Source organism: Chiloscyllium punctatum, unplaced genomic scaffold, assembly GCF_047496795.1.
Source record: "Chiloscyllium punctatum isolate Juve2018m unplaced genomic scaffold, sChiPun1.3 scaffold_155, whole genome shotgun sequence".
NCBI classification, from domain to species: Eukaryota; Metazoa; Chordata; class Chondrichthyes; order Orectolobiformes; family Hemiscylliidae; genus Chiloscyllium; species Chiloscyllium punctatum.
In genome coordinates, this window is record NW_027309889.1 from 353,080 (window position 1) to 425,168 (window position 72,089).

The following is a 72,089-nucleotide window of genomic DNA, read 5'->3' on the forward strand; positions in this document are numbered from 1 at the left end:
GTCTCTGCTCAAAAAAAACACCTTTAGATTAGGATTTTTAGATATTTATTATTACACAGTATTTGATCTACAATAGACAATTTTGTTGATGGCTCCTTGATATGATGTTAGAGAAAACCATCTCGTAATCAATCCAGGATTCCATCCATTATAGCCCTGAAATTCATTAGTTATCCAGTCGGGATGGAGACCACCGTCAGCCACAGTAACTATACTGCCCTTGCTCCAAGTATATTCAGTGTCCTGATCATAACCATCTTGACATTACCATCATTTTCTGGTGCCCATAAAATAATTCCTGCTAACGGTTGTTGCTGCTTGCTCCACCCAAACAGACTCCAACATTTGATCTTCAGATCCATATGACTGTCTCATTAATGCATTAACCTCATCCTTTCTTCACAACTTGTTGCCTTTTTGTATAGATCCCAACAACCCTTCAATATTCCCTTCCCAGCGATGGTGATTCTGCAGCTACATCTCCGGAATGACAGTTCCATCATATCTGTTCACTGTCTTTCCTTCTCCCTTATGGCGAATACAGGGAGTCATTCCTCAGTAGTGGGGGTTTGAACAGATGGATAAAGGTTACAGAGATAGGGAGGCTTACAGGGACACAAGGATGTTAGAATTAAACAGAGTACATCTGATCAAGAATGTCAGCGGGACAAAGGTGTTTGGGGATTTGAGGAATTTACAGAGATAGAGGGAGGTGGATTTAATTCTGGAGATAGGGATTGGGATTGGTGTAGGGTGAGGCAGGCAGACTGAGAGGGACAGACAGGGGGTGTTTCCAAGAGAAGAGTCCTGAGAGAGGTATGGAAGGTTGTAGTGACGGAAGATGTTTACAGATATTCGAAGGCTTCTAGGTTCTGAAGGCTCATAGATAGGAAGGCAATGGAGAATGCCAGGTTACTGGGTTAGAGACAATGACACAGATGGGGACGGTTGCTCAAACTGAAAGAGGTTCCTGTGGTTGGGAGGGTTGGGGGAGAACTAGGGTGAAATGTAAAGAGATTAATTTCTAAGAATTGGAGAAGAATAAGCAGATTATAGGTAGGTTTTGATACTAGATAAACTGGCATTGAAAGTGAGTCTGATCGGAATTGGAGAGTCATAAAGATTGGGGAAACTGCTAAAATTGGGAAATCACCTGGAACTTCAAGAGATTACCCAACAAGGGAAGATCAAATGGGCTCCATAGATTGGGGGTTTTGACAGGACTAGAAGAGGGAATACAAATAGAGATGGATTTAGGGGTAGCAGGTGTTTATGGAGATAGTGAGGGGTTGGAACAGTTTACATAGACATGCACGTTTTTAGGCAGTACTAAGATACACAGGCTTTAGTTAATGCAAGAATTGGAAGCTTAATGGGACTGGAAGACCGAAGAAAGTTACGGACAGTAGTGGTGGCTGCAGATATTAACAGATTACAGAGAGACTTGCAGATTAGAGAGAGTGTGGGCATCAGATTCTGACAGACATTGTAGGAACTGGAGTAGCCTTGGCAAACGGGCAGTTTGCAGTTATAGAAGGTGCTGAAGGGACTGGAAGCAGGAAAAGATGTGGGGAAGGTTGTGGAGGCAGCTTGTGGTTTGAGATACGGATGGCTACAGAGACTGCAGGGGATCATACAGAGAGAGAGTGTTCTAAGAGCAGGAGAAAATAGCAGAAATAGAGAAAGTGCAGAGCCTGAAGAAGGTTCGGCAATCAGGAGGTTTCAAGGTGCAGGATAATGTTACAAAAACAGGGGCAATTGTAGGGATTGGAGGACCATACAAATATAGGGAGAGCTTTTGACACTGCAGGATATATTACAGACATGGGGAGAGTTTCACAACTAAAGGGAGTTAGAAACACCAGGAGGTTTTGAGGTTATTGGAGCAGCTTTGACTGCTCCAGGGAGAGATGTGGAGGCTGGAACAGGAGACAAATTTAGGGAGGGTTTTATGAATCAGGAGGACTTTTCAGAAAAACGGAGGGATATAGGGATGGGACATGGGGAGAGTCGGTGAGAATTACGGAAGCTCATGAAGGTAACGGAAATAAATAGTGTAGTCACATGGGGAGGACGTTAAAGATATAAAGATATGTAGTGACTGAAGCAGATTACATGCACAAGGAGGGGAGCAGGGACCAGCAGAGTTTACAGAGATTGAGTGCGCTTTAGAGAGGAAGAGTTTATCATCATCATTAGGATAATAGAGACAAAGTTCCATGATAGGGACGGTTGAACTGGAAGATTTCTACAGACATGGAGGATGTTATCAGGTGGAGGGGTTCCTGAAGTCAGGGGTTCCTTGGGAGATTACACGGATAGTGAGATTCTCAGGTAGGAGCCTGACATAGTTTCAAAGACAGGGAGGTATTTAGATCTGGAAGGGATTACACAGATCGGGACAGCTCAATGGAGTGAATAATTTTTCACAGACAAGGAAGACTTGGAGGAGCTGGAGACGTTTACCCAGACAGGAAAGGATGGAGAGGTTAAAGGCAAATACATTTACATGGAGGGCAGTATTGGTAGGAGGGGCTTACAGGGATAAACAGGACTCTCGGGGTTAACCAGGATGAAGGAATTTAGTTTCTACTGGAGATGTATAGGGATTATGTTGTTAGGGATTGGAGAACCTGACAGAGATAGAGAGCATTGTGGGGACTAGAAGAGATTCCAAACAGAGGAAAGATGATCGGGAATGGAGGATATTACAGGGATCACTAATACAGCATGGGTCAAGATTGATACCTGGGACCACCTGGGTTGTCTCAGTGAGGACCATACATCAGAGGGGAAAGAAATGTCCTCACAAGATAGTGGGATTGAAGCCTCGAATATAGCTGTTCCTTGCCCAGCAGTGTCCCCACTCCCAGACCATACAGAACCTCATCACCTCAGGACATATCACACCCACAGCTTCCAACTTCATAGTCCGGGAACTCTGCACTGCCCGGTACTACCTCCTTCCCAAGATCCACAAGCCTGACCACCCTGGCCGACTCATTGTCTCAGCATGCTCCTGCCCCACTGAACTCATCTCTACCTACCTCGACACTATCCTATCCCTCCAGTCCAGGAACTCCTCACATACGTTCGAGACACCACCCACGCCCTACACCATCTCAAAGACTTCCGTTTTCCTGGCCCCCAACGCCTTATCTTAACCATGGATATCCAATCCCTGTGCACCTCCATCCGCCATGACTTGGGCCTCCAAGCCCTCTGTTTGTTCCTCTCCAGACGTCCCCAACAGTAACCTTCAACCGATACTCTCATTCGTTTGGCTGAATTGGTCCTCATCCTTAACAATTTCTCCTTTGAATCCTCCCACTTCCTCCAGACCAAAGAGGTAGCCATGGGCACACGTATGGGTTCCAACTATGCCTGTCTCTTTGTTGGCTACGTAGAGCAGTTGATCTTCCGTAATTACACCGGCACCACTCCCCACCTCTTCCTCCGCTACATTGATGACTGCATTGGCGCCACCTTGTGCTCCCGCGAGGAGGTTGAGCAATTCATCAACTTCACCAACACATTCCACCCTGAAATTAAAGTTACCTGGACCATCTCTGACACCTCTCTCCCCTTCCTGGACCTCTCCATCTCCATTAATGACGACCGACTTGACACTGACATTTTTTACAAACCCACCGACTCCCACAGCTACCTGGATTACACCTCTTCCCACCCTACCTCTTGCAAAAATGCCATCCCGTATTCCCAATTCCTCCGCCTCCGCCGAATCTGTTCCCAGGAGGACCAGTTCCACCACAGAACACACCAGATGGCCTCCTTCTTTAGAGACCGCAATTTCCCTTCCCACGTGGTTAAAGATGCCCTCCAATGCATCGCATCCACATCCCGCACCTCTGCCCTCAGACCCCACCCCTCCAACCGTAACAAGGACAGAACGCCCCTGGTGCTCACCTTCCACCCTAACAACCTTCGCATAAACCAAATCATCCACCGACATTTCTGCCACCTCCAAACAGACCCCACTACCAGGGATATATTTCCCTCCCCACCCCTTTCCGCAAAAACCGTTCCCTCTGCAACTACCTCGTCAGGTCCACGCCCCCAATCAACCCAACCTCCAATCCTGGCACTTACCCCTGCTACCGCAGGAACTGTAAAACCTGCGCCCACACCTCCTCCCTCACCTCCATCCAAGGCCTTAAAGGAGCCTTCCACATCCATGAAAGTTTTACTTGCACATCCACTAATATCATTTATTGTATCCGTTGCTCCCGATGCGGTCTCCTCTACATTGGGGAGACTGGGCGCCTCCTAGCAGAGCAGTTTAGGGAACATCTCCAGGACACCCGCACCAATCAACCAAACCGCCCCGTGGCCCAACATTTCAACTCCCCCTCCCACTCTGCTGAGGACATTGAGGTCCTGGGCCTCCTTCACCGCCGCTCCCTCACCACCAGACGCCTGGAGGAAGAACGCCTCATCTTCCGCCTTGGAACACTTCAACCCCAGGGCATCAATGTGAACTTCAACAGTTTCCTCATTTCTCCTTCCCCCACCTCACCTTAGTTCTAAACTTCTAGCTCAGTAACTGTCCCCTTGACTTGCCCGGACTTGTCCTACCTGCCTATCTTCTTTTCCACCTAACCACTCCATCCCCTCCTCCTTGACCTATCACCTTCATCTCCTCTCCCACTCACTCATTGTACTCTGTGCTACTCTCTCCCCACCCCCACCCTCCTCTAGTTTATCTCTCCACGCTTCAGGTTCACTGCCTTTATTCCCGATGAAGAGCATTTGTCCGAAATGTCGATTTCGCTGCTCGTTGGATGCTGCCTGAACTGCTGTGCTCTTCCAGCACCACTAATCTAGTATTTGGTTTTCAGCATCTGCAGTCAATGTTTTTACCTCGCAGTAATACCACTCGGCCATCAGCTCCCTCCTGTGATATTCATTATTTGTTGTTTTCAGTTCTCAAGAAATATGTTCTGCATTAATTTTGAACTCTGTAAAAGCATCCACAGTGAACACAAAAAGCCCACCTCCAGTCATGATGTTTGAGTCTGTATGACTCAGTCAGACTGGCTAATGAGGTGGAGTTACGCATTTTAATATCTGGCAGTTTCGGCTGGCGTTGGGCTGCTCTCATTCCTTCTGCGATGAAATGAAGAAATGACAGTCGATACTCCCCACTAAATCTCTAAATTCAATTGCACCGCAACCAAAGTAATTTATTTTAATTCAAAAATGTTTCAGTGAAAGACATTCCAGGAAGCTCACCACCACCTGTCTCAGTTTAATGGGAAATGGGATCAATTTTGTAGCGCCTACTGTCCCAGTGGAAAAGGCCACTGGTTTAAGCCCTTGAACAGGTTATCAGCTGATCTGAGTTTTCAATATTATTCTTTGACAGATTGCAACATGTTTTGCACAAGGGGGCATGCAGACAGGGCAAACTTCAATTATATTCAACACAAGAAAAGGCAATTCCATTTAAATGAGGCAGATTAATTGAGATCAGGCCTCAGGTGAGGATACAAATCAGTCAAGTTTGGATTTTTCAGAGACCATCAAGATTGTCCATTCAATTACTGAAGTTTGTCTCAGTATTGCTTTCCCAATCAAACTATTTCAATGCATTATGACACCTCTGGAGGTGGGACAGTTCCAGGCCTTCTGGCTCAAAGTTGGAGACACTACCACAGAATCACAAGAGCACTGTGTTTTAGGCTGAGTGACTGGTGGGTTAATTTGCCCAATTATTTTACGAATCCGGAAGATGCTGTTACCATCCTAATGCTGCGAAATAAGCAAGGTATTAAGGGGAGCAAAGATGTTACAACAGTCTCTCTGACAAGGGACAAAATATCTTCCATCTGTTGTTTTGTTCATCCTTCGATAGTTTGAAATTTTTAAACTTTCTTGTCTACCATCATCTTTGCAGTTTTGTACATCTTTTCTTTCAATTTGATGTCACTCATAATTCCCTCAGCTATGCACCGCTATTCATCGTGCATTTCTTTTACAAGTTAATATATATTGTTGAGAATAATAAAATAACTGAATATATTCTTCTGCTTTGACATTCTAACTAGAGTCCCATTCCAGTTTAGCGAACTACTACCTTATCCCCTTGTCACTGCCTTTAAGTTTAGATACTAGTTGAAGAGTCAAATTCCTCACCCTAAAGCTAAATTCTATCATGCTGCATTGCATCTTACCAAAAGGGTCTTTTACTTTGAGCTCATTATTCAATCATATTATCAGGTCTAAAATAGCTGTTCCATGATTGGTTCCAGAGCATCTGTTCTGTAAAATTGCACAGAGCAGTCTACCTCAAACTGCTTCAGAAGGTAGCATAAGCTGAGTGCACAATACTATTTTAACTAACAGTGAACCCTCTGAATTCCAGGATTCTGTTAGATCCCCAAAATTACTCATAGCAAGGAATCCCTACGTTGTGGAAACACGCCCTTCAGCCCAACAAATCCACACCAACCCTGCAAAGAGTATCCCAACCAAAACTATTCCTCAATGTTTACCCCTGATTAATGCGCTGAAACTGTGCATCGCTGGACACTATGGCAATTTCGCATAACCAATTCACCTAACCTGCAATTCTTTGAATTGTGGGTTTGCAGCCCTGGTTCGCAGTTGCTTCGTGAAGTCTGAATGTTGTTGCCTCTATTAGTCCAACAGCACTGTCACTGACACAGGAGCTGTTCCCCCAGATCGGTTTGTGGCAGTCAGAGATCCTGCTACAACCTGCGCACATGCCAACCCAGTCATCTCAATCAGAAAGAATTAGTACAGCACAGATTAGAAGACAACTTGGATCACATTGTGCTTTTGAAATCGGAGGCCCCTCTTCAAACCATCACAACTGTGCTACCTTTTTAAAATAGGTATTTGGCTAGATCCCTGCTCTCACAGTAATACAAACAATTTCTTTTTGCAAGTATTCAAATTAATTTTGGAAATTAACAGCGAATCAGCTGTCACTTCCTTTGCAGCTGATCTCAGATCTTCTTTGAAACAGCAAAACCCAATGAGAACATTAAGGCATCCAATGTTTTAAAAAAAATCACATGCTCAGTCACTGTAATATGATGAGTTTTGTTTTACATAATTCTTAGCAAAAGTTAATTTGAAGCAAAAAGGAGAACGCGAAGAGAAAGGTGAACCGCCCGTGGGTAACAAAGGCAGTCAAGAGCAGTACCCACAAGGAAAAGAATGACATAGCCGCGGATGACTAAAAAGGGAGAAAACTGATCATGTAATTAAATTGACAAGAAACAAAAATGAATGACAAGAGTTGTACAGGTATATAAAAATTGAGTATCTAACGTCAGCATCGAACCCTTGGAGGTTCTGACTGTGGAATTGATCATGGGGACAAGGAAACAGCAGATAATTTAAACCGATATTTTACATTGATCTTCATGAAGGAGGATACCGTTATCATCCTAAAGGTAGCAAATAAGCAAGTTAATCATGAGTAGAAAAATGTTATAACAGTCTTTGTCACAAGGGACAAAGTATTGACCAACTAATAGGACTAATGGCAGACAGGACCTAATGGCCTGGATCAAACACTTTTAGGGCAACTGACTGCAGAGATATTCAAGGCATCGATTGGAATATTCCAGAATCAGGGGATACAGGAAAAATCCAGTGGATTGATGCACCTGTTCAAGAAGGGAAGGGAGACAGAAATCAGGAAACTATAGATTAGTTAGTTTAATATCTGCTTTTGTAATACAGCAGAGTCGAATATTAAAGTAATAAGTAGCAGGACATTTAGAAAAGCTCATCAGTTAACATGGTAGTCTGGGTTTTGTGAAAGAGACACTATGACAAATTTACGATAGTTCATTGAGGAGATAACAAGCAGGGCTGATAAAGGGCAATCCAATGATGTTCTGTGTTTGGGTTTTAAAAAATGCAAATGATAAGGTGCTACATAAAAGTTAATTGCATAATACAGGAGCTCACTGTGTCAGGGGTAAGGTATTTGCATGGAGTGAGGATTGGTTAACCACACTGGCTGTTGCCGAGACCTCACTTGGAGTACTGTATACAATGTTAGCTCCCATATTTAATAAGGGATAAACCAGTATTGGAGACCATTCAAAAAAAGATTCAACTAGCTGCTTTGAGAACGAAAAGGTTCTATCAAGAATAGCTAAACAGGTTAGGTCATTATTCAATAGAATCTCGACAGCCAGATTACTTACAGTGTGTAAACAGGCCCTTTGGCCCAACAGGTCCACACCGATCCGCCGAAGCACAACCCACCCAGACCCATTCCCCTGCATTTACCCCTTCACCTAACACTACAGGCAATTTAGCATTGCCAATTCACCTAACTTGTATTTTTTTTGGATTGTGGGAGGATACCAGAGCACCCGGAGGAAACCCACGCAGACAACGTGCAAACTCCACACAGAGAGTCACCTGAGGCAGGAATTAAACCCAGGTCTCTGGCGCTGTGAGACATCAGTGCTAACCACTGTGACACCCACTTAATATAAGGGTCATCTTATGGAAACAAGATTCTGAGGACCTTGACAGGGTAGATGTTGACTAGATCTTCTAGCACCAATGAAGTCTCAAACCAAACATTACATAAGGGAACATTCATTTTGTAAAAAATGTAAAGAATTTTTTTATCTCAGTGAATGGCTAGAATTTTCTAGCCCAAACAATTGTGAAAGTTAAATGTGGTAGGGGAATGGATCTGGTTGGGTTACTCTTCAGAGGGTCAGTGTGGCTTGTTGGGCCGAAGGGCATGTTTCCACTCAGTAGGGAATTTATGATTCTATCTCAAATTATTCTAAAAGAGGGCAAATAGATTTTTGAAATATTGAGCAGTTGAGGGCTATGCGGATCAAGCATAAAAGGGATCAAGCATAAAAGAGGTGTTGAGGTCTGGGTTGGCCCAGCCATGATCTGATAGAATGGGGGAACAAGCCGAAGGGAATGAATGCCCTATTCCTGTTCTGATTCCTTGAGGCTCCATTTCATGCTTTTTTTATCTCCAAAGAAGAGTGTGATACAATGTGCTGAAGATCTCAGATGTTGTGAAAATGGTGTGTTTATGTACTGGTTCAGATGGCATTGGTTCATCAATCACAGCTATGCAGTCATGAGTAGGAAGGCAATTCCCTCCATGAATAAAGGAAATCTACTGCAGAGCTCACACAAAAGGATCCTTCCCCTCAGTGAACTCTCCCATCACATTACCCAATATATCAGCAAAAGCAGCACGCACTACGCATGCTCTAGCCAACAAAGGGACCCCCGGGTGATTGATGTCAGCTCCGGACCAATGAAAGGACGGTGGGCGGAACTGGAGGTCCTCCAACCAATCAAAGTGAACTAGGGGCAGAACTAGACTAAACCACGTGATCACCCTCGCACGCGGAGGTGAGTCGCTGTAATGGATGCTCAGGAAGTTATGGAGCGAAAGGATACGGTAAGGAAATAAATAAACAGGGAAACGGGAGAAAAACTGTGTTGTTATGAGCGGAGAGTTTTTACAAATAAGTTGTGCACGTCGGAAAACACAAATTTGAACGTCCCAGTCCCGTGTTTGGAGTAAACGAGGAATTGCCTCAGCGCGGCTTCAGGCCTGAGTGAGCGCCGCCATCTTTATTCGGGGCAACGATTCACTGGACACGTGCGCGGCCGCCATCTTTGTAGGGGGCAAGGTGCAGCCAGGCGCATGTGCAGCCTTTCTCTGGTACAGAGTCATTGGGCAGGATTTACACAGAGCACATTCAAACTCAGAGAAATGGATGTTTATTTCTGGATTTGTTTCGTCATTCATTTAAATGACTTGCTGTTGTAACTGAGTTTGCAGGTCATTCAAAATTGGAGGTATTGTGCATAGTGAAGAAGTTTACCTCCGGTTACATTGAGATATCGATCAGATATGGATTAATTTAGATTAATGTGAGGTGCTGCATTTTGGAAAAGCAAGTCAGGGCAGGACTTATACACTAGGGGAAAGTGAAGACTGCAGATGCTGGAGATCAGAGCTGAAAAATGTGTTGCTGGAAAATCACAGCAGGTCAAGCTGCATCAAGGGCTCATGTCCGAAACGTCGATTCTCCTGACCTTTGATACTGCCTGACCTGCTGTGCTTTTTCAGCCCAGGACTTATACACTGAATGGCAAGGCCCTGGAGACGCTTGCGGAACAAAGAGACCTTGGACTGCAGATTCATAGACCTTGCGAGTCAAGTTGCAGGTGGATAGGATGATGAAGAAGGTGTTCAGTGTATTTTCCTTTATTGGTTAGAGCATTGAGTATAGGATGTGGGAGGTCATTTTGCTGTACAGGACATTCGTTAGGCCACTTTTGGAATATTGTGTGCAATTCTGGCCTGCCTCCTATCAGAAGGGTGCTGTGAAACTTGAAAGGTTTCAAAAAAGACTTATAAGGATGTTGTGAGGTTTGGAGGATTTGAGCGACAGGATGAGGCATAAAAGGCTGGGGCTGTTTTCCCTGGAGTGCCATAGGCTGAGCAGTGATGTTATGGAGGTTTATACAATCATGAAGAGCATGAACAGAGTAAATGAACAAGATGTTTTCCCTCGAGCAGTGGTGTCCAAAAGTAGAGGACATTGCTTTAGGTTGAACGGGGCAAAAATTCAAAGGGGCCTAAAGGACAACTCTTTCATGCAGTGGGTGGAATGAGCTGCCAGAGGAAGTGGTGGAGGCTAGTCCAATTAAAACTTGTTGAAGGCATCTAACTAGACACATGATACGATTAGGAAGTGTTTACAGGGATATGGGCCAAGTGCTGGCAAATGGGAATAGATTAGGTTCGGATACCTGGTTGGCAAGGATGAGTTCAACCGAAGGGTCTGTGTCGGTGCTATACGTCTCTATGACTGTGGGATCATAATAGCTTATACAGCTGTGCTTCATCTCTGGGATCCCTTATGAGCACTTTGTCAATATCTAGCTTGCTCAGTATCGAACAATGGTGTATTTTTGGTCGGTTTAGTATTTTATGATTACTTTTACAGACATTTTTGTAAATTAATTTTTCACTGCTGCCCAGCCCCTGACCATGTGCCGCTTATTAATTTTTTTTCTGGAAAATATTTGACAGTCAAGAATTCTTTTTTCCAATAAGCAAGTGTATTTTCCTTCCATTTCTGACTATCAAATTCTGCACCATTTTCATTCCCTGTAATCTGTTTTGCACTCCCTGAAACATCAACTGTGTTTCTCCTTCCACAGAAACCAGTGATTAATGCCAAAGCCCTGTTGCCTGTGAAGAGGGTGATGTTTGACTTTCTTGTACAGATGCAGTTTGTGTGGTGGAGGTGCTCCCACAATGTGGTTGGTTAAGAGACATTACAGAGTATTCATTCAGCAACAGTGATGATTTGAAGGTAATGTCCAAATCAAGAACAGTTTGTAGTTTTATCATCGTGCTTATAATTTCACAAAAATATTATTGGGAACTTTAGACATAAGGCCAGAGAAGGATGATATTAGGTCAGGTGACCAAAAGCATTGCCAAATTAGCAAGTTTTGAGGAATGTCTTAAAGGAGGAAAGCAGAGCTGTGAGGTTTTGGCTGCGAATTTCAGAAAATATTGCTTTGCCAACTGTAAAAGCAGCCATACAGGTGAAGTAATGAATTAACAGATCATTGGGAGTCTCGAACAGAATGGGTTGTCGAGGTCTTCAATGATGTGTGATGCGGCGAGCTAGGGATGATCACAACCAGGAATTAAATCAAGGGTGAGAATTTTAAATTGATGGATGTGGGCCGGATGCTGGCAGGTGATACGAGATTGGGTTGGAATATCTGGTCAGCATGGATGGGTTGGATTGAAGGGTCTGTTTCCATGCTGTACATCTCTGTGGCTTTATGTTGTTGATTATGAATAGGAGCCTTTTGATGGATCAACAAGTTTTGGTAGGAGGGAGCACTTGGGCAGCAGAGATTTAGTTTTTCTGAAGATTACAGGGAGATTTACTGTGGGAAGCTGGCCAGGAGTGTGTTTGGATACTGAAGTCTGGAGATAACACAAGGTGGATGAGAGTATATGAGCTGAGACAAGGGTAGAATCGGCTAGAAATAGTGATCTTGGAGTGGGACTGGGCTGTCACCCTCACCTCACCTCTGGGATTCAGCTGGTTGTCAGGTTGTGAATCAGGGCGGTAACACAATCGGGAGCTGAGTGGCCCTGGTGGAGCCTAAAATGAGTGTCACTCAGCTTACTGTTGCTGAGCAGCTGCTGCTTGGTAGCCCTGTTGATGACATCTTCCATCACTTTACTGCTGATCGAGTGTGGACTGATAGAGGGAAATTGGCTGGGTTGGATTGCCCTGTGTTTTTGTGTTGAACATTCCTGGGCAATGTTCCACATTGTCGGTAGATGCCAGTGCTGGAGCGGTACTTGGCTTGGTGGGTGGCAAGTTGTGGAGCTCAAACCATCAGTATTATTGCCAGAATTTTGCAGGGCCCATAGCGTTTGCACTACTTAACCATTTCTTGATGTTATTCAAACTGAATCAAACTGGCTTAAAACTCACATCTGTGATGTTAGAAACCACTGGAGAAGGCTGAGATGGATCATCCCACTTTGCACTTCTGGCTGCAGATTGCTGCAAATGCTGTCATCTTATCTGTTGCATGGGTGTGTGAGGCCCCTCCATCAGTAAGGGTGGGGATATCTGTGATGCTTCCTGCAGTGAGTTGTTTAATTGTCCATCACCGTTCACAACTGGGTGTGGCTGAACTGCAGAGCTCCGATCTATTCCATTGGTTGTGGGATTGTTTAGCTCTGTTGCTGCTGATGCTGTTTGACATGAAATAGCTTCAGGAAATGGTTTAAGTAGAACCCAAAGAGATTAAACAAATATATCACAGACAAAAGATGAACTGGACCAGGGAATAGGACCCCTTAAAGATTAACGAGGCTGTCTATGGAACCACCGGGGGTGGGAAAGATATGCAAATATTTCACGTCCTTTTTACTGGAGAAAGATATGGAAGCTCGAGAGTTTGGAGAAATAAACAGAGAGAACATGAAAGTATCCATGTTATAGTGGAGGTGTTACTGGATGTCTTGAATCGCATCAAGGTGGATAAAGCCCTGGGACCTGATCAGATGTATCCCAGAACTTTCTGGAAATCTAGGGAAGTGATTGTTGGGCCTCTTCTGAGGTATTTGTATCATTGATAGCGACAGGTGAGGTGCCATTATTTTAAAAAGGTGGTAAGGAGAGGCCATGGAACAAGAGAATAGTGAGCCTGAAGTCAGTGGCAGGCAAGTTGTTGGAAGGGATTCTGAGGGACAGGATATCCATCTATTTGGAAAAGTAAGGAATAATCATTGACTATTGTCAATGTGGCTTGGTACGTGCACAATCGTGTCTCACTAACTTGACTGAATGTTTTGAAGTGACAAAGAAAATTGATTAAACCAGGCTGTGAACTTTGTTTATATGGACATTCAACAAGGTTCCACAAAGCAGACTGGTTAGCAGGGTTACATAACATGGAATGAAGGGAGAACAAGCCATCTGGGTACAAAACTGGCTTGATGGTAAGCGACAGAGGGTGATGATGGAGGTTTGTTTTGTGGACTGGAGGATTGTGAGCAGCAGTGTGCTACAAGGATCGATTATTGGGTCCTTAAATAAATGACTTGAATGTGAATATATGAGGTATTATTAGTAGCTTTACACAAGACATCAAAACTTGGAGTTGTTATGGACAGCGAAGAGGGTTAGTTCAGAATACAACAGGATATTGATCAGAATGGCAGTGGAGCAAGGAATGACAGATAGAGTTCAATTTAGATAAATGTTAGCTGTTGGATTTTGGAAAGGCAAATCGGGGCAGGACTTATACACTTACTGGTAAGGTCCTGGGGAGTGTTGCTGAACAAAGAGACCTTGGAGTGCAGGTTCATAGTTCCTTGAAAGTAGAGTCACAGGTAGGTAAGGGAGTGAATGCAGCGTTTGTTATGCTCTCCGTCATGTTGTTGCTGTACAGGACATTGATTAAGGCTCTTCTGGAATTCTGTTTTCAGTTCCAATCTCCCTGTTCCAGGAATGATATTGTGAAACTTGAAACATTTCAGAAAATGTTTGCAAGGACTTTGCCAGAGTTGGACAGTTTGAGGGCAGTGCATGTTTGGAGTGAGCTGCCAAGGGAAGGGGTGGACGCTAGTACAATTACAACATTTAAAAGACATTGATGAAGCCATTTCTCGTATTCTGTTTTCAGTTTGATTTTCCCTGTTCTGGGAAGGATGTTGTGAAATGTGAAAAGGTTCGGGCAAGAGTTACAAAAATGTTGCCAGGATTGAAGGATTTGGGCTACAGGGAGAGGCTGAATAGGCTGGGGTTAATTTCCCTGGAGATTCAAAGATTGAGAGGTGACTTCATGGAGATTTATAAATTCACCAGGGGCATGGATAAGGTGTGCAGCCGGGGTTCTTTTTCTTGAGCTTAGGTGGGTCCAAAACTAGAGCACATGGTTGAGAGGGCAAAGATTTAAAAGGAATCTAAGGGGCAATGTTTTCAAGCTGAGTGTGGTGTGTGTATGGAATGAGCTGCCAGGTAAAGTAGTGGAGGCTGATAAAATCACAACATTTAAAAGGCATCCGATTGGGTAGGTGAACAGTAAGGGTTTTGATGGATACAGACCAAGAGCTGGCAAATGGGACTCCAGTAGTTTAGGATTCCTCGTTGGCATGGATGAATTGGACCGAAGTCCTGTTTCTGTGCTGGACATGTCTATGACGTTAATAAACTAAGATCCGTTCCTCTTTTGTGGAGAGCAAGCTGAAGCACAGATAGGTGTCCTTGGAGGTGAGAAGGTGAAGCAGTGATTTTGACCTGGTGCAGATTTGGTTCCAAGGTCTTGAATTTGCAGAGAGAGAGACGAATTATTAACACTGTCACAACGTTTAGTAACTACTTTCAAGTAATTGGCAAATAATATAAAGTGAAAATGTGAACATTATTGTACTCAGTAAGTTCTGAGCCTCTGGAACAGTCTGAACGACACAGATTTAGCAGGTATTCTGAAACAGACTTGAAATTTTAATTTTTCAGGAAAGATTTGGGGGGCTGTGGGCAAATAGGAGGGGAATTGGGACAGATTTGCAGCATCTCCAGAGGGAGTGAGTACAGCCCCGATGGGCTGAATAGCCCCCAGGCCCTGTGCTCTGTGATACTGCCCCATTCACTGTGAATGATGAAGCTCATCCCAGGGCAGAGAGAGGGATTAGCCCTCCACTCTCATCACAATGGGGCCCGGCTGATTGACAGCAGCTCCAGACTAATGGGAGGAGAATCTGTGTGGTCCTGCAGCCAATGGGAGTGAATGAGGGGTGTGGCCAGCAAGATGACACCTGTCCATGAGCTGTGCAGGTGCAGTGTCACTGGGTGGGGTTGGGAGAGACAGCAGAGACTGGGACAGAGGCTGTGGGACCTGAATTACAAACTCCCGGTAAATTAGAACCAAAAAACTGTGGAAGATGTAAATCAGAAAAAACAACCAGGAGGTTCTGGAAAAGCTCAGCAGGTCTGGCAGCATCTGTGAAGAGAAATCAGTTAAAGTTTCAGATCCAGTGTCCCTTCCTCAGAACTGATACTGAGAGAAAAAATGTTGGTTTATATGAGCAGGTAGGGTTTAGGGGAGGATGTAAGGATTAAAGGATAGGTGGGAATAGAGCGAGAAGAAGGGTTGGATAAAGGAGTGATAACGATCTGGCTGGGGGAGGGCGACTCGCTGTTAGTGGAGACTGTTAGTGGCTAACCATAGGTAGTGTGTAATGGCAGGCTGTGAGAACAAGGCCTGGTGTGTGGGGTAGGGGGGGGCTAGGACTTGGGTTGTTAACCTATGGTTAGCCACTCACTGTCTCCATTGTAAGCTGTTCTCCACAGACATCACTCCATGATTGGAGCTGCAGAGGACAAAGTTGCAGATTGGCGGCACGGTGGCACAGTGGTTAACACTGCTGCCTCACAGTGCCAGAGACCCGCGTTCTATTCCCACCTCCGGCAACTGTCTGTGTGGAGTTTGCACATTCTCCCAGTGTCTGCGTGGGTTTCCTCTGGCTGCTCCGCTTTCCTCCCACAGTCCAAAAATGTACAGGTTAGGTGAAATGGCCACGCTAAATTGCCCGTAGTGTTAGATGTAGGGGAATGGGTCTGGGTGGGTTGCTCTTTAGATGGTTTGTCTGATCTAAAAACCTCTTCAATATCCTTCCCAACCCCCTCAGTACTCCTCAAAGATGTATCTTAAAGTTGTTCTCTTTAATCAATGTTTCCAGCATTCGTGAAGCACTTCAGGAGACTTGTCAGTGTGAAAGGCTCCATACAATGCAGTTCGTTGTTGTTAATGTCTGACATTAGGAGAAACAGGAATGAACACTCTCTCTTGTACCTGATGAACAGCAGCAAAAGCAGGAAGCACTGAGCATGCTCCAGCCACAAAGGGCCTCTGGTGATTGATCTCAGTGCAGGACCAATAAGAGGATGGGGACAGGGCTGGAAGACAAGGTAATGCCGGTTGGTCTGAGTGAATGAGGGGCGTGGCTACACTCAACCATGTGATAAGCTTCTGGATTAGTGGTGCTGAAAGAGCACAGCAGTTCCGGCAGCATCCAAGGAGCAGCGAAATCGACGTTTCGGGCAAAAGCCCTTCATCAGGAATGAAGTGATACCACGTGATAACCTTCACTGGCAGCACTGTGATGTTGTGACCAAGGCATTGGAAATGTGTGAAGGTGCAGTACATGGTTAAGGAAAGACATATTGACCAGGAAGAGAAGGAAATTTTAATGGAACGGGCTGAGACGTTTTACAGAACTTAGTGCACATGGGAAAACACAAATTTGAAAATCCCAGGCCCGTGTTTGTGGCAAACGGGAAAATGCTTCAAATGGTGAAAGGTGTGAGTGATCGCCGCCATCTTTATTGGGGGCAGTGATCCACGGGACACGTGTGTGTGGCTGCCAACTTTGAGAGGGGCAAGCTGTAGGGGGACGCATGCGCAGCCTTCCTTGGCAGGGAGTGATAGGGCAGGATTTACACAGTGTCAGAGTCAGGATGTTTTCAATGTCAAAGAGTGTGATGCTAGAAAAGCACAGCAGGTCAGGCAGCAGCCGATTGGTGGGAAGGAAGTTGGAAACGTAGGACAGGTCAAAAGGGCAGTGCCGAGTTGGAAGGCTGGATCTGGGATAAGGTGGGTGGAGTGGAAATGAGGAAACTGGTGAAATCCACATTGATCCCATGTGATTGGAGGATCTGAACACAGAAGATGAGGCGTTCTTCGTCCAGGCATCAGATGCCTGGGATTTGGCGGTGGAGATGGCCCAGGACCTGCATATCTTTGGTGGAGCGGGAAGGGGAGTTAAAGTCTTTGGGCACAGGCTGTTTGACTTGTTTAGTGTTTTCCTGTTACTTTCACAGACCTTTTGTTAGTTAATTTTCCTCTGCTGCCCAACCCCTGACAATGTGCTCCTCTCTAAACGGACTAAATTTTCCACAGTATCTTTGACAGTGAATAATTCTTTTTTTTTTCAGCAAAAGAGTGCATTTTCCTTCCATTTCTGACCATCATATTCTGCAACATTCTCATTTCCTGTAATGCATTTAGCCCTCCCTGAAATATCAACAATGCTTCTCTCTCCACAGATACCAGTGATTAATGCCAAAGCCCCATTGCCTGTGGAGAGGATGATGTTTGACTTCCTTGTACAGCTGCAATTCGTGTGGTGAAGGTGCTCCCACAATGTTCTTGGGTAAGAGATGTTATAGGTTATTCATTCAGCGACAGTGAAGAGTTGACAATGTGTGTGCAAATTAACAACAGTTTGTATTTTTATCATTTTTATAATTTCACAGACATTGAGAATTTCTGACATAAGGCCACAGATGGGGATATTAGGTAGGTTATCAAAAGTATTGCCAAATAAGCAGGTTTTCAGGAATACCTTAAAGAATAAAAGCAGGTCTGAGAGGGTCAGGAAGTGAATTCCAGACCGTGTTGCCTTGACAACTGTCGAAACAGCCAGACCGGTGAAGCAATGAATAAATGCATCTTTGGGAGTCTGAAAGAAAATGAGTTGTCGAGGTCTCTCAGGTTGTGTGGTGCAGGGAGACAGGGATGTTCACAGCCAGGAATTACATCAAGGGAGAGAATTTTAAATTGTTGCTTGGAAGGAGCCTTTTGATGAATCAACAAGTTTTGGTGCAAGTGAGCACTCGGGCAGGAGGGTTTTCGATACTCTTGAGATTATATGTAATTTGAATGTGGGAGGCTGGCCAGGAGTGTGTTTGGAGAACGAAGTCTGGAGATAACACAAGGATGGACAAATATTTCAGTAAATGAGCTGAGACTAGGGTGGAGTTGGGTGATGTCACTGATGTAGGAATAGCAGTTTTGAGTCGGGCCCCTCCTCATCACTCCCCCTCACCCATTCACAAATATTGTTCGTTGTCCTGTCTGTCTTTTCTGGTTATGTCCTTCTCTCCAATTCTGCTAAGAACTAATGTTTGACGTCAAGGTCCTGCTCCATCTCCACTCTCCCTTTCCTTTCTGGATTCCTCATATGTGGTGTCCATCCAGGATCTATCTTTGTGCCCTCCTGTATCTCACCTACATACTGCCAGGAGGTGAGATCGTATTGGTTTCCCATGTACACTGACAATGCCCAGCTCTCTCTCCCTATCATCCCTCTCCATTGCTCCACTGTTACTCATTCATCAAACTGCTTACCACTCGATTGGCTGCAATTTCCTCCAATGAAACACTGCAATGGTTAAACCCATTGCCTTCAGTTGCTATTACAAATTCCTTTCCCTTATTGCTGAGCCCATCCCTCTTACTGGGAAATGCCTGAGGCAGGACTTCACAATATTGCTCTCATATTCTGACCCCAAGGTGACCTTCTGATCAGACATCTACACAATCGCAAACACCAGGAACTCCAATCTCTAAAATGTTATTTTTCTCCACCTCACCCCAGCTCCATTGCTACTGAAACCCCTTACCCATGTCTGTGTTGCATTAAAGTTGACAAATCTAAAACAGAACCCTTGATTCTGCAACTGCCCCAGAGTCTGGTTCCAGGTTCCCTCATGATGGGACACATCCTCTCAGTATTTACACTGTCATACCCCTTAATAAGCCAATGTGTTTCAATAAGATCCCCTCTCATTCTCCCCCAAATCCAGTGAGTCGAGTCCCAACTTCTTCAGCCTTTTCTTAAAAGGGAGTCCCTGCAAACCAGGGATCATCCCAGTCAATCTTCTCTAAATGCCTCCGATGAAGTGATGTCTTTCCTTATATAAAGGGTCCAAAATGTCTCTCATTACTCCATATGTAGTCTCACTCGCACTTTATAAAGTTGCTCTCAGGTATATACTCCAAACTCTTATACTGCAAATCCCTTCAAACAAGGAACAACGTTTCATCTCCCTTCCTGATGACCTGTTGTAACTGTGTGCTGGCTTTCTGTGTTTCCTGCACAATTACCTCCTGGTCTCTTTTGTGTTGCAGGTTTCTACATTTCTACCATTTAAATAGTCCTCTGTTCTTTTATTAACTCCTCCAAAATGAACAACTTCACATTATCCCAAGTTATGCGCCATTTGCCAACTTGGTGTCCACTTCTCCAACGAATCCCTCTCTGTAAACAGTTTATAATCCTTTTGGAAGTATACTGGTCTGCATTTTCTCGGAGATTCCCCCCTCATTCTTCTCAACCTTTCCAGGGAGCACCGGGCAGTGTGAAGCATGCTGAGTTGCTGTCTTTTCAGAGAGACTCTTTGGAAGGATTGGGAAGATCTTGCTGCCCATTGGTCAGAACTTGCCCATCAAGCTGCATGAGACTTTCACCCTCCATGTCTTATTGATGAGGCACAGCGGCAGCACGGAAGGAAAGAAAAGGAAGAAAATCCTGCTGTCCGCATCTCACTGACTCTTGGAACATTCTCTCCCATGTGTCAAAGATCTGCCCTGTTCAGTCACATGAAGTCCCAAGGTGGAAACTCATAGAAACCCACACAGATTTCCCCCTGAGCTGACTACTGGTCTCCACAAGGGGTGATGTGTACAGTCATCCTGGACCAGGAGGAGGGGATGGTGTGAGTTTCTAACCTGACCTGACAGTGACAGATTTTATAAACTTGTATTACAGGATACTACAGGTGGATATTCAGATAGGATTCTCAGTAATTGTAACGCCAAACTCTGATTGAATTACTCCATTCATCAGGACCTGGATATTTGCACTGTGTGTGAGTATTTTGTTCCAGCTCAGTTCCATTTTCTGCATAAAAATTCTCCTTTGAATCAAACCGTCCTGTCAATCGATCTCCCCGAAATCTTCAATATGTGTCCAGTAATCCATTTATGATGAATTGATGAGTGTAAGGTTTAACATCCTGATGTATATGTTTTGTAAGCACTTGTCTCTCAGCTCCCCTCAATTTCCTTTGCTACAAGGAGAACAATCTCAGTTTTCCCAAACCCCTGATTCCCCAGTGTCTGTTTGCTCTCTATAAGGCACGCATCAGGATCGTGTTGGAACATTCTCCACTTGCCTGCATCAGTGCAGCCCTCAACAGTATGAAAGAAAGTTTTCTTTCTCACAGACCCAATGTACCACTAGAGCGTTTTTCTGTCTTGTAGACCGCTGAGATGTTTATTATAGGAATATGACAGGCTCCATTGGACATCAGGTCAGAAAAGGTGATACTAGAATAGATGGCACGTGATTGGTCAATGTTTTTGGGAGAAACGTGAGATGCAGAGTTTTAAGAGGAAATTCAGAAGCTCAGCGCAGGAATTGGAAAGGGCCATCATCAAGTGAGAAATAAACATTGGGCATCCTGAAAGCTGGAAATAACGAAAGGCAGATATAGCAGAGCTTTGAGAGACTGGAGGGGATTAGACATGGGGAGGATAATGAAGCTGGAGGAGATGCAAGTTGGAAAGGATTGTGAGGATGGGGGATATTACAGAGATAGAAATATTTGTGATAGAGGTTTTTGGATTTTGAGGCTGGAGTGGAATTATAGAGATGTGGAGGATTTGTAAGGCTGGATGGGGTGGCACTGATAGGGAGAGTTCCAAACATAGAGGAATTTACAGAGATAACGAGTCATAAAGTTACACAGCATCGACACAGAACATGTGGTCCAACCAGTCCGTGTCGACCATAAATTCGAACTGAACTAATCGCACCTGCCTCCACTTGGTCCAAGTCCATCCTAGCATTCCCTGTTGATATACGGGTCCAAATGTTTTTTTTCCTATTAGAATCCCATTCCCCTACCCTCTTGCTCTACATTTACCCCTGACTAATTCACTCAACCCAATCATTCCTGAACACTATGGGCAATTGAGCACGGCCAGTTCACCTACCCTGTACATCTGTGGATTGTGGGAGGAAACGGGAGCACCTGGAGGAACCCACGCTGTCATGGGGAGGAATATGCAAACTCCACATGGACAGTCACCCAATACAGGAATTGAGCCTGTGTCCCTGGCGCTGAGAGGTAGCAGCACGAACCATTGAGCCACAGTGCCACCCTGAAATTGTAATTGTATTCACATCTATCACGTCCTCTGCAAGTTTGTTCCACATGTGAACCACTCTCTGTGCAAAAACAAAATATAAATCCGGAACTTCTTTTTAAACCCTTCCTTTTCTCACGTTAAAAAGTATGTCCCCAGTCTTGAATTGCGTCCCTTCCTGGAAAGGGCACCTGCTGTTCACATCACCGAAACTCTTCAGGATTTTATAAACCTCTAATCAGGTCACCCCTCAGCCTCCTGTGTGCTCCAGTGAAAAGGGACCCAGCCTATCAGGACTCTGTTTATAATTCAATCCCTCCGTTCCCATCACCATTCTGGTAAATCTCTTCTGAACCTGCTCCAATTTAATAATATCCTTCCTATAACAGCACAACCAGAACTGGGCACAGTATTCCAGAAGAGGCCTCACCAACATCCTGTAATACCTCAACATAACGTCCCAACTCCTATATTCAAAGATCTGAGCAATGAAGGCAAATGTGCTAAAGCCCTTCTGAACCACCCTGTCTGCATGTGACACATAGTTCAAAGACCTGAACCCCTCTGTCTCTTTGTTCCATATCACTATCCGAGGCCCAACTTTTAATCAGTGTAAGTCCTGCCTTCGTTTGTTTTACCAAGATGTAATATTTTGCATTTATTCCAATCCACCAAATCACAAACATCCTTCGAGTATAAAGGCAAGAGGAGTATACTGAAGAGTAAAATCAGTAAGGCAAAAAGGGGACAGGAGACCGCTTTGGCGAATAGGGAAAGGGTTTTTAGAAATACATTTAGAGCAAATGGGTCACTAGAGAGAGAATAGGCCACCTCAAAGATCAGCAAGGCAGCCTATGTGTGAAGACACAGGAGATGGGGTTTTGGGGGGATACTAAACGTGTGGCATCAGTGTTTAATGTGGAGAAGGACAGATTTGTGGGGGTTGTCAAGATTAGAGATCGTGAGGGTGATGAGACAGGAGGAGATTGGAGGATGTTATAGAGATTGACATGTTTGTGATACCAGAGATAGTGATGGTTCTGAGGCTAGAGAGGACTTCTAGAGATAAGGAAGAGTTAAGTCTGGATGAGGTGACCGTGATCTGGGGAGTTGTGAGGATGGAGGAATTCACAGAGATAGCGAGAATTAGTCATAAAGTGATACAGCATAGTAACAGACCCTGTGGTTAAACCAGTCCGTGTCGACCATAATTCCCAACTAATCTAATCGCACCTGCCTCCGCTTGGTCCACATTCATCCAAACATTTCCTATTTATGGACTTGTCTAAATGTCTTTTAAACATTGTAATTGTATTCACAGCTGCCTCTTTTTCTGGGAGTTCACTTCACACATGTAAAAGTAAAAACAAATCCCCAATTAGTTTTTCAAACCTTTCTCATCTATTTTCAAATTGTATGCACCCAGGTCTTGAATTCCACCCCCCCCCCACCACCTCTTACGCTTGAGTGAAAAAGCATCCCAGCCTATCCAGCTTCTCCTTGTGACACAATCCCTCCATTCACAGCAACATCCCGGTTAGTCTCTTCCGAATCCGCTCCGATTTAATAATATCCTTCCTATAACAGCACAACCAGAACTGGACGCAGTATTCCAGAAGAGGCCTCCCCAGCATCCTGTACAGCCTCAACCTAAATTCCCAACTCCGGTACTCAGAGGTCTGAGCAATGAAGGTAAGTGTGCTAACCACCTTCTTAACCACCCTGTCTACATGTGACACAGACTAAGAAAACCTGAACCCCTCGGTCTCTTTGTTCCATATCACTACTCAAAGCCTTACTTTTAATTAGTGTAAGTCCTGCCCTTGTTTGTTTTATCAAGATGCAATATTTTGCATCAGTATTTACTGTGGAGAAGGACACGGGAGATGTAAAATGTGGGGAAATAAATGGTTACATCTTGAAAAATGTCCATACTGCAGAGTTCTGGATGTCTGGAAATGCATAAAGGTGGATCTATCCCCAGGCTTTGATCAGGTGTATCCAAAAAATTCTGTAGGAAGCGAGGGAAGTGATTTCTGGGCCTCTTGCTGAGATTTTTGTATTATTGATAGTCACAGCTGAGGTGTCAGAAGACTGCGGGTTGGTTAATATGGTGCTACTATTTAACGAAGGTGGTTTGGACAAGCCAGGGAACTACAGACGCTGTGCTAGACTAGGTGTTGGAGGGAGCCCTGAGCGATAGGATTTGCGTGTATTTGGAAAAGCACGGACTGATTAGGGATAGTCAGCATAACTTTCTGCATGGGAAATCATGTGTCACATACTTGATCTGGTTTTTAAGAAGTAACAAAGAGGATTGATGAGAGAAGAGTAGTAGATGTGATCTATATGGACTTCAGTAAGGCATTCGACAAGGTTCCCCATGGGAGACTGGTTAGCAAGGTTAGATCTCATGGAAGTAGCCATTTGGATATAGATCTGGCTCAAAGGCAGAAGACAGAGGGTGGTGGTGATGGATGATTATTTTTCAGACTGGAGGCCTGTGACTAGTGGAGTGCCACAAGGATTGGTGCTGGGTCCACTACTTCTCATCATTTATATAAATGAATTAGATGTGAACACAGGAGGTATAGTTAGTAAGTTTGTAGATGGCATCAAAATTGGAGGTGTAGTGGACAGTGAAGAAGGTTACCTCAGATTTCAATGGGATTTTGATCAAATAGGCAAATGGGCTGAGAAGTGGCAGATGGAGTTCAATTCAGATAAGTGCGAGGTGCTCTATTTTGGAAAAGCAAAGCTTAGCAGGACTGATACACATCATGGTCAGGTCCTGGGGAGTGTTGCTGAACAAAGAGACCTTGTTGTGCAGGTTCATAGCTCCTTGAAAGTAGAGGCGCAGGTAGATAGGATCGTGAAGGTGTTTGGTATGATTTCTTTTATTGGCCAGAGTATTGAGTAAGAGAGTTGGGAGGTCATGTTGCGGCTGTTCAGGACATTGGTTTGGCCACTCTTGCAATATTCTGCGCAATTCTGTTCTCCACCTGTCAGAAGGATGTTGTGTAACTAGAAAGGTTCACAGAAGATTTATAAGGATATTGCCAGGGTTGGAGGGTTTGAGATATAGGGAGAGGCTGTACAGGCTGGGGCTGTTTTCCCTGGAGTGTCAGAGGCTGAGGCGTGATCTCCGAGATTTATAAAATCATGAGCATGGATCGGATAGATAGACAAGGTATTTTCACTGGAGTGGGGGAGTCCAGAACGAGGGGGCATAGATTTAGCGCGAGAGGGGAAAGATATAAAAGGGACCTAAGGGCCAACTTTTTCATGCGACAGTGGTGCGTTTATGGAATGAGCTGCCAGAGGGAGTTGTGAAGGCTGGTACAATTGCATCATTTATTAGGCTTCTGAATGGGTATATGAATAGGAAGGGTTTAGAGGGATATCGACCAAGTGCTGGCAAATAGGACGAGATTAGGTTCGGATATCTGGTCGGTATGGACGAGTTTGATTGAAGGGTCTGTTTCCGTGCTGTATGTCTGTGACTCGCAGCCGGGGATCAGCTCAGTGGGTTTCAGTCTCTTAAAAGGTAAATCTTACTCTGTTGCGGATTGTAAAAAGTAAAACATTCAGTAGGGTGAGTGTTTACTAGTTTAAGTGCCTCTGTTATGATCTTTTGGTTGAATGTTTTAAATATAAAATACAGGTACCAATGTATTCGAGAGTAGTCTTTTGTAAAGCTGTAAGACTCTGCCTTTTTCTGGATCTACAGATTAAGGTGCAGAGATGGCCATTCGTACAGTGATGTGCACTTCCTGGAGGAGAGTAGGGGGAGTTTGAATGATCCTGATGATAGCCTGCAGGAAGTGATTCAAGTCCTCTTGGATCACATGGATCAGATGGAGCAGTACTTAATGGTAATGAAGAATTTACAAGAGTCAGGATGTGTGATAGGTGGCAGTTTCAGGCCGGAAAACTGCCGATACAGTCAGGTAGATGGGTTACCTCTCGGAAAGGTAGGAGAGGGAGGTAGGTAGAGCAGGAGTCTCCTGTGGAGAAAGTGAGGACTGCAGATGCTGGAGAACAGAGCTGAAAAATGTTTTGCTGGAAAAGCGCAGCAGGTCAGGCAGCATCCAAGGAGCAGGAGAATCGACGTTTCGAGCATAAGAAGGGCTTGTGCCAGAAACGTCAATTCTCCTGCTCCTTTAATGCAGCCTGACCTGCTGCGCTTTTCCAACAACACATTTTTTCAGCCATGAGTCTCCTGTGGCTATCCCCATCTCAAACATGTTTACTGTTTTGGATAATGTAGGTTGTCATAGACTTCCAGGGAATGTTGCACTGACAGCCAAGTTACTGTTACTGAGATTGGCTCCACTATAATGAGAGGTCTATCAGATTCCAAACGCTCAAGGATGATAAGGGACTTTCTAGTCGGGCACAGACTGCTGTTTCTGCAGCTAACAGTGAGACATCAGAATGAGGTGATACCTCCCTGGTGCCAGGGTCAAGGATGTTTCGGACAGGTAGCAGAATATTCTCAAAGGAAAGAATGACCAGTGGGAGGTCATTGTACATTGGTACCAATGAAAAAGGAAGGGGAAAAGATAAATGGCCTGATGAGAGAATATAGCAAATTAGCCTGGAGTATAATAAACCAGGTCCTCGGTCATAATATGTGGATTACTCCAGGTGCTCCATGCTCGTGAGAGTAGGAATAGCAGGATGGAGGAGATGAATGATTGGCTAAGGAGCTGGTATAGGGCAGAAGGATTCACATCTTTTGATCATTGTAATCTCCTCTTGAGTAGAGTTGATGTGCATAAGAAGGATGGATTGTACCTGAATTGGAAGGTGTCTGATATCCAAGCAGGGAGATTTGCTCGTGCTACTCAGGAGTCATTAAACCAGTGAGGGAGTGTGGGTAAACTCAAAGAGATAGTGAGAAAAGAGGTAAGTCTGAGGCTGGTACAGTTCAGAAGTCAGACAGTCAAGGCAGGCAAGGGCAAGGCACAGAACCAGGTAGAACTGACAAGTTACACTGCATTGACTTCAATGCAAGAGGCCTGACAGGGAAGGCAGATGGGCTCAGGGTATGGTTTTGAATGTGGCACTGGGATATCATGGGTATTACAGAAACGTTGCTCAGAGATGGGTAGGACTGGCAGCGTAATGTTCCAGGGTATCGATGCAAGAGGAAGGATAGAAAGGGGGACATGAGAAGATTAGGGGTAGCATTACAGTTGTGCTGAGGGAGGATATTCTGAGATTACGTCCAGCGAAGTTACTTAGGTTGACCTGGGAAATAAGAAAGGGATGATCACCTTGTTGTTATTACCTGCGTGGGTTTCGTCTGTTTGCTGTGGTTTCCTCCCACTATCTAAAGATATACAGGTTGGGTGGATATTCCAGGCTGAATTGGCCATATTGTTCAGGGATGTGCAGGCTAGGTGGATTAGCCGTGGGAAATGCAGCGTTACAGGTTTAAGGTAGGAGGCTTTGAGGGTCAGTGTGGATGTGATGGGCCGAATGGCCTGCTTCCACACTCAGGATTCTCTGATAATTCTACTAGTTTTAAAATAGTTACAGAAAATAATAAACCAGATCTAAACGGTGTTCTAAATTGGACAAAGGCGAATTTTGACGGTACAAGGCGAGAACCTTCAATATTTCTTTGCTATTCCCAGGTAAAGGGACAGCTGGAAAGTGGGAACATAAGAACATAAGGAAGAGGAGCAGGAGTAGGCTACCTGGCCCCTCGAGCCTGCTCTGCCATTCAATATGGTCAGGGCTGATCTTTTCATGGCCTCAGCTCCACTTTCCTGTTCTCTCACTATAACCCTTAATTCCTTTCCTGTTCACAAATCTACCTTTTGACCTAACGATAGTCAAGTTGATAACGTCAACTGCTGCACTCAGCAGCAAATTCCACAGATTCACAGATTTATCTGAAGAAGTCCATCCTGATCTCAGTCCTAAATCTGATATCCCCTTATTTTGACTCTCTGCTCCCTATTTTGCTCTGTCCCCAGTGGAAATCACCTCCCTGCTTCAAGTTTATCTACTCCCTTAATAATTTCAATTTTTTTCCTATCCAACCCCCCGATACTTCGAAATTCCAATGAGTATAGAACTAGTTTTCTCAATCTCTCTGCATACGCCAACCCTCTGAAATCCTGACTCAAACTAGTGATCCTCCACTGCACCCTCTCCAGTGCCAGTACATCCTTCCTGAACTAAGGATACCAAACCTGTACACAGTACTCCAGGTGTGGCCTCTCCAGCACCCTGTACAGCTGCAGCATAACCATCCCTCTAGCAATGAAGGACAATATTCCCTTCACTGTCTTATTTACCTGCTGCACCTGCAAACCAACTTCCTGTGAATCATGCACAAGAAAACCCAGCTCCCTCTGTACAGCAGCCTGCTGCAAGTTTTCACCATTTCATCAGTTAGCTGTTAGTCCGACCAAAATGGAGGACCTCACATTTCCCAACATTGTCCTCCATCTGTTCGACCCTTACCCACTCACTTAACCTATCCGTATCCCTCTGCAGACTTACAGTGGCCTCTGCACACATTGCTCTACCACTCAGCTTAGTGTTGTCTACCTTTCATGAATCGATGCTGTGTCTGCTCTGAGACAATTTCTATCCAGATAGCTCACTATTTCTTCCTTGAGAGATCGAGCATTTCCCCCACTACAGATGTTATGCTAACAGGTCCATTTAAAAATATTGGCATCACATCTGCAGCTATCTAATCTGTCAGAACCGTCCCAGAGTCCAGCACATTTTAGTGAATTATCACGAGTGCGTTTGCTATTTAGCCTCTGCCATCTGTTATAGTCTCCTGGGATGCACTCCATCACGGCCAGACGACCCATCTACCTTTCGGCTGTTATCCTTCCCAACACTACCTCTTTACTGAGAATGCTTCTATGTCCTCATCTGCCATTGCATCCATAGGCCTGCAACAACGAGAGTACACAGACAGTATGTTCCTGTTAAGGCCAAGGCTGGGAGGTGTAAGGAATGCTGCCTGTCGAGAGAAATTGAGGGCCTGGTCAAGAAAATGAAGGAGGGATATGGCAGTTACAGGGTTTGCGTGAATCCCTCCAGGAGTAAAAGGGCAGTAGGAGTATAGTCGGGGGAAACCATGAGGGCGAAAAGGGGACATGAGATAGCTTTGGGAAATAGGTTTAGGGAGAACCCAAAGAGATTCGACAAATACACCTCGGACAAAAGAGTAACCAGGCAGAGATTAGGGACCCTCAAAGATCAGCAAGGCTCTCTGTGGAACCATCGGGGGTGGGAGGATTTCATGTCAGCTTTTACTTCGAGGATGTGGAAGTGAGACAGTTTGGAAAAATAAATAGTGATAACTTGACAAGTGTCCATATTACAGAGAATGAGGTACTGGATATCTTATAATACATAAAGCTGAATAAATCCCTGGGACCTGATCAGGTGTGTCCCAGAACTTTGTGGGAAGTTAGGGAAGTGATTGCCGGGCCCCTCGCTGAGATATTTGTATCACCAATAACCACAGGTGATGTGCTGTAAGACGGGTGCCATTATTTGAGAAAGGTGATGAGGAAAGTCCAGGGAACAATACACCGATGAGCCTGAAGTCAGGCAAGTTGCTGGAAGGGTTCTCAGGGACAGGATTTGGATGTAATTGGAAAGGCAAGAAATAATTAGGGATAGTCAGCATGGCTTTGTGCATGGAAATCACTAACTTGGTCTTCAGAAAGACGTTCAACAAGGTTCAACATAACAGACTGGTTAACAAATTATACAAAATTGGCTGGAAAATTGGAGACAGAGGATAGTGGTGAAGGGTTGCTTTTCGGACTGGAGATCTGTGATGAGCAATATGGTGTAAGGATTGGTTTTGGGTCCACTGCTTTTCATCATTTATATAAATGATTTCTATGTGAATATAGGAGCTATGATTAGTGACTTTACAGAGACACCAAAATTGGAGATGCAGTGGACAGGGAAGAAAGTAACCTCAGAGAACAATGAGACTTCAAACAACTGGGCTGAGGAGTGGCAGATGGAGTGTAATTCAGATAAATGTGAGGTGCTGCATTTTGGAAAAACAAATCAGGGAAGGGCCTGGGGAGTGTTGCTGAACAAAGAGATGTTGAGGTACAGGTTCATGGTTCTTTGAAAGTGCAATAGGCAGGGTGGTGAAGAAGGCGTTTGGTATACTTGCATTTATTGGTCTGTGCATTATGTATAGGAGTTGCGACATTATTTTGCAGCTGTACAGGACATTGATTCAGCCATTTCTGGAATTCTGATTTTAGTCCTAGGCTCCCTGCTATCGGAATGATATAATAAAACATGAAAGGATTCAGAAAAGGTGTGCAAAGATGTTTCTAGGGTTGAGGGTTTGACCCATACAGAGAGGCTGAATAGGCTCGGGCTGTTTTCACTGGAGCATCGGATGCTGAAAGGTGACCTTCGAGGTTGATAAATCGTGAAGGACATGGTTAGGGTGAAGAGCCAAGGTCTTATTCCCAGGTTAGGGGAGTCCAAAACCAGAGAGCACAGACGTGAGGTGTGAGGGAAAAGATTTAAATGCGATCTAAAGAGCAATGTTTTCAAGCTGAATATGGTACGTGTATGGAATGAGCTGCCAGAGGAAGTGTGGAGGCTGGTAGGATTACATTTAAAAGGCATCTGATTGGGTACGTGTTTCGGAAACGTTTAGAAGGATATGGGCCGAGTGTTGGCAAATGGGACGAGATTAATTTAGGATATCTGGGCGGCATTGACTAGTTGGACCCAAGTGTCTGTTTCTGTGCTGTGCATCTCTATGACACTAATAAATTCAAATTAAGATAGATTTCTCTTTTATGGAGAGCTAGCAAAAGACCTGACAATTCTCCTTGGAGCTGAGAAGCTTAATCAGTCATTTCAACCAGAAACAGATTTGTTTCCAGGATATTTAATTTACAGAAACACTGAGAGAATTTATTGTCACAATTTTTAGTAACTACTTTCAGGTAATTGGCAAATAATGCAGGTTAAAAATGTGAAGGTTATTTTACTCAGTAGGTTCTGAGCATCTGGAAAAGCTTGAACCACAGCTAGATGCAGCTTTTGTTATTTTCAAAAAAGATTTGGAATTTAACTATTTGAGGATAAATGTGGAGGGCTACTGGTAAATGGGAGTGGAGAAAGGGCAGATTGGCAGCATCTCCAGATGGAGAGAGTACAGCCCCAATGGGCTGAATAACCCCCAGGCCCTGGGCTCTGTGATACTGCCCCATTCACTGAATGATGAAGCTCATCCCAGGGCAGAGCCACAGTCATGTACAGCAAGGAAACAGCCCCTTTAGTCAAACCTGTCCACACCGACCAGATATCCCAATCTAATCTAGTCCTATGTGACAGCAGTTAGCCCATATCACTCTACGCCCTTCCCATTCATATACCCATCCAGCTGCCTTTCAAATGGTGGAACTATACCAGCTGTCACCACTTCCCTGACAGTAGATTCCATACACGCACATGAAAAAAGTTGCCCCTTGGGTCTCTTTTATATCATTCTCCTCTCACCTTAAACCTATGCCCCCTCGTTCTGGACTTCCTAACCCCAGGGAAAAGGCCTTGTCTCTGTATCCCATCCAGGCCCCTCATGATTTTATAAACCTCTGAGGTCACCCCTCAGCCTCCTACCACTCAAGTCACAAAGGGACCCGGCTGATTGATGGCAGCTTCAGACCAATAGGGGAGTTGGTGTAATCCTCCCGCCAATGGGAGTGAATGAGGGGTGTGGCCAGCAGGCCAACACGTGACCATGAGCTGTGCAGGTGCAATGTCACTGTGAGGGGGGACCCAGTGAGTGTGAAGAGAGTGGGAGAGACAGCAGAGACTGGGAGAGAAATTGAGTTTGTGTACTAGGTGGGTTGATAAACCCACGATGCAGGCTGCTAGACCTGAATTATAAACTCCCAGTAAATGAAAACCAAAGGAATTGCGGATGCTGTGAATCAGAAACAACAACCAGAAGATCCTGAAAATGCTCAGCAGGTCTGGCAGCATCTGTGAAGAGAAGTCAAAGTTAACATTTCTGATCCAATGACCCTTTGTCAGAACTGATGTTCCTGAGAAACAATGTTGGTTTATATGCAGAAGGTAGGGGTTAAGGTGTAAATGATAGGGGGTGATAGATTCCAAAGAACGTGATGGGAGCAGTTGGACAAATGAGTGCATAACGATCTGGCTGGGGGAGGGTGAATAGCTGTTTATGGAGACTGTTAGTGACTAACCATAGGTAGTGTGTAATTGCAGGCGATGTAATAACAGGGCCTGGTCTATGGGATGGGGGCTAGGACACTAGTACGTAGGAGGCTTAGGACTTAAAATTATGGAATCCAATATTGAGGCCAGAGGGCTGAAGGGTCCCCAGGTACAAGATGAGGTGATGTTCTTCCAGCTTGTGTTAAAGTGTGGCGCTGGATGTGCACAGCAGGTCAGGTAGTATGCAAGGAGCAGGCGAGTTGACATATTGGGCCTAAGCACTTCTTCAGGAATGTGAGGGTGGGGAAGAGGACAGATAATAGGATGGGTGTGTAGGGCTGGTGGGAAGGTAGTTAGGAAGGCGATAGGAAAATGCAGGTGGGGGTAATGGTGAGAGGATGGAGTGGATAATTGGGAAGGAAGATGGACAGATGGGACAGTTTGAGGGCGGTGCTGAGTTGGAGGGTTGGATCTGAGATAAGGTCGGGGAGAGGAGATGAGTAAATGTTGACAAGTTGTTGAAGGGTCGCTCCATCCCACCTATTATTTACTCTTTTACCCCTATCTCCTGCAGTCCGAAGACGTGTCGGTTAGGTGAATTGGCCAAGTTAAATTTCCCGTCGTGTTCAGGGATGTGAAGGTGAGGTGCGTTGTTCAGGAGAAATTTAGAATAACAGAGTAGCGGAATGGGTCTGGGTGGGATACTCTTCAGAGGGGCAGTGTGGATTTGTTGGACCGAATGGCCTGTTTCCACACTGTCGGGAGTCTAATTTTCCCAGCTGCCATCGGTTCTGAGGAAGGGTTACTGGACCCGGAATGGCCCTTGTTGTGTGCAGGAGCCGGAAACTGGGAAGAGGGAGTGGCAGCGGAAACCGGGAGAAAATGATTCAGTTTAGACTGGGAAGTTTTATTTACACGTCTGTACATGGTGTTAGTCCTGAATTAGAAACTCTTGGTCCCATGTTTACAGCAAATGGGAAAACGGTTGTGGGCCTCAGTCAGTGATAGGTCCTGGGTTATGGCCGTCATTTTTACTGGGGGCACGGTACAGCAAGGTGCATGGACATGTCCTCTTCCTGGGTGGGGGAGGGGTGATTTGAAAGAGGAGCATTTACATATCAGACACATACCAGAGATATATTTGTCTTTCCAATTCATCCTGCACTGGCTGAGATTTGTTTTGTGAATTCTCTTTATGGGATATTAAATGAGAATAATTGAGGACGGGATTTCAAAAAAGCAGATTTCTGCACTCAGCGGAGTCATCAGGCTCTGAATATCATGAGCATTTTACTGTGGAAGGAGAAAGGGCTGTCTGTTCTGTCTCTGGGAAAATATCTTCAATACTTTTGTAAAGCAAGGTGCAGAATGATGTTCACATTTGTGGTTGAATCCCCCATGGGCGATTTGGCCTGAGTGGGAGCACAGAATTATCTAAATTATACCTAGTCTCTTTGCAGGAACTGTCAGATTTAGTCCCAATCACTCACTTCATGATGTTAACCTGTAAACTCCTAATTTTCAACTCCCTGCAAAATTCTCATTAAAATTTTTTGTGAACTCAAATTCCAGCACATTTTCAGGTGGAATGTTCCAGGTTCTGACAACTGTCTGTTCATCCAGAAACTGCTGAGGTCCATGTTGACGCTGGGGTTACAAAGGGCTGAGCTGAAAGATGAGATGCTGTCCCTGAGCTCCCATTGCGATGCATAGGGACAGGACAGGAGACTGAGGGCAGTGTAGGTGTGACCAGACAATGAAAATGACAGGGCTGTACTGAGTGTTGCTTGACTTAATGAGTGCGTTTTGGAGTTGGGTGTAAACAGAGGGAGGTGAGACAGGGAGAAGTTGAAGCTGAAACTCTGGTTTAGTTCAGGCCATTGAGAAATTCACATGGTCCCAATGGGAACAGCCAATTTGTAAGTGATATCTGCAGAGTATTTGTTAAGTTTTTGAAATATGATGTATGAGCTTAAATAAAGATCGGGGCTTTTGATGTATAATGGAAATGTTTGAAGTGAAGGAAGGTTGAAAGTTCTTTTAAATTCTCTTAATGGGAGTAATTAGCTGAATCTAGAGAGACGTTGTGACAGGAGCCCTCAGACCTGTGGTGTGCTCCTCTTGTACAATGTGGGAAATAAGGGATACTTTCAGTGTCCCTGATGGCTATGTGTGCAGGAAGTGGGCCCACCTACAGCTGCTGGGAAACTGCTTTTCAGACCTGGAGTTATGAGTGGACTCATTGTGGAGTCATCTGAGAATATTATGGACAGCACGTTTAGTGAGTTTGTCACACTGTAGGTGAGGGTTACACAGGCAGAAAGAGAATGGGTGACCATCAAACCAAATAAAAGGCTCAGGAAGGCAGTGCAGGAATCCCCAGTGATCATCCACTTCTCAAAAAGATACTGAATCCTGCTTGGGATTCTGTTGGGGGTGAATGCGTGGAGTGGCTTCTCGGGAAATCAGCAACAGCCAGGTTCATGATACCACAGATAGCTCTGCTGTACAGAACCGGAGGAAAGACAGTGGCAGGGCTATAGTGACAGGGGATTCAATGGTCAGGGGTACAGGCTGGCACTTCTGTGGCCACAGACATGAATCCAGGATGGTATGTTACCTCCCTGGTGCCAGGATCCGCGATTATCATGGAGCAGCTGGAGGGTAAAGTCAGTGGTTGTGGAACACACTGATACCAATGACATCACTTAACAAAGGGATGAGATCCTGAAAGCTGGATATAGGGAGATCAGGGATACAGTAAAATGTAGCTCCTGAAATAAAATAATGTCAGACTTACTCACAGTGCCATGTGCTCGTGAGAGCAGGAATAAGAGGACAGATCAGTTGGACGTGTGACTGGCGAAATGTTGGACCAGAGAAGGGTTTAGATTCTTCCGGCACTGGGACCGTTTCTGGGTGGGTCCTGTACCAGCCTGACCGGTTACCCCTGGGCAAGCTCGGAGAAATCTCCTGGTGGAGTGTTTTGCCAGTCCCATTGGTGTCGTTTTAACGAGTCTAACAGGGGGATGGGAACTAAAGTGTAGGCTTAGATGGGTCAGATTCAGGACAGGGAATGGGAGGTAGAAGATTAGTGATGTAGTCAGCAGCTCAGAAAGCCAAAGGAAAGGAGGATGAAATGAAGATTGAGTCCCTCTTCATCCATCAGTCCTGACATCCCAGGAATTATAGTCAGCAAAATATGGAGCTGTACAGCTCTCTGACTCGAAGTGCTTGAGCAAAATGGGGGAAATCCACAATAAAAACAAAAAGTGCTGGAGATCCTCAGCAGGTCGGGCAGCATCCGAAATGGTGACAGATGCAGGAAACATTGCAGCCTTGAAGAAGTGTTGAGATGATCACACCAGGCACTACAATATCGGTTACACGCTGAGTGCCAGAACGTGGGACGAGAATTAATAGGTGCTTGATGACCAGCATGAATAAGATGGGGCTGGAAAGGTGACGTTTCAGGTCAAGACTATTCATCAGGGCTGACAAAGGGTTCCGACCCAAAACATCAACCATCCTGCTCCTGTGATGCTGCCTGAGCTGCTGCACTTCCCCAGATCCACATTGTATAAACTCTGACTTCCAGCATCTGCAGCCCATAACTATCTCCACATCCCAGGACTCAGGCTGGTGACCCTACTTTACTGTCTCAATAACCAGGAGAGCCTTCCTTGGGAAAGGGGAACAAAGGTATACACTGTACTTCAGGTGTGGTCTCACCAAGGCCCTTCCAGAAAGGGATCCCTGCTCCTGTACACGAATCCTCTCACTGGGAAGGTCACCCATCATTTACATTCTCCACTGCTTCCCACTCCTGCCTACTTCCGAAAAAGAGGGAATCGCAGAGAAACATGGAATCAAATGAGGTCAGAGTCTCTGGTATAAAACTGTTGAACACAATGTCCCCATCTTCTACATACTGGCCACCAAGCGCACATGCCTGGTGTGATAATCTAACCACTTCTTCAAGGCTGCAATGTTTCCTGCATCTGTCAGCGTTTCAGATGCTGCCAGACCTGCTAAGGATTTCCAGCACTTTCTGTTTTCACTGCTGTAGAGTACTGAAAGGGGGGATTTGCAGTTGAGAAATTCAAATTGAACTTCATGTTCAGTTTTGATAGTTACTTGATCCGTGCTGATCTGAATATCATTGGCCTTTTCATCTGGATGGAAAGGTGGTGCATTCTGTCCGTGGGCGAATATTTCAAATCTCAGTGTGATTGGGGAAAAAAGTACTGAGACAGTGAAGTCTATGTTAGCGTGGGGATTGTGGAGAGAGATTTCATTGGTTCTTGAAAGTCTAAAAAATCATGGCACATTTCCCTGGAAGAGGTAAGCCATAGATTGGTTTTGTATGAGGGCAATTAACCATGAAACCAGAAAGACAAAAGGATACCTGCATCATGGAAAAAACTATGAAAATGGGATTGTTGTAACGGGGTAAGTTATTGATCATTGATTGTAATCCATTGGCGTTGTCATGTCTGTTCCAGCGCCATGGGGAAACACTGGAAAAGTGATGAACGCAATGTTATTAAACTATTATTATTCAGTTATTAAACTGAAAAAGGTGCAGAAGAAATTTACAAGGGTGATGCCAGGGCTCAGGGATCTGAGTTACAGGGAGAGGTTGGACAAGTGAGGGCTTTTTTGTTTAGAGCAGAGGAAACCAAGGGGGAATATTTTATAGAAGTGTATAAGATCATGCGAGGCGTGGGTAAGGTGAATGCACTCAGTCTTTTTCCCAAGGAACCAAGGACTGGAGGGCATCAGTTTAAGGTTAGAGGAGAAAGAATAAAAGGGAAGCTAAGGGGCAACTGTTTTATACAGAGGGTGGTACGCATATGGAATGAGCTGCCAGTGGAAGTGGTTGAGGCGGGTACACTAACAACATGTAAAAACATGGACAAATACATGGATAGCAAAGTTTCAGAGGAAGGTGGGCCAAGTGCAGGGAAATGGGGTTAGCATGGAAGGGCATTCTGATCGGCTTGGGCCAAAGGGCCTGTCTCTGCTGTAGGATGCAGTAAGTAAGTGCATTTGCTATTTGTCCCCCTAACTCTGTTGGTATCCTGGGATGTAATCCATCAGGGGAAGGAGACTTGTGTACCTTTAACTCCATTAGCTTGCCCAGCTCTAACTCTTTCACGATAATGGTTATTATCTAGGTCCTCACCTTCCTCAGTCTCCTTATCAATTACTGGCATGTTCTTCGTATCCTCCATTGTGAAGACTGACTGCTGTGTACTCATCTTCCTGAACCCTGCTGGATAGGAATTACAAGGCACAGAACTCTGAGAGGTCTTCTTTGAGTATTTATTGATGAGACGTGGTCGTTACCTGGGTATTTTACGTGCAAAACGCCTTTAGGCAGGATCAGGTCCGATGTACGGCTCCCATTCTTCTACCTTTGTGATTTGTGACTTTACATAGAGACTGTCTCTCAGGATTATCTCCATGGCAACAACAGTTAAAAATTCTAGTTCAGTTCAACTCTGTGGTTAAACCACACACCACTCCACCCCATCCCCCCACACCCCCCGTGGCTCCCTCAAGTACCTGACAGGCGCTTCAGTTTCAGTGGGGCTGTCTGTCAGGATTCTGATGTGGAGGAGCCGGAGTTGGGGTGGGGTGGGCAAAGTTAAAAACCACACAACACCAGGTTATAGTCCGACAGGTTTATTTGGAAGTACAAGTTTTTGGGGTGTGCTGTGATTTTTAATTTGATCAGGATTATCTCTCTGGTAACTGTTAAATGCTTCAACAATTACAGAGGCCATATGTTCCCCAAACAATAGGTTTCCCTCTAACAGTGTAAACTGCTATTCTGGCCCTGGGCATAGCTACTCATCACTATTTATACCCAATCCCATTAAGCTTTCAGTTGACCTTTGAAGTTTTTCTAATCTCCTAATTTCTCCTTGGTTTTGCCAATTTGTATGCCTTCTATTTCAATTTGATAGACTCCCTTATTTCCTTAGACACCCCCGGCAGATTACTCCTTTTCCGACAGTCCTTCCTTTTCACTGATATAAACTTTTGCTGAGCACTTCGAAAAATTACTTTGATATTCCTCCACTATCTGTAAACTATCTCACCGTAAAGTCTTTGCTCCCAGTCTACATTACCAACTCCTGCCTCGTCCTATTGTAGTCTTCTTTGTTTAAGCACAGGATCTTAGTACTGGATTTAATCTACCCGCTTTCCATCTGTGTTCTAAATTCAACCAGATATATCACGCGTCTTTTGTTAGATTACGAGGTGAGGCGATGTTTCCTGGGTGTTTTGGTTTTCATTATCAGTGACCTTGGCTTTGTAATAAATTGCAGAATAGATATTCACAAAACAGTATTCTGGACAGTGTGAATGTACCACACAGTCTATAACCATAAATCACTGTTACCCCTCAGTTTAAAATTGCAAAATCATTATCTTCTACACACTTCCTCACTATCTCAGTTTTGAATACTATTCCACTTGACTATCCGACATTTTCCGAAAATCTCCTTTGGTGAAGTTGGTGAGTTTTGATTCCGCTTTCCAGTTATTACCGTAAGAAGATAAGCGCTGGGCACAGGAGAGGCAATGCAGCCCTTCGAATCAACTCCACCATTTAATACCATGATGATTGAGCTCACCTCGGTCTCAGCTGGATTTTCCCGCCTTCTCTCTGTCTCTCTCACCCTTCAGCTCATTGCAAATTAAAAATCTGTATCTGTCCATTAAATTTGCTCATTGTCTTGGCATCCACTGCGTTTTGAATAGGGAATTCCACAGATTCACAACACATCAAGATAGGTACATTCTTCTTCATGAGAATAGAATAGAATCCCTACAGTGCAGAAGCAGGGTATTCATCCATCGAGTCCACACCAATCCTATAATGAGCATCCCATTCAGAGTCACCCATTCCCAGTATTTCCCATGGTTAATGGCTTAACCTGCACATGCATGGACACTGTGGTTTAGCATGGCAAATCCACCTAACCTGCACATCTTTGGACTTCGGGAAGAAACTGGAACACCGAACAAAACCATGCAGCCACTGGGAGAACGTGTAAACTCTACACAGTCACCTAAGGGTTGAATCAAACCAGAATCTCTCAAGCTGTGAGGCTGAGGTGCGAGTCACTGAGCCACCTCTGCCTAAAACTGCTTCCCCGTATTGACCCCTCCACCCTGCAATTGACTGAATCTATATTCCTTACGTCAGAAATTGGGATGTCTAACCAGATGTCTCAGTAAAACCCAGTGACAAGCCATATGTCCTTGTCTGTCTGAATGGGGATCCTATACATAACACCCTTCCACCCCACACATTTCATTCACTTTCCAGAGACAGGCCTCCAGTGACTTCATGGGGACTGAAACTCCCACAATCCCTGAGGCAGGGACAATACATGTGTGGGGAAACCCGGCACTGTACATGTGCAGAATGTTGGCAGGTTTTGGAGCACGTGTTTTGGGGTAATTAGGGGAAAGTATTTCACACTGTGATTGGCTAGAGGAGGAACGTATCTGCTTGTAGTATTGATCAGTTGGGGGGTCAGAGTGTCACTACACCCTCGTGGGACCACTCTCCATCCCCAGTTCATTGTAATGCTGGGAATAAACTAATGGGAAACAAGGAAGAATCTGACTCATTCTCCCAGACTTAAGGTTCCTCTTCTGTCCAGGATGTGCCACCTCCCTTTCTGTTTCTGTCTGTTTCATTCTGTTCTTATATTATTGTCTTGCAACAACTGAAGGGAAAGGAAGTGAACCCAGAAAGGGTGCAGAGTCTAACCAGGGACAGGAAGTGATGGCATGGATCTGTTTATCAGTAACTCCATGAGAATGGGGAGGGTGTTCATTAGGGGCAGCAGAGTCAGAATGGTAGGAGAGAGTAAGTGGACTGGAGGGTTACAGCTTCGGGGGAAGAAAGGGGAAAAAGATATTCCAGAGAAACTAGAATAGTCTGTTCTGAATTTCTAATCTGTGCATATTCCTTTATACAGGGTGCGAGACGGTGAAGATTTGCAGACTGAAATCTCAAAATCATGTGCAGATTGTGATTAAGTTGACCAGTATTTGAAGAACCAAAGATGGAGAATCACTGGACCAATATCCTGCAACACTCTCCCTCCCAGCATTGTCGGTCTATCTGCGCCAAATGGACTGCGAATGGTTCAAGACAGCAGCTCACGACCATCTTCTCAATGGTACCTAGAGATGGGGAATAAATGCTGGCTGAGCAAGTGATGACCATATCCTGGAAATGGGTTCTATCTCTAGTTGCTGAAACCCAGTTGATGTTACTGCAGGATGATGAGGGACGCTGAGTGTGTCCTCCAGGAAGCAGCACCATCACATTACCCCTGCCTACACCCAGCAATAACACAGCAACATCACTGGTATATAAGGCAGTGAAGCCCAAGGAGGACTGAAATATAGTTCTTCGTGGTAAAGTCATGAAAGGGGATTGGAACAGAGCAGGAACAGGAGACTGATCTGGATGGTCAGCTGTTTCCCATTGAATGGTGGAGCCAGATTCAAAGGTCGAATGGCCTTCTCCTGCTGCTATCTCCCAGGTACGCATATAGCCAATGGCCCCAGGTAGGAAGAAGTAGTCAGGGCAGGGATTCTGCAGGAGATTGCACTTCCACATCTGTTTTCAGTGAGGGATAGTTTGATGGATTTTATTTAACATTTGTCTTTAACGCCAGGTTTGTGAATTTGTTTTTTTTTAAAAGTACAAGTTTATTCCATAATAAATAAAACTTAAAGAATCGAAACTATCTGCATATAACAGTTTTTAAAATTTCAAATGCCCTTTAAACAAAATCCTGCCTACTCCCGGACCCCATCACTTTTCAGTTACTCAAACTCCAGGGAAATATTCCTTCCTCTCTGGTTTGATTTAACTAATTTCAGTTCTTGTTCTGTGAGCTGTGAAGCATTTTTCTCCCATTTCTCCTACCCTGAAGTGTTATCTCACACAGCTGAGCAACTTTCCCACCATCAACATCATTATTCCATTATTTTGCTTTTTGTTAACATATAATCACCAGCAGGAGCACACCAGTGTCATCAGTTGAATATTTACAAACAAAACCCATTATGGGCAAAGCAAACCATTACAAGTGACAGAGTGGGAAGGGACTAAATCAAAGTAGAGTTGGGGGTGAGGGGGTGGGGGTGGCGGTGGAGATAATGCACTGTATCCCCTGTGGTGCCCACCTCTATCTAATGGCATAGAGAGCATTGATACACACCACATGCTCCTCTTCCAAGGAGACCCTGAGAATATTCTTTATCCTCAATCATAGAATATAATCCCTACAGTGTGGAAGGAGAGCATTGGCCCATCAAACCCCACCGACCATTCGAAGAACATCCCGCCCAGAGCACTCCATCCCTGTAACAGTGTATTTCCCATGGCTGATCCACTTAGTCTGCAAATTCTGAACACTGTGGACAATTTATGACGACCGATCCACCTAACCTGCATATCTTTGAATTGTGTGAGAAAACCAGCGCACATGGAGGGGACCCACACTATTATGGGGAGAATGTGGATACCCCACATAGGCCGTTGACCAAGGCTGGACTCCAACCTTTTACCTGGTGCTGTGAGACAGCAGTGCTATGATCACAATTTAAATCAATACAGATGAACCCTGCTCCTTGTCACATTGCTGTTTGTGGTGACCTACTGCCCAGAGAGACACCCAGAGGTTCAGAAAGTGGCAATATAAATTCAGTCAACTCCAGCCCAGTTAATGTGGTTAACAACAACATCAATACTCCAGCAGTGTCATCATGTACAAGGTCCACTCCTGACTCTGATGGACAGTAACATCAGAATCAGAGTCCTGCAGTCCACACGGAGCAGGGGGATGACCACTTCCCTGTGAGCACTCACTGGGCCCTCAGTCGTGTTGAGTCTCAGCAAATCCCTTGTCACACAGAGAGGGAAACAGCTCCTACCCAGTGTGAACCTGCTGGTGTCTCAGGGAGTCAGGATGAATCACAGAATCCCGTCTCACACACTGACCATCTGAATGGCCTCTCCCCTGTGTGGGCTCACTGGGGTCTCAGGGAGTCAGGATGAATCACTGAATCCCCTCTCACACACTGACCATCTGAATGGCCTCTCCCCCTGTGTGGGCTCACTGGGGTCTCAGGGAGTCAGGATGAATCACTGAATCCTCTCTCACACACTGACCATCTGAATGGCCTCTCCCCCTGTGTGGGCTCACTGGGGTCTCAGGGAGTCAGGATGAATCACTGAATCCCCTCGCTCACACTGACCATCTGAATGGTCTCTCCCCTGTGTGGGCTCACTGGGGTCTCAGGGGGTCAGGATGAATCACTGAATCCTCTCTCACACACTGACCATCTGAATGGCCTCTCCCCCTGTGTGGGCTCACTGGGGTCTCAGCAAGTGGTCCATTTGAGTGAATCTCTCCCCACATTGGGAGCAAGTGAATGGTCATTCTCCAGAGTGAGCTCGCTGGTGTTTCAGCAGATCAGAGGACTGAGTGAATCCTTTCCCACACACGGAGCAGGTGAAGGATCTAAATCCATTGTGCCCGCTCTGGTGCCTCAGCAGATTGTAAGATCGAGTAAATCCCTTCCCATACGTGAGGCAGGTGAACAGCCTCTCCCCAGTGTGACTGTGTCAGTGAGTGTCCCACTGGGAAGGGTAAGTAAATTTCTTCCCACAGTCCCCACATTTACACAGCTTCGCCCTGGTCCCGTTACATTGGTGTCTTCCCAGATCACATGACCAGTTAAATATTCGACCAGCTGCCTAACATGGGAATGATTTCTCTGAGCTAGGAATGCTGCTTTCCCCTTTTTATATTACTGATAAGGACCAGGACCTGCAGAATTGGACGACTCTGCAGTTGATGTGATGTTAAAGCTGAGTTTTCCATCTGTGAACTCTCTCTGTCTGTGAAACAAGTTTTTCCCTATCATTACGACAACTCCCAACACCAGCTCTCCCTTCAGCTCTGCTGAATGTCTAAATTTGGACTAATGTAAAGACCTCAGGAATGTGCTTTTCTCTCACTTGTTTCTGAAAGTAAATTGGAGCCATTTTGAATAAATTTATACACTTTTACCAGCAGAACTCATGCCTACTCTGTCATTTACGATTTGTAACCTCTGGGAAGTTTGTTACCATCTTTGATGACCGTTATAATGCTCTGACCACTTCTCTGGAGCCAGGATAAGTCAATTCTAACAATTACCAATAGATTGTATCTGAACAGAATGTCCCCACAACAGTAGGCACTCTGACACTCAGTGCCCATCATTTAAGTTCTTTTTCTAAAGCCCCTCATGTGTCTGGCAAGCTGGCAATACAATTGAAGATATTTTATACAGTAACCTTTCAGTCTCAATTGCCAGTTCCAGTCCTTGAAGCAGCCAGTAACACACCATAGCGACTTGAATTCTAACAGCAGCATTGCCTTGGCAGAAGACATTGAGGAGAATGAAACTGTCTTCTCTGGACTATCTGAACATGAAACACTTCAAATGAACAAAAATCTTAGAGATCAATATGGTAGACACAGCACGGAAGTGTGCCCTGGCCGGTGTGTCTGGAATGAAATCAGCACTAACTGTGGTATCTTTACCCAGTATCCCCTTTAGCTGCATAAATGTTTAAGATTTATTTGCTGCTCTAATTCCACTCTCTTGATCAGTCCCATTTGTAACTTCTGTAATGTTGGCAGCCGTGCAAATTGATAACATTTGATTCAATCCATCCCAAAACCTCTCTGTATTTGTGTCTCACTTTTGTTCACTGAGACCCTCATTCAATCTGACCTCTTTACAAACCCTGCCCTGATTTTCCTTCGAGGGCTCAGAATGAAATGTTCACAGAATTGTAAATGCTGAAAGGAGGCTGCTTCACTCATCAGCTCTCCAAAAGTAAGAGGGCTGAGAGGTAAATAAGAGGGGTGTGTGGGGTTGGTGGGATGGGAACTCGGAAGGCAATAGGTCGATGTAGATGGGAGGTAATGATGAGAGGGTGGGGTGGATAATTGGGAAGGAAGATGGACAGGTGGGACAGTTCAAGAGGCCAGTGTCGAGTTGGAGGGTTGGATCGGAGATAAGGTGGGGGGAGGGGAGGTGAGCAAACCTTGATGCCGTGTGGTTGAAGGGTCCCAAGGTGGAAGATCAGGTGTTATTCCTCCAGACGTCGGGTGGCTGGGATTTGGCGATGGAGGCAGCCCAGAACCTGCATGTCCTTGGTGGAGTGGGAGAGGGCGTTGAAGTGGTCGGCCACAGGGTGGTGGAGTTGTTTGGTGCATGTGTTCCAGAAATGTTCTCTGAATCAAGTTGGCGTTCTGATTCCCCAATGTAGAGGAGACCACATTGAGAGCAAAGGATAAAATAGGTGAGGTATCTGGACGTGCAGGGAAATCTCTGCTGGATGTGGGAGAATCCTTTGGAGCCGTGGATTGACGTTGAGGTGAAGGTGTGGGCACAGGTTTTACACCTCTTGAACTGGCAAGCAAAGGTGCTGGGAGTGGAGGGTGGAGGGTGGGTTGGTGGGGAGCATGGATCTAATGAGGGAGTCGCAGAGGAAATGGCCTTTGTGGAATGCTGAAAGGAGTGGGAAGAGAAATATATCTCTGGTGCGGTCTGATCGAAGGTGGTGGAACTGTCAGAGGATGATGTGTTGTATCTGGGTGGAAGGTGAGGACTGGGGGGTTCTATCCTTGTTGCGTTGGAGGTGTGGGGTTCAAGAGTAGAGGTGCAGGAAGTGGAGGAACTACACTGGAGAGCATTGTTGACCACATGGGAGGGGAAATTGTGAATCCTTGAAAGAGGAGGCAATTTGGTATGTTTTTGGAGGGTTCTGCCAGCTTGCATCAAGTTTCACTGGAACACTGCAGTAAGCTTGAGATAGAGATGTTGGCCAGGGAACAGGCTCGTGTGTTAAAGTGGCAGGCAACTGGAAGCTCAGGGTCTGTTTTTGCAGCAGAACGTAGATCATCAGCCACCATTTCCACCACCTCCACTGAGATGCTGCCAGACACAGGTTCCTGTCCCCTCCATTAACAGCTGTGCACCCTTCCAGCAAGATCATTATCCACTCTTTTGTCTGTCCACATGTTCCTGTCTCTCTTTGCACTCCATCTCAACCTATTATTTACTCTTTATCCCCTATCTCCTGCAGTCCAAAGATATGCAGGTTCGGTAAATTGGCCCAGCTACATTTCCCGGAGTGTTCTGGGATGCATAGTTTAGGTGCATTAGTCAGGGGAAATGTAGAGTAATAGGGTCGTGGAATGGGTTTGGGTGGGATAATCATCGGAGGCTGGGTGTGAGCTTGTTTGGCTGATGGCCCTGTTTCCACACGGGAGCTGGGAAAATTCAGAATTCCTACAATCGGATCTAAGGACGGGTCACAGGTACCAGAATGACCCTTGGTGTGTGAAGGAGGTGGAAACGGGAAAGGGGAAGTGTCGGCGGAAATCGAATGAAATGTATCAGTTTAGACTGGGAGAGGTTTAATTACACTCTGTACAGGTCGCTAGTCCTGAATTAGAAACTCCTGCTCCCACGTTTGCAGCAAATGGGAAAATGTCTGTGGCCCTCAGGCAATGATCGGTCCTGGGTTATGGCCACCATCTTTATTGGGGGCAAGGTACAGCGAGGCGCATGGACATGTCCTCTTCCTAGGTGGGGGCGGGGCGATTTGAAGAGGAGCATTTACACATCAGACACATACCAGGGAAATATTTGTCTTTGATATTCATCTTGCACTGACTGTGACCTTTGTCTTGTGATTTTTTTTATCAGATATTAATTGAGAATAATTGAGACCGGGAGCTCAAAAGCAGGTTTCTACAGTCAGTGGAGTCATCAGGATCTGGATATCATTGGCATTTCACTGTGGAACGAGAAAGGTTTGTCTGTTCTGTCTGTCGAAAAGTAGCTCATATTTTTAGGTAAAAACAATGTCCTGTGGCCCAACACTTAAACTCCCCTCCCACTCAGCCGAGGACATGGAGGTCCTTGGCCTCCTTCACCGCTGCTCCCTCACCACCCGACGCCTGGAGGAAGAACGCCTCATCTTCCGCCTTTCAACACTTCAACCCCAGGGCATCAATGTAGACTTCACCAGTTTCCTCATTCCCCCTTCCCCCACCTCACCCCAGTTCCAAACTTCCAGCTCAGCACTGTCCCATGACTTGTCCTACCTGCCTATCTTCCTTTCCACCTATCCACTCCACCCTCCTCTCTGACCTTCTTCATCACCCCACTCACCTATTGTACTCTTTCCTACGTTTTCTTCCTCTCATTTATCTCTGCACCCTGCAGGCACCCTGTCTCTATTCCTGATGAAGGTCTTTTGCCCGAAACGTCGATTTTACTGCTCCTCAGATGCTGCCTGAACTGCTGTGCTTTTCCAGAACCACCCTATTCCAGACTCTCATATTTTTGTCAAGCAAATAGCAGAAAGATGTACAAATTCATGGTTGGTTCACCCTTGGGGTACGTGCTCTGTTCTGGGCCGTGCAGCCCGGGAAGGAGATATTGGTCTGAGAGGGAACATAGATTTATCCAAACTACACCTCGACTCTTTGCAGGAACTGTTATGTTTAGACCCAGTCAACCACTCTATGACTTTCACCTGTGAACTCCTTACTTTCAATTCCATGTAAATTTCCCATTACAATTTCTTATGGACTCAAATTCCAGTAACTTTTCAGGTGGAATTTTACAGATTCTGACAATTATCTGTTCATCCAGAAATTGCTGAAGGCCATGTTGACGCTGAGTGCTGCTTGGCTCAATGAGAATGTTTTGGAGTTGGGTGAAAACAGAGGGAGATGAGACAGTGAGAAGGTGAAGCTGAAACTCAGTTTTAGTTCAGGCCATTCAGAATTTCACATGGTCCCAATGGGAACAGCCAATTTGTAAGCGACACTGTGGAGTATTTGTTAACAGTTTTTAAAGTATAATATATCAGCTTAAGTAAAGATTAGGGCTATTGATTATAATGGACATGTTTGAAGTGAAGTAAGGTTGAAAGCTCTTTTAAATTCTCTTAATGAGAGCAACTAGCTGAATCTAGAGAGACATTGAGACAGGAATCTTCAGACCCGTGGCGGGCTCCTCTTGTACAATGTGGGAAATAAGGGACGCTTCCAGTGTCCCTGACGGCTATGTGTGTAGGAAGTGTGTCCATCTGCGCTACTGGGAAACTGCTTTTCAGACCTGGAGCTGTGAGTGGACCATCTACGATACTGAGAATATTATGGACAGCACGTTTAGTGAGTTCGTCACACTGCAGGTGAGGGTTACACAGGCACAAATAGGTGACCATCACATCAAGTTAAAGGCTCAGCAAGGGAGTGCAGGAGTCCCCATTCATCATCCCCTTCTCAAACAGATATTGTATACTGGTTGGAATTCTGTTGGGGGTGAATGGGTGGGGTGGTCTCTCGGGGAAATCAGCAACAGCCAGGGTCATGACACCACAGATAACTCTGCTGCACAGAACAGGAGGAAAGACAGTTGCAGGGCTATCGTGACATGGGATCAGTCGTCAGAGTAAGGGCAGGTACTTCTGTGGCCACAGACATGAATCAAGGATGGCATGTTACCTCCCTGGTGCTAGGATTCGTCATAGCATGGAGTGGCTACAGTGAGTTCTGCAGCTGGAGGGTTAATAACTAATGGTTGTGGAACACACAGATACCAACAACATCGCGAAACAAAGGGATGAGGGCCTGAAATATGTATAAAGGAAAATCAGAGATATATTAAAATGAAAAGAAATAATGTCAGATTTACACCCAGTGCCATGTGCTAGTGAGACCAGGAACAAGAGGATAGATCAGCTGGATGTGTGGCTGGAGAAATGGTGTACCAGAGAAGCGTTTAGATTTTCCAGGCACTGCGACCGTTTCTGGGCTAGGTGAGACTTGTACCAGCCTGACTGGTTACCCCTGGGCAGGGCTGGGAGAAATCTCCTGGTGGGGTGATTGCCAGTTCCATTGATGAGACTGTAACTAGTCTGGCAGGGGGTTAGGAGCTAAAGAGTGGCTTAGATGGGCCAGATTCAGGTCAGGGAATGGGAGATAGAGTATTCGTGATGCAGGCAACAGCTCAGAAAGACAAAGGAAAGGAGAATTAAACGAGGTTTGAGTCCTCTTCATCCATCAGTCCTGCCATCCCAGGGGTGAGAGTCAACAAAATATGAAGCCTTTTAAATGTCTATGACTCTAAGTGCCTCAGCAAAATCGTGGAAATCTGAAATTTTAAAAAAAAAATTACTGGAGCTCCTCAGCAGGTCTGGCAGCATCTGAAATGGTGATAGTTGCAGGAAACATTGCAGCCTTGAAGACGTTGTATAATGCCATCCCACAACGTCCACTACTCCAGGCAAAATGTCCTCAGCCCCTCCTTATGGGTCACATGTTTCAATACTGGCAGCACCCTTATAAATCTTTTCTGGACTTTTTCAGGTTTCCCAACATCTTTCCGATAGCAGGGATACTAGAATGTAAAGCAGTCTGGGCATTCCAAAAGTGGCTGAGCCTATAAACTCTACAACCGAACCATGATCTCCCAACTCCTATACTCAATGCACTGCCAAATAACAGCTAGCATACCAAACACCACCTTCACCGACCTGTCTACCTTCAGCCCTACTTTCAAGGAACGATCAAACCACTCTGCACAGTGTATTTATTTGTCAACACTTCCCAGGAACTTGTTATTATGGCGCTGAGTCCTATCTTCCTGAAATCGGGGAGACTAGAATTGAATGTAGTATTCTAAAACTGGCCTCACCAATGCCCTGTACAGCCACAACGTGACCTCCTAACTCTTATACTCAGTGACAGAATCCATACAGTGTGGAAGCAGCCCATTCAGCCCATGAGACCTTACCAACCATCGGAATAGCATCCCACCTGAACCATGTAACCCAGCATTACCCACAGTTAATCCACCTAACCTGCACCTCTTTGGATTGTTTGAGGAAACCAGAGCGCCCAGAGGACGCCCGTGCTAACACACAGAGGGAGAATGTGCCAACACGACACAAAGTGGAATCGAACCCAGGTCCCTTTATTGATGAGTGCACAGACCAATAAAGGTCAGCATGCCAAATGCAGTCTTCAGCACCCAGTTTCCCTGAAACTCGACTTTCCAGGAACTATGCAGTTCTGAGCTCTTCAGGGGGGTTGAAAGTGAGGAGGCGAAAACAGGAACAGGGTTGAGTTGTGGATCCATAAAATAACTCTGTTCCCCCCCACTCTGTTTCCCTCCCCCTCTGTTCCACTCCCCGTTCTCTGATTCTCACCTGCCTCTGTCTGTCCTCCCCTGCCCCCATCTCTGTCCTCACCCGTGCGACCACTCTCAATCCCCACATCCTCTCTTTCCCCCCACCCTCAGCCCACCCTCTCTGCCTACTCTCCCCTCCCTCTCCCCTAGTTCTGTATACCCCAACCACAGGGAAAGGACCTTGTCTATTTGCCCTACCCATGACAGGCTGATTTTATAAATCTCTATCAGGTCACCCCTCAGCCTCCGACGCTGTAGGGAAAACACCCTATCCAACGCTGCAACATCCTTGTAATTCTTTTCTGACCCCTTTCAAGTTTGAGAACATCCTTCCGATAGGAAGGATACCAGAATTGCTGGAATATTTCAAAAGTTGCCTAATCAATGTCCTGTACAGCCACAATACGACATCCCGACACCTTTCCTACAGTCCCTGACCAATAAAGGAAAGCATACCAACTGCCTTCTTCACTATCCTATCCACCTGTGACTCTACTTTCGAGGAACTCTGAACCTGCACTCCAAGGTCTCTTTGTTTCGCAACACTCCCCAGGAACTTACTATTAACTGCAAAAATCCTGCTAATGTTTGCTTTCCTAAAATGCAGCATCTCACATTTATGTAAACTGAGCGCCTCAGCCCATTCGCCCATCTGATCCAGATCCCGTTTAACTCTGAGGTAATCTTTTTCACTGTCCACTACACTGCCAATTTTGGTCTCATCTGCAAACATGCTAACAATCCCTCTTATGTTCACATTAATATAAATGGCAAACAGTAGTGGATTCAGCACCGATCTTTGTGACATTCCATTGGTCACAGGGCTCCAGCCTGAAAATCATCACTCCACCACCGCTCTCTGTCTTCGACCTTTGAACCAGTTCTATATTCAAATAGTTAGCTCTCCCAGTATTCCATGAGATCTAACCTTGCGAACCAATCTCCCATGAGGAACCTTGTTGAACGCCTTACTGAAGTCCATGAAGATCATGTTCACCGCTCTGCCCTCATCAATCCGCTTTGTTACTTCTTCAGTAAACTCAGTCCACTCCATGAGTCATGATTTCCCACGCACAAGGCTGTTATTGATAGCCAGGACTTAACTCTGTACATTGGGGTCTGCGTCTCCCAGTTATAGGAGTTAATATTCTGGATAACGTTCACGTACATCAGCTTTGTGTTGGTGACTGCGTATTGAGTCTTGTTAATAACACCAACACAGGTGAGTTCCTTTTGAAAGGCAGTCCCTATATCCCTACCCCCTACCCCCTCCCACCTGCTCTGTCTCCTCCATCTCCACGGTAGACTGTAAGTACAAGGAACTCGCGGAGTTTCCATGTGAGTGAGGTTGAGCAAATCTTCCTTTCTTTCCACAACCCCACTATGAAATGGTGGTAGTGTCCTTTCCTCTGGACCAAGAGGATCGGGTTCAGAGTTTGGTAACAGTGGCTTTGAAGAAGATGATTATAAAACATGCCCAAGCCACCAGGCCATACTGTCTCCCAGCTGTCCCTGCCTGAGGCTCCAAACAGAACCTTCCTGTAGTTTCTCTCCTGTCAGACTCTCCCATTACTCAGTTTGTCTAGTATTCCCTCCTGCTGCTGCACTGCTCCTGTCCCTCACTGACCTGTCCATCCCCCAGTGTCCTCCACATTCATTCATTGGTTACAATTCCATTATTTCCCGTCCTCCAGCCCCGCCCCCTCCACTCTATTGGGCAGCAGCTGATATCAATCCTCCAGGCTCCTGTGTGATCGAGAGCATGTTCCATTGGAAAGGAGATCAGTGCACGGGCGCTGTGCTGGCCAGTTGTTGGCGGATGTGCAGGGCGGGTCAGTGCCAGGGAGGGAGGCTGTGGATGTGTGGGATTAATCTGTCATTAGCAGCTCCCTTCCTTCTTTCTTCTGAGGACACGACCCAGGGGAATAGCCCTTTGCCTGGTGTCCTGACGATTGGTCAAAGTATCACTGGGGGAGCATTTTGCAGCAAGTTGTCAGAACTCTTATGAATAGTCAGGATTGTTATGGAAAATGACAAGGATGGGCCTCTAATTAGAGTTCTAATTTGGTTAATTTTAGTTCAACCAGATATGATTTGGCCAGTGTGTGCAGAATGGTTCTCATCAGAGAATGGGTGTTCTGGGAGATTGGGGGAGGATTCACCAACACCCTGGAGGCTCCAAGTCAAACTCATTGATTTGGTTCTTAGTCTGCAGACAGCAGCTCGGAAACTGAATTCAAGACGAGGAGAGAGATTGCGAGAACTGAGTGTGGAGGAAAGGAGGGATGAGATTGGTTTGGATTTCAGTTAACAAGAGAGAGAAATTGTGAGACTGAGATTTAAAGTTTTGGGGGAACAAGGAAACTACAATTTAATACTATCATTGTCTTTTAAAGTTCCATCCTGTATTAACAATGTTGACTTGTTTTTTCCTATTGTAGGGTACTGAAAGGGTGGATTTGCGGATGAGAAATTCAAATTGAACTTCATGTTCTGATCTGATAGTTACTTGATCCGTGCCGATCTGAATATCATTGGCCTTTTCATCTGGAAGAAAAGGTGTGTATTCTGTCCGTGGGCGAATATTTCAAATCTCAGTGTGACTGGAAAACGGACTGAGACACAGGCAAGTCCATGTTAACGTGCTTTGTGGCTTTGAATGGAAGCTGGTTGTCAGGATTATCTCCGTGGCAACGGCAGTTTAAAAATACTAGTTCAATTCAGCATTTTTTTTTTAACAACACACCCCTCCCCAACACCTCCGTGGCTCAGTCAAGTACTTGACAGGTGCTTCATTTTCGGTGGGGTTGTCTGTCAGGATTCTCATGTGGAGGAGCCGGTCTTGGAATGGGGTGGACAAAGTTAAAAATCACATGACACTAGGTTGTAGTCCAACAGGTTTATTAGGAAGCACTAGCTTTCCAAGCACGATGTAATTTTTAACTTTATCAGGTTCATCTCTATGCTGACAGACTTCTTCAGATAAGTACTTCAACAATTAAATAGGCCATATGTTCCCCACGCAATAGGTTTCCTCGAGCAGTGTAAACTGCTATTCTTGCCCTGGGGATAGCTACTCATTTGTATACCCAGTCAAAATCCCATCAAGCTTTTTGTTGATCTTTAAAGTTTTTCTAATCTCCTAGTTTCTCCTTGGTCTTTGCCAATTTGTATGCCTTCTATTTCAATTTGATAGACTCCCTAATTTCCTTAGATACAAATGACAGATTACTCCTTTTCCTACAGTCCTTCCTTTTCACAAATATACATAATTTTGTTGTGCACTTTGAAAAATTACTGTCTCATCCTGTTGTAGTCTACTTTGGTTAAGCACAGGATCTTGGGATTGGACTTAATCTTCCAGCTTGACATCTGTTTTATAAATTCAACCAGACTTCTCACATATTCTTAAAGTGCCTCTTTGGATTCATCCTAATCTTCTCAGCCAAGGTTCTTTCATAACCACTTTGTCTCCTGATTTCCATCAAAGGTTAACTCCTATATTCCTTATTGTGCGCCAGGGACTCCCTTGATCCCAGTTGCCTGTGCCTGAGTCACACATCCCTTTTTTCCAGTCAATGCCTAAATATCTCTTGTCATCCTGGGTTCCCCATTCCTGCCAACCTTGCCCTTCACCCTCACAGAAACATATAGACTTTGAACTCTAGCTATCTCACGTTTAAAGGATTCCCACTAGCCAGCGAGCCATTTACCCGCAAAAAAATTACTCCAGTCGACCCCTGCAAGATCCTGTCCAATCCCATCAACATTCCCCTTGTCCCAATTTAGAACTTGAACCTGTGGACCAGCTTTGTCCCTCTCCATAGCTATTTGAAAATTAATAGGACGATGGTCACTGGTCCCAAAGTGCTCCCCCACTGTCACCTCAGTCACCTGTCCCGCTCTGTTTCCCAAGAGTTGTTTGAGTTTTGCCCCTTCCCAAGTAGGACACTCTCCATCCTGCTGGAGGAAAGTTTCCTGAATTCACTTATCGGATTCCACTCCATCAAATCCCTTCACGCTCTGGCAGTCTCAGTCTGTTACAAATTAAAATCCACTCTTCTGACAACCATATTCCTCCTGCATGTCTACTTTCCCCCTGCATATTTGTTACTCAAATTCACGTTGACTATTTGGAGGCCGATAGTACAAACCCAGTGACATCATCATCCACTTCCTACTTCTTAGCTCCACCCGTGAAGCCTCACTGGATGATTGGTCAGTTATTTTATCTCTGATTACTGCTGTGATAATCCCCTTAATCAAAAGTTCAACTCCTCCCCTCCTTCCACCATCCGTGTCCCGCCTAAAGCACCAGCACCTGATGCGTGAAGCTGCCAGTCCTGACCCTCGCTTAGCCATGTTTCTATAAAGGCTACATTATCCCAATCTCATGTTCCTATCCACGCCATTAGTTTATTGGTCTTACCTGCCAACCCTCTTGCACAGAAATGAAAGTAGTTTAATCCAACAGGCATTCCTTACTCCTTATCATGTTCCAGCCTGTCCTGTCTCTTCACTTTATTGTTTCTGATTACTGTATCTCCTACCAGCCTCGTTCTTGCCTCCCTGATCATGACGATATTGCTCCTCGCCAATATAGTTTAAATCCTCCCTTGTAGCATGAACAAAATTCGCCAACAAGATCCTGGTCCCATTCCCAGTGCATGCACCACCTGTCCCTCCTGATCAGGTCAACTCTGTCACAGAAAAGACAACAATGTAAAAATCTGAATCTCCCTGCCCCCCGACCCCTGCACCAATTCTTTAGTTACTTATTTATCTGCCATATCCTCCTGTTCCTACTTTCACTAGCTCATTACAATGGAAGTAATCAGGAGATGACCATGGTCAAGGTCCTGGTTTTTAACTTTTCTCCCAGCTCTCACTAATCACTGTGTCCGACCTCATTCCGACATCGACCCGTGTCATTTGTGCCAACGTGCATAATGATTTCTGGCTTCTCCCCCTCCCCCTTGAGAATGTTCTGCAGCCGCTCGGAGACATCCTGGACCCTGGCACCTGGGCGGTAACTCAACATTCTGGATTCCCATTTGAAGCCACAGAATCTCCGGTCTGTCCCTCTAACAATTGACTCTACTATCTCTAAGGTCCTGTTAACTGTTACCCTTTCCCACTGTGCCCCAGAGTCAATGGTAATGCCACCAACCTTGGCGACTGCTGCTTTCCCCTGGATTGTATTTACCCTGAACAGGTTCCAAATCGGTGTACTTGTTTTTGTGGAGAATTGCCATAGGGTATTCCTGCATTCTCTGCCTACTCCGTTCCCCATTCCAGGTGGTCGCCAACTTCCTCTCTGTCTTGAACACAACAGGGAGCAAGGACTCATGTTGGATTAAATTGCCCTTATTTAAATGCAACAGGTCAGATAGGTAAACCTAATGTACTCACAACATGGATCTTAATGCGGGACTGGGATATTATAGTCATTACAGAAATATGATTGGGGCGAGTCTTGGGTGTGACCACAACACGAAAGCTCTTATCGATGAAGTTCTCAATATCTCAGATGATCCTGAGTGCATCCAGCTCCAGCTCCCGAACACGGTCTCCCAGGAGTTGCAGCTGGGTGCATTTTCCACACGTGTAGTTACCAAGGACTGTGGGAATTTCTCTGAGCTCCCCACATCCCGTATCAACAGTCCTAACTGCCATCTCCATTGCTGCAAGACTAAAGTTTAAAGGACTTTTTTTTGAGCTTGCCTGTAGTTTTCGCTGAGCTGCTGTTGTCCAAAACCTCTTGAGCCAAACATTACTCCTGACTCTGCTACCAACCGCATGTCTCTCTACCCCTTCACATTTAGTTTTGGTTAGGGAAGGAGGGAGACACTCAGTGATGTAGCACTTGGGCATTAAGCACTCCTTGACACCTGGCCACTAACTACCTGCTCTCCATCCAAGATCACTGATTGGCCTTGGAAGATGTCTTACTGAGATTTTCCTTCTGGTAGTGCTAACTGCGCTGATGCTAATCTTGACCCCGGCAGCCAATCTGCGTTGTCACAGTCCCTTGGTCCTTTCTGTCTAAGAGTACTGCATTTATTAATTCCATGAATCTATCGACTGCATTCCAAACTGTGTCTCACTCCACAGCGAGAGAGGTTGATGTTCCAGAGAATACAAGGCGATTGAAAAAATGATACAATTCGACACAGGGCCAACAATATGTCTATCCGCTCACTGAGTCTGCTTTTCCACTCAATTAGGTGAGATCGATTTTGATAATCCCCCATTCCACTTGTCTGCATTTTCCCCATAAACCTTGTATGAGAATGTCTGCCTCAATCCTAAAGATATTTAATGAGCCAGCCTCAACAGCCCGAAGAATTTTCGAACATGATTTCCCTCTCACTGATGTGAGACTTGGTGGTCTTTAACCCCATGCGGTATTTCTAGCACTCTGTTTGAAAGTTGTATCAATATTAGATATTATCCTGTCCTATCACACCTTCTCTGTGGCCAGAGGCAAAACAAAAATGAAAAGTTAAGAGACAGTATTCTCCTCACGTCAGCCTAAGATACAGCGCATTCTGGTCTGTGCATTTGACTACTCTCTATCCCACAAAAACTTCCAATTCATTGCCAGCTTCTGTATCAATTCACTCAAGGATCACACGGTCACTCTCCTTGAATCCAGGAACTCCTTCTTCAAACTGAAGACCGAAAGAAAGTCAGTGTTTAACATATTCTCTGGCTCCGTGCACAGGCTGCCCCCTTGGTCCTTAATACTCCCCATTCTCTCCCGCGTTATCCTCTTCCCCTTAATAACTCGAAAGAATGTCTTTGAATTCTTGCTCATCTCTACCCTTGAATGTTTTAACTCCCCGCCAACATTTCTGCTCTTCTACTGACTTTTTAAGTTTTGCCCTACACTTTCTATATTCTTTTCGGACCTCCGTGGACCTGCTCACTTTGTAACTGCTTTAAGCTTCTTTTTCCTTTTTAATTCTGTTCGGAAATGTGTCGACACCCGAGGTTCTCTGGGCTTGTGTTCCTAAAATTTATCTTCGGTGTAACATGCTGGGCCGATACTGTCATCAATTACATTTTGTTCAAGTGACCCCCTAACTAGCGCCCCACGCTGTTCTGCTACAGTTGCACCCAGAAGCATCTGCACTTTGGCCAGATCCTGTCATATTTTTTTCATAAAATCGGTCTCCAAAATCCAAGAAGCTTTTATTTTTCAAACATTTCTGGGTCTTTTCCTTAGCAAACTCAAGACATAGGAGACACGGTCACTGGTCCTTTCATGCTCACCCCAATCCTGCCTGCAACATCTGACTGGCGTCGTTCCCACGGTGAGGCCCAGCACAGCCCCGCCCATTGTTGTATCTGCTACACGTTGACATAACAAGCTCCCAGGAATAAATTTCAAGGCATCTGTCCCCTCTTAAAAATGTTATCACTGCCCGAATGAATGTTTGGAATCGAAATGCCTGAATATAATGACCCCATTGTTGTATTAGCACACCTCAGTAAATTGGTTCTATATCAGCTCCTGTACTTTGTTTTGTTTGGGAGTCTATAATATATCCCCAGCGGTGTGTCTTCATGGTTTTGATCCTGAGCCCTAACCACCAAGCCTCATTAGATCCTTCTTACTGCAGTAACTTTCTCCACAATTAGTAATGCTACCCCCTTTCCTCTTTTACCACCTCTCCTGTCGTGCTTCGAGATCTTGTACGACAGGACATTGAGTTGTCAGCCCTGACCTCCCTCAAACACATCTCTGTGATGGCAAAAATGTCACAACTCTCCATTTCACCTCATTCCGTTATCACATCTGTTTATCCGATAACATTCCCAGCATTAAGGTAAACAAAATCCAGCCTGGAATGTAACACCTGGAATACTCTATAACGCGGAGTTCGTTCGTCATTCATTGTTTGTTCTCAAGCTGCCCAATTCATGAACCAATCCTATACCTCTGGGAATGAATGAATATTTGTTGAATTGTAATTTCTCTTTTAATAAATGTATTCATCAAATGCAGCTTTCCAGAACTAAACAGTCAGCTCCACATGCAACGGGTTTCTGCTGATTAATTCCCTGTTCAGTGTGCAGAGGGGAGAGCTCGAAGTAATGGAGAAAGTGAGAACTGCAGGTACTGGGGATCAGAGTCGAAACGTGTGGTGCTGGCAAAGCACAGCCATTGGGGCAGCATCTGAGGAACAGGAGAGTCAAAGCTTTGGGAATCAGCAGTTCATCAGGATCTGCAGTTCTCACTTTCTCCATTACTTAGTTCTGGAAAGTTGCATTTGATGAATACAAAGAAGTATGAGAGATGACTTGATAGAGGTTTATAAGATGACGAGAGGCAAAGATAGAGTGGATAGCGAGATACTTTTTCCCATGATGCAAATATCTATCACAAGGGCGAAAAACCTAAAGGTAAGTGGAGGAAGGTTGAATGGAGATGTCAGAGGTAGGTTCCTTTCATAGAGAATGGTGGATGGTTGGAATGTACTGCTGGCAACTGTAGTAGAGTCAGCTGCATTGGGGATATATTAAGAGACGATTGGATAGGCAATTGAATGATAGTATAATGAAGGGTATGTAGGTTAGTCTGATGTTAGAGTAGGATAAAGAGTCGGCAGGATGTCAAGGCCAAAGGGTCTACACTGTACTGTTCTATGTTTCACTCAGCATGTGGATTCTTTTCAATTGTTGAATGTGTGAGGGAGTGATGTGTGTGAGATCAGGAAGCTCTGTAGGGGCCTTGGGCCAAGGCGTCCACTTCTGGGGTGCATTTTTACAGTCACCTGAGTACCAGTACAACATGTGTGTGATGACCTACACCAGACAGAATCTGTCAAGTTCTGTTATTAAGGTGATTCTGGACTTGTCATTTGCTGCTGTTTTCTTCAGATAGATTTTGTTGGTTGACCCATGTATTATTTTTTTGTCCATCAACAGAGATGTACAATTTTATTTGTATACTGGTGAATGTGAAGGTGACATTTATTGGACACGGGTTTGGAGCTTTCTTTGCGAGACACAATGTGCTGCAGAATACTGTCAACTTGTCTTTACCCAGTGTCTGGTCCAGATAGCAGATGCTTGGAGTCTGGGAGGCAGGCCAGATATAATCACCATAAGTAACTTGTGCGATGTGATTCTGAGACTCCATGTCCATTCATCTGCCCCCAGTCAAGGCTCAGACCGAAGATGGAGTCGAAATAATTTGTTGTGAAATAATGTTTGAATGACTGCCCTGACCCAGGTGGAAGCTCTCTGGATTCATTTAAGAGCAGACAAATGTCTTACCCAGTATCACAGGCAGCTGTGCATGAATTCAAATCTTTTAAAGTCTTTTTTCAATGTAGGTTATGATTGCAATCTGATCTGATAAAATCAGATATTTGCTATGATCGTGAACTGTGATTCACAAAAGTGTGAAATATCATTATTTAACCAAACAATAATTGCATCACCTCTGAAAATAATTAGGTTGATGTTATATTTATGGAACTAAAATATACTTTCCTGCCAACATTTTATGATACAAAAATAAAGATTGTATATTTTATTTAATACCGAACAAAGAACATGTTATCTGACTATAGTGGTGATCACAATTACATGCTTTTGCATACATGAACATCATGTAACCACAAAAATACATCATCCTCTCTCACTAGTATTCTCACATACGGATGAGGAAGGACACCACTTCAACTGGGGCAACACATCCCTCCTAGGACAAACCAAATAGAGGCACGCACGAGGATTCCGAGAAGCATTGCATTTCAACTTGAACTCTATCAACAAACACACCGAGTTAGACCTCAGCCATCACCCCTGAGAAAAGGAACAGGACGTGACTTCACCGCAGGAAATAACATCACCACAGGAAATGACATCACAAACCCAAAGAAACTCAAACATATAAATAGAAAGCAGGAAGTTTCAGCGTTGGTTCCCCTGAGGCCCACTGAAGATGAAGATGGTAAAACATCTCGAAATGAACCTCCCAGCTCAGCGAAGAAGCCTACATCCAAAATTTCAACCTGAGCTAAAAATCTTCTCAAAACTCGCTGCAATTGCACACTCATTGTCAGTATTTAAATGAATACATCGTTGCTCCAACATTTGGAAAGTCGTTGGCTTCTGAATGATTGTATTTTTCGAGTGAGAAAACTATTGAACAGTAATATAGAAATTGCGTTCTTACATATTTATGCATAATCGATCAGTTTAATTTCTCACCAAATGTGCGAGCTTCAGTTATTTTCCAACAATTGAAAAATGACAATAATTCAGAGAATATTAGATTAAATAAATGATTTATGTTATTAAATTGAAGTGAACAACAATTTGAAACCTTGCAATTTTCAGAATGAATGGTATTTAATGTGAAATGTGAAAAAGAATGAACAACATACATCCGTGTGAGTAAACAGTCAGACATTTTCGAAAGAGTATTGTGGCAAAGCAAAGGAAATATTTGTTTTATTTGTTGGGATACAAAATTTAAAATATTCGTGTGCTGAGTACTAATTAGACTTCATCAGGAAGCTGAACTTGCAATACTTGCATTATAAATGGTTATGCTACAGCAAAATGATCAGATATTTGCCAACATTTACAGCTGGAAATAATCTGATACTGGCTTTGACTTGCATCTGTACCTGATAGAGAACAGAACTTTAATGTACACAATGAGGCTATTGGAACAGTGTGTATGCATCAGCTGAGGAAGTGTCTCCCAAATCCTCCCATTTGCCACCTCTATCACTGTTGCCCTTTAATTTGGGAAGGTTAAATTATATATCCATTTCCCTCTTGAGTCTTCATTCACAAATCTCCCAGGTAGGGCATTCCAAATCCTAACAACTCTCTCAATAAAGAGCTTTTGACTTATCTCACTCCAACGTCTTGTGCCGATGATCTTGAAACTGGGATGATGTAATGCCAGCTAAGAGAAATGAAGTATTCTTATTTTACCCTGTTTTTTTGCCATAATTTTGATCACTGCAATAAGTTCACATCCTAGTCTGTTCTGATCAATCAGGAGTAAGTTCATTACTCTAATTTCTCACATCCTACCTTTAACTAATTTCTTCATTCCACTTATCATTCTGATTATTTATAAGGTTCCAGGTATTCTTCTTCAAAGTAATGAAGGGTGTGTGTGTGTGTGTGTGTGTGTGTGTGTGTGAGAGAGAGAGAGAAAACAATTCTCTGTAATGTCTGAATTACACCCAATGCCTGGTGTAAAAGAGGTAAGGATTAGGTAACGATTAACATATGGTAAAAGAGCTACTTCAGGGGCGATGATTTCAGATTTCTGGATCATTGGGCCCTCTTCCACGACAGGTGGGGGCTTTAAGAAATGGAGAGATTGTATCTTAACTGGAAGAGCACCAACATCCTAGTGGGGAGGTTTTCTCGTGCAAATTGGGTGGATATAAACTAATAAACCAGGAGGCTGGGAAACAAAGCAGCAGGTCAGCAACGGAGCAGAATGTAGAGGTGAGTCTCATGACGATGCTGCGAGAAGGAATCAAATCAGTCCAAAATGTTAGTTGGAGATTGGAATAAATGATCGAGATGTATGTCAACGATTAATAAATGAAGATGGAATGTATGGGGTTCGTGAAGGAGTGCGGTGTGTGAGATCAAGGAGCTCGTACTCAAGAAACTATTAAAGGGGAAAAATAAATCGAAACAATCTTATTTAAAATCCTTAGGCCTAAAAGCACACAGTATTTCGAATAAAATTTCTGAGCTGGCAGTAGATACAGACATAAATGGGTATGGCCTGGTAAGGATGATTGTAACATGGTTACAGGAAGATCAGGACTGGACAGTGAACTGCCCATGGGTACTCCGTATTCCGAAAGGATAGACATGAAGGTAAAGGAGGTGGAATTGGTGTGTTGGTTAAGGATGATATCAAGGCTATATTAAGAAATGATATTGGCACTAGGGAGCAAAATTAAAATCAGTCCAGGTGCAAATAAAAAGCAACTGAAGAAACCTCTTTGGAAGAGTAATTTTCAGCCACCGTCTCCCTAAAATACTTCTGAGGTCGGAAATGATGAAGGTTCGTGACAAGATAACAACGGTGGGATACACGTGCATATTGAATCAATTAATCAACTTGGCAAAGGGTAGGCTCCAAGAACAAATCGTAGAGTATATGAAGGATAGTTTCTAAGAACACATGTCGTGGAACCAACCAGAGAGCAGGGTACTTTAGTTTTGATATAAGCAAGGAATGAAAAACGATCTTGCAGGAAAGGATCCTCTTGAAAAGAATGACCACAACATGCTGTAGTTTCAAATTTAGATTGAAAGAGTGAGGACAGAGTCACATACGAGAGCCTTAGTGTAGGGTAATGATACTTACAGTGGCCTAAGGAAGGTGTTGGTGGGGTGTGGGGGAACAGTCAAAGGCAGGACAGATGAAGAAATTTGGCAAATACTTAAGGGGATACTAAATGCCTCTCAATTAAAGTATATTTGTGAGAGAAGAGGAATTGCATGACAGAGAAAATGTATCCATGTCTTGATAAGGAATTCAACGACAACATGAGGGCAAAAACTAGGGCAAATCATACTGCACAAGTTAGTCATGCTCCGGGAGATTGGGTAAGGCGGTGGCCTAGTGCATTACAGCTAAACTGCTCATCGAGAGACCCAGACAATGTTCTGGTGAGCTGGGGTCGAATCCTGCCATGGCAGATGGTGGAATTTGAATTCAAATTTGGGATTAACAAACTGATGGTGAGTACTGCATTAGTGGTGCTGGAAGAGCACAGCCGTTCAGGCAGCATCCAACGACCAGCGAAATCGACGTTTCGGGCAAAAGCCCTTCATCAGGAATAAAGGCACTGAGCCCGAAGCATGGAGAGATAAGCTAGAGGAGGGTGGGGTGGGGAGAGAGTAGCATAGAGTACAATGGGTGAGTGGGGGAGGAGATGAAGGTGATAGGTCAAGGAGGAGAGGGTGGAGCGGATAGGTGGAAAAGAAGATAGTCAGGTCGGACAAGTCAAGGAGACAGTAAGTGAGCTGGAAGTTTGAAACTAGGATGAGGTGGGGGAAGGGGAAATGAGGAAACTGTTGAAGTCCACATTGATGCCCTGGGGTTGAAGTGTTCCGAGGCGGAAGATGAGGCGTTCTTCCTCCAGGCGTCTGGTGGTGAGGGAGCGGCGGTGAAGGAGGCCCAGGACCTCCATGTCCTCGGCAGAGTGGGAGGGGGAGTTGAAATGTTGGGCCACGGGGCGGTTTGGTTGATTGGTGCGGGTGTCTCGGAGATGTTCCCTCAATCGCTCTGCTAGGAGGCGCCCAGTCTCCCCAATGTAGAGGAGACCACATCGGGAGCAACGGATACAATAAATGATATTAGTGGATGTGCAGGTGAAACTTTGATGGATGTGGAAGGCTCCTTTAGGGCCTTGGATAGAGGTGAGTGAGGAGGTGTGGGCACAGGTTTTACAGTTCCTGCGGTGGCAGGGGTAAGTGCCAGAATGGGAGGGTGGGTCGTAGGGTGGTGTGGACTTGACCAGGTAGTCACGGAGGGAACGGTCTTTGTGGAAGGCGGAAAGGGGTGGGGAGGGAAACATATCCCTGGTGGTGGGGTCTTTTGGAGGTGGCGGAAATGTCGGTGGATGATTTGGTTGATGCGAAGGTTTGTAGGGTGGAAGGTGAGCACCAGGGGCGTTCTGTCCTTGTTACGGTTGGAGGGGTGGGGTCTGAGGGCGGAGGTGCGGGATGTGGACGAGATGCGTTGGAGGGCATCTTTAACCACGTGGGAAGGGAAATGGCGATCTCTAAAGAAGGAGGCCATCTGGTGTGTCCTATGGTGGAACTGGTCCTCCTGGGAGCAGATACGGCGGAGGCGGAGAAATTAGGAATGCGGGATGGCATTTTTGCAAGAGATAGAGTGGGAGGAGGTGTAATCCAGGTAGCTGTGGGAGTCAGTGGGTTTGTAAAAAATGTCAGTGTCAAGTCGGTCGTCACTAATGGAGATGGAGAGGTCCAGGAAGGGGAGCGAGGTGTCAGAGATAGTCCAGGCCCCAGCTATGCCTGTCTCTTTGTTGGCTACGTAGAACAGTTGATCTTCCGTAATTACACCGGCACCACTCCCCACCTCTTCCTCCGCTACATTGATTACTGCATTGGCGCCACCTCGTGCTCCCGGGAGGAGGTTGAGCAATTCATCAATTTCACCAACACATTCCACCCTGACCTTAAATTTACCTGGACCATCTCTGACACCTCCCTCCCCTTCCTGGACCTCTCCATCTCCACTAATGACGACCGACTTGACACTGACATTTTTTACAAACCCACTGACTCCCATAGCTACCTGGATTACACCTCCTCCCACCCTATCTCTTGCAAAAATGCCATCCCGTATTCCCAATTTCTCCGCCTCCGCCGTATCTGCTCCCAGGAGGACCAGTTCCACCATAGGACACACCAGATGGCCTCCTTCTTTAGAGACCGCAATTTCCCTTCCCACGTGGTTAAAGATGCCCTCCAACGCATCTCGTCCACATCCCGCACCTCCGCCCTCAGACCCCACCCCTCCAACCGTAACAAGGACAGAACGCCCCTGGTGCTCACCTTCCACCCTACAAACCTTCGCATCAACCAAATCATCCACCGACATTTCCGCCACCTCCAAAAGACCCCACCACCAGGGATATGTTTTCTTCCCCACTCCTTTCCACCTTCCACAAAGACCGTTCCCTCCGTGACTACCTGGTCAGGTCCACACCCCCCTACGACCCACCCTCCCATTCTGGCACTTACCCCTGCCACCGCAGGAACTGTAAAACCTGTGCCCACACCTCCTCACTCACCTCTATCCAAGGCCCTAAAGGAGCCTTCCACATCCATCAAAGTTTCACCTGCACATCCACTAATATCATTTATTGTATCCGTTGCTCCCGATGTGGTCTCCTCTACATTGGGGAGACTGTGCGCCTCCTAGCAGAGCGATTTAGGGAACATCTCCGAGACACCCGCACCAATCAACCAAACCGCCCCGTGGCCCAACATTTCAACTCCCCCTCCCACTCTGCCGAGGACATGGAGGTCCTGGGCCTCCTTCACCACCAGACGCCTGGAGGAAGAACGCCTCATCTTCCACCTCGGAACACTTCAACCCCAGGGCATCAATGTGGACTTCAACAGTTTCCTCATTTCCCCTTCCCCCACCTCATCCTAATTTCAAACTTCCAGCTCACTTACTGTCTCCTTGACTAGTCCGACCTGCCTATCTTCGTTTCCACCTATCCGCTCCACCCTCTCCTCCTTGACCTATCACCTTCATCTCGTTCCCCCACTCACCCTTTATACTCTATGCTACTCTCTCCCCACCCCCACCCTCCTCTAGCTTATCTCTCCATGCTTCAGGCTCGCTGCCTTTATTCCTGATGAAGGGCTTTTGCCCGAAACGTCGATTTCGCTGCTCGTTGGATGCTGCCTGAACTGCTGGGCTCTTCCAGCACCACTAATCCAGTATGTATTTTTCAGCATCTGCAGTCATTGTTTTTACCAAACTGATGGTGAACATGAGTAGATTGTCAGAAGAAGCTCACCTGTTTCACTAATGTCCTATGTGGAAGGAAACTGCCATCCTTACCTGGTCTGACCGATATGTGACTCCGGACCCACATCAATGTAGATAACTCCTAACTGCCCTCTGGGAAATCAAGGATGAGCAATAAATGCTGGCCTACGCAACAATACCCACTTCCTGTGAATTGATGAAAACAAACAAAAAAAAATCAGCAAAGGGTTAACACACAACATTAAAAGAAGCTATGACAAGAAATGAACGGAAATATAAATACTGATACCTGTAGCTTTCACTAGTACATAAAAAAGAATCGCAGAGTGAAACTAAGTGATGGCTCTTTGCAGGATGAAACTGACAAAATAACGATGAAAAACTCAAAAATGGCAAAGGCACAAAAGCAATGTTTTCTGTTTTCACAGACTACACTAAAAACTATAGTTCCTACAGAGGACCTTGTTGGGATTACTGCTGTTTGTCATTTTAATAAATTACCTAGATGAGGGCATAAAATGATGTGGTAGTAAATTTAATGATGATACTAAGGTTGGTGAAGTGTGGATAGTGCTGAACGATGTTGCAGGTTACAGAGGGACATAGATAAGCTACAGAGCTGGGCTGAGAGGTGGCAACTTCAGGTTAATGTGCAAGAGTGTGAGGTGATTCATTTTGGAAGTAGCAAAATGAATAAAGAGTACTGGGCCAATGGTAAGATTCTTGGCAGTGTCCACGAGCAGAGAGATCTCGGTGTCAATGTACGTAGATCACTGAAAGTTGCCAATCTGTTTAATAGGCTTGTTAAGAAGGCGTAGAGTATGTTAGCTTTTATTGGAAGAGGGATAGAATTTTGGAGCCACATGATCATACTGCAGGGGCACAAAACTCCGATGTGGCCGCACTTGGAGTACTGTATATTTCTGCTTGCTACATTACAGGAAGGACGTGGAACGTTTGGAAAGGGTGCAAAAGAGATTTACAAGGATGTTGCCTGTTTTTGAGAGAAGGTCTTATAAGGAAAGTCTGAGGTAGTTGTCGCTGTTTTCATTCGAGAGAAGAAGGATGAGAGCTGTCTGAATTGATCTAGAAAAGATAATCAGAGGGTTAGATAGGGTGGATAGTGTTATGAATCTTTAAGTGTATATACCTTCAAGAGATTTGAAAGGCTGGCCAGAGTAGTGGAAAAATTAAAAATGTAATATTTGGTCAAACAGCTAGCATTATCTGGGTTGCTATGAAACAAATTCAAATTTAAATTCAGCCAATCAGTTTAAATAATGTGCCAAGACGCCAAATGCTAATCAAGTTTGTATTTAGTGTTTGTACAATAATAAAACCAATAAAACAATCCAATTTTTGAAGGTATAAATATCAAACATTTTGAACAGTTGGCCAGAGCTGCAAAGAGCAGCAAGCCGCTAACAAGTCCAGCCTGGCAGCAGAAAGATCTGCTCTCAAGGGCGGCACGGTGGCACAGTGGTTAGCACTGCTGCCTCACAGCGCCAGAGACCTGGGTTCAATTCCCGCCTCAGGCGACTGACTGTGTGGAGTTTGCATATTCTCCCCGTGTCTGCGTGGGTTTCCTCCCATAGTCCAAAGATGTGCAGGTCAGGTGTTAGGTGCTGGGGTAAATGTAGGGGTATGGGTGAGTTTCGCTTCGGCGGGGCGGTGTGGACTTGTTGGGCCGAAGGGCCTGTTTCCATACTGTAAGTAATCTAATCTAATCTGACAGGGACCTTTATCAACCAAAGACCTGGGAAGCAGAATCCCCAATAATAAGAAAGGAATATCGAGAAGATTCGACAGCTGCCTGGTTTTGAAATAAGAGTTTTAAAAAAAATCTTCATCAGGATTTTTTGATCGGGCTATTATTATAGAGGTGGAGGTATCAGTGTGCATATCAGTCTATTGGTTAGTGAAAGCGGCGAACTTGCAAAATTTTTGGCAATACCATGATGACTTTTAACAAGGTAAGGTGCTTTTTGGTGATTCAACAGAAGAACAAATGTCTGTGGTAAGCAGTTTACAGGTGCCCAAATTGAAAGAATGGATCAAACCTGTTCAGTTAGCAGGCCCAAGCAGCATTTTTATCCAGGCAACAGTTCAAATGCTGCCAATTAACTTCAAACGGCACTTGGAGATTAGGAACCATTTTTGCGTTAACAGTATGAAACTAATCATATACTAAGAATTTATTGTGTCAAGGAGATATATATAACAGAGAGGCAATTGGACAGAGGGGGGGAGTCCACTGCTAGCTGAAAAAAACGATGACAGGGAAGTGTCATCTGTGAAAGAAATATTGGGGTCTCACAAAAAATCTCCATGCCCTGCCTAAAAACCTCTATCCATCAATAAAGGTACACAACACGCTGAGCAAATATTCTTGAAACCAGAAAACAACTGAGAAGGCATTTCAGGCAGAGAAAGACGACGGAATAAGATACAGAAATTTCAAGAGATTCCATTCTGGATGAACTTTGAGAAACTAAGTTTTAATTTTACTCTTAGTACTACTGGATTTATGAGTGGAATCCGCATTAATGAAACTGCATATCATGAAAATCTTGTTTTTTTTTCCGGAAAACGTAATTAGTTACAGACTGCTCGTTCAGTTTGTTAGTGATTTGTTCACTGTTCAAGTTAGAATCATAGAATACATAGAGTAGGGAAACAGGCCCTTCGGACGAACAGGCCCTCCAAAGAGTAAACCACTCAGATGCAATCCTCTACACTATTGACTATATTTACCCCTGACTAACGCACCTAACCTCCACATCCGTGAATACTATGGGCAATTTGGCATGCCCAATTCAAGTAACCTGCACATCATTGATTGTGAGAGGAAACAGGAGCACGTGTTTGACCCCACGCAGACACGAGTAGAATGTGATAACTACACATAGACAGTTGCCCGAGGTTGGAATCAAGCCTGGGTCTTTGGCACTATGAGGCAGCAGTGCTAGCCCCTGAGCCACGGTGTCACCCTTAGACAATCAAATAGTACTTGTTAATTACAAAATGCGTGAAAGGATTCCATTTCATTGAACCATTCCTTTATAACAAACTGGGTTGTCAAAAAGGAAGTGGGTTACATCACTTGTCACACTCTCTTCGCTGGGTGCATTGCTTTTAATTATCAGATGGATGTTGACCTCCACTTCATTATATTATAGAGAGTTCGAAGTGGGTCAAGTGAATGATATATTGGTATATGGGGCATAGCAGGAAACATGTGTCTGTGTTTGAATAGATTGGTGATTTGAATGAAAAACGGTGCATTAATCCAATGGAGAGATTGCAAAGCTGAGGCACAGAGGAATCAGACACCTGGATAACAAAAAAAAACACGTTGCGTGCACATCATAGGGAGGCGATATAAATTTTCAAACCTTTTGAAAGAGAATACATTCAGGAGTAGGGAAGATATCCTACACTTTTGTAGGGTATGTGAGACCACATTAGGAGAGCTGAGGGCCCAATGACATGAAAAGCAGTCCAGAGAAGATTCACTCAACTGATTCCTGTGAGGAGCATTTATCTCTGAAAGAACGTTGTCAGATTGGCTTTGGATCAGTTAGGGTTTAGGCAAATGACGCATGATCCCTTTTAAACCCATAATATTCTGAGTAGTCTATTCAAGTTGAATGCTGAAACAATATTTCAATTTGTGCGAGAGATTTCCAGAAATGGATGGACTCCTGGAAACTGGAGAATATCCCAGTGAAGGAGTTTGTGATTGTTTTAACCATCTCAAAGGGTTCTGCGTCTGTGGGAACATCCCTCCCAGAGAGTGATGAAACGTAAGACAATGAATATTCTAAGACACAGTCAGACAGTTTATCGGCTATGAATTATGAATTAAAGTTATAGGGCATAGCCACAATCAGATCATCCATGATCTTATTACATGGCAGACTTGGTTCAAGTTGTCCAATCACTTACTCCTGATCTTAGTTTCTTTGTAGCTATTGCCTTTAGATACTGACAAATAATGAAAGCATTCTCAAGTGCAAAAAGGCTCTCCCTTTCAGAATGATGAGCACAACTTGCAAATGTGATTTTTAATCAGCACTGCGAAAGCACTCGTGGAAGTTTCATGGAGTTACAGAACGATCAGATGCTTAGGTCAAAGTAAAAGCCTCATTAAAACGGCGTTAGAAATCAGACAGGTTAGAATGGATGCCGTTAATTGAGCAGATTCCTGTCAGTTGTTCTTGTAAGGTGAATTCCGTTAACAAGACCAGCATTTATTTCCTATGTTTAATTTCCATTCAGAATATGGTGGTGAACCCCAGTGATCCTCATGGTGCAGGGACACTAACTGATATGTTTCAAAGAGAGCCACAGAATTCTAAACAAGTGACAGTGAAGGGACAATGATATTGATTCAAGCCAGGATGCTGTGTAACCTTGGAGATTGTATTCCTCCCCACATGATGCTCACAGCGATGGAAATAGTGGGACAATCTCTTGTTGTTCTTATTTTGGGGAATGTACAGAGTGGTGTAGAAAGGTCATTTCTGAGGGAGCCTGAAGTAGCATTTTGAACACAGAGCTGCACTCTCCTTTTACGTACGCACTGCCAGTTTTGCATGTTTTATTTATAAACCTTGTGAATAATTTAGGATGAAAATGTGTTGCTGAAAAAGCGCAGAAGGTCAGGCAGCATCCAAGGAGCAGGAGAATCGATGTTTCGGGCATACGTCCTTCAGGAATGAGCAAAGTGTGTCAAGCAGGCTAAGATAAAAGGTAGGGAGGAGTGACTTGGGGGAGGGGCGTTGGAAATGCGATTGGTGGAAGGAGGTTAAGGTGAGGGTGATAGGCCAGAGTGGGGGTGGGGGCGGAGATATCAGGAAGAAGATTGCAGGTTAGGAAGGTGGTGCTGAGTTCGAGGGTTGGGACTAAAACAAGGTGGGGTGAGGGGAAATGAGGAAACTGGAGAAATCTGAGTTCATCCCTTGTGGTTGGAGGGTTCGTAGGTGGAAGATGAGGTGCTCTTCCTCCAGCCGTTGTGTTGCTATGGTCTGGCGATGGAGGGGTCCAAGGACCTGCATGTCCTTGGTGGAGTGGGAGGGGTAGTTGAACTGTTGAGCTACGGGGTGGTTGGGTTGGTTGGTCCGGGTGTCACAGAGGTGTTCTCTGAAACGTTCCTCAAGTAGGCGGCCTGTCTCCCCAATATAGAAAAGGCCACATCAGGTGCAGCGGATGCAGTAAATGATATGTGTGGAGGTTCAGGTGAATTTGTTGCAGATATGGAAGGATCCCTTAGGGCCTAGCAATTGGACTTTCTCATTGCTATGACTAAATCCAAAGTTGCCCAATCTCTAATGGATTGTGCTAAGTTAAACTTAAACTGGGGAGTTGTGGGTGGTATTAATTGCACATTTGTCATTGTACATTCCCACCTTTGAACTTATGATGGAGGGAAGGACATTGATGAAGCAGCTGGAGATGGCTTGGCCTGGGATATTTCGCTGCAGAACAGGGCCATTGTAATGTAGGACTTGCAGGTGCATCGTAAAATAGGGCTGAGTCAGCATGACTTCGTCAAGGAGAGGTCTCGCTGACAAGTCTGGCAGAATTCTTTCAGATGAGAATGTGCAAGTTTGACAAGGAAGGATGTGATTTGATTGGCTAATTGGGACTCTGCGAAATATGAATCTGTCTTAAATTGAATTTTGTTCATCTATTGGTTACAAGTTGCATAAGTAGAGATATAAAAACATTTAAAAATTTAAAAAAACAAATTCAGCACTAGCTAAATACAATAACGATGGTGGGTCGGGGGATGTGTTATTTCTGCATCATGTGGTAGCTGGAGACATTCACTGTCTCGCTCAGCAATCCTAACCTGCGATGTGACCAGTTCACGAAATGTGCTATCCACTCCCTCCTCAGCATCGCGGATGCTCCACAGTGAGTCCATCAGCAGCTCCAGAGCCATCATGCGGTCATACAACAGCTGCAGCTGGACACATTTCCTGCAAGTGTAAGAGTCAGGAACGACAGACACATTCCTAAGCTCCCACATCAAGCAATAATCACATGGCACGCGTCTGAGGTCCCCTGCCATTGTAAGCTTACCTTTATATGAACTAACTAAAACCAAACAATGCACTTAAATAAATGAAAAAGATGGATAAGATATAAAAGCCTTACCTTACAGGATCGTTTTCTTCTGGTTAGTGGAGGGGGGCGTTAGGGAGATATACGTGTAGTATCTCGGTATAACAACAGCCCAGATATAAATTAAGCCCTAACCTTCCCAGCAGCCCTCGTTTCACTCTTCCTCCTCTCCCCGCCGCTCTGAAAAAATGGAGTTCGTTGTCAAGCAGGTTTGGTGGAGGTGATGGATATCAGATCCTGTCATCACTGGACTAATTCAGAGGACTCCTCTTTCCCAGTTAATGAACTCACTCTTAAGTATTTATTGTCAAGTCTGTCCATTTTAAAGAAAAAGTAATTGCCGGAGTTGTGCTGAAATGATATGTACATTTTCATGCGACAAGATTATTCAATGCGCCAATGAGGTGAGGAATAGGATGGAGGTAGAGTTAAATACATGGGCAAAGAACTGGTAGAGGAGGCAGAACTTCCGATATGTGTATCATTGGGATTCCCGAGTCCCTCTCTCAAACAAATATCTATAATATTGACATAGCAGTGATATATACTCACCCAAGCTCCAATTTCACCCGTCTTACCTGTCATACTCCTCACATTATAATCAGTGTACTTCAGACTGCCAGGCTCATTGTGTTCAGTAACCTCTGTCTGTTTGTTGTTGGTCTTAGCTGTACTGGGATTAGTCACCAACCCCGCCTCAGTCGTGTACTTGTGGACCGACAGCTCTGGTTCCCACTGTTCCCCCCTCCCCCAACGACCACACTAGTTTAAACCCTCCTGTTTGACAACAGCAAACCTGCCTGCCAGGAGATTGCTGCCAGTTCAGGTCCATCCCGTCCTTCTTGCGAACATCCTACCGACCTGCAAATCCCAATCATCCACATATCGGAGATTGCTGCCAATTAAGGTCCATCCCGTCCTTCTTGTGTATGTCCTATCGACTCAGGATCTGATGACATTGGGCTGAAGTGTGTTTATGTCAACGCAATGATTATTATGGATAAGGCAGATGAGCTTCCAGCCTGATTCAATACGTGGGACCATGATGTTGCAGCTATTACAGGCATTTAGTTTGGAGAGGGACAGGACTGGGCGTTCAACATTTCCGGGTATTGTTGTTTTAGGTGAGATATAAAGGAAGGTAAAAGAGGTGGAGGAGAAGTATTACTAATCAGGGATCATGTTGCATTTGCACTCAGAGAGGTAGTACTGGAGGGCGCATCCACTGAGGCAATATGAGGAGAGCACAAAAATAAGATTGATGCAATTGCTGTGTTCGGATTATACTATAGTCCGTTCAACAGCCACCGAGACTTTGAGA

The 72,089-nt window shown here is 44.9% G+C and overlaps 1 long non-coding RNA gene across 2 annotated transcripts; it reads left to right on the forward strand.

Moving 5' to 3' along the window:
• The first annotated feature begins 9,376 nt into the window (after positions 1 to 9,376).
• LOC140471720 (uncharacterized) lies at positions 9,377 to 59,354 on the forward strand. 2 transcript variants are annotated; one of them, XR_011957203.1, is made up of 8 exons: positions 9,377 to 9,451; positions 17,661 to 17,767; positions 20,168 to 20,267; positions 23,137 to 23,241; positions 39,777 to 40,349; positions 45,589 to 45,695; positions 51,528 to 51,645; positions 58,024 to 59,354. It is a non-coding gene; the product is annotated as an uncharacterized lncRNA (long non-coding RNA). The 2 variants fall into 2 exon arrangements; XR_011957204.1 differs by having other exon boundaries at positions 58,749 to 59,354.
• Positions 59,355 to 72,089: the final 12,735 nt, after the last annotated feature.